Below are 72,089 nucleotides of genomic sequence, written 5' to 3'. Positions count from 1 at the left end.
GTGGCAGCCTCAAACTCAAACCCAGGAATCCACTTTTATTTTAACTTGGTTCGGGTTGAGTTGTTTCACCATATCTTTTAGTAAAGGTCTTTCTAGTGTTCTACTCTGGGCGCCAAACCAGGTTTGGTTCCTTTGTTCATCGTCCTTTGGCGAGCTTCTGCACAGAAGCCCTCCTTAGGTGCCTGAGTGTCTGAGTGGGCAGGATGTGAGGGAGGGTTTGAGGCCCTCTGCATAGGGTCTCCTTGGAGACCCCAGTCACACCCTTGTTTGATTGGCTAGGTGGCTGTCCTGCCTGTGTGATTGACAGCCGGGCTGTGTGAATTGGGGATTTGGTGCATAAAAAGCCAGTCTCTGGGACTGGAAGGCAGAGTCGCCACTGGAACGAGAGAACCAACAAGAAGCTGATGGAAGACGAAGACGATTGCTGCAACTACTGGACACCCGGTGAAGCCCTACTGCAGGTCCAAATCGCCTGAAATGACAGAGGAGATCTGCAAGGAATCTCCTCCCCTGGAGCCTGGTGGGAACAACCAACTCACCAAACGCCAGACAACCGTCCTCATCCTGGTCGAATTTGCTGTGCATCGCTATAGTAGATCGAATAACCAGTGGTAAAAGAACCAGTTTAGGTTTTAAAGAGTGCACCTTTTATTCGTTGTTTTGCTCCGCTGCTGGCTTCTTCCCTGGGAAGTGCAGGACCCTCCAGCCATCCTACCTCTTGTCACCACAACTGAAGCTTCAGGAACCGTGAGTCTGCAGGAACTGCTAGGAACAGCTCCCTCAGCTACAGCATTCTTCTGCTTTTAAGGTACTGTGCAAATTTTGTCGTTCGTTCCATCTGACCGCGGTGAAAGTGCGGGAAACATTTTGCCTCTATGAAGGCTTGTCCTTCTCTTCTCCTTATAATAACTGTTCCTCCGACCAACTTCGTTTTGAACTCATGGCAAAGATTTAACCGCAAACTACTTTGAACTGTGTCATCCTCTGCAAAGACTCTAAACCATTAACATTGGGCCAGACCTATTGACTTGAATGCTAGTTGTAGTAGGCTTTTCTAGATTGCCCTGCCTATGACTTGTTGGTGTTGTTGATTTTGAATAACCTTGTCTTTTCTCCCTTTTAAATTGCTGGAGTGCCATTTTGCTCACACTTCATTTTGAGCTTAACTTGTCCAGAATTGATTGGGGGTTGTTGTAGTCTATTAAGACTGTGATTTTCAGCTGATTTATCATAGTGAACTGTTTTATAACTAATGGTGTAAATAAATGTATGTTCCTTTACTCAGAACCTTAAATCAGTGTTTGTTTGAACCAGAGTAATTGGTGTCCTTTGTGTAACTTCTTGTACTGTTCACTTTACTCTTGAGATAAGTCAGGCTGCTCAGCCATCGTTACCACTTTACTGTGTAGTACAGGCTTGTACCAAAGGTGAAATTGTACTTACACTTGTAGTCTTAAATGTGTGTGGTGTTCCCAAAGGGTATTGCATATGATTCAGCCTAACAGTTGAGAGTAGAATGGATAGATGCGGGAGATGGCAGACAAAATGGGATTGGGAGAGGGAGAGAGGAGAGAGAGAGGAGAAAGTGGTGATTGTCATGAACCTTAGAGATTTTAGAGCAAATGCAGTGAGCAAAGTAATTAGCAGAAAGGGAGGAACTCATGGATATTGGTTTGGGATGTGTCAGCAAAGTTTGGATGGTAGATGAGGTTTGCCAAGGTGAATGCGAAGGGAGGAGATTATGTTTCTGAAGTAGGAGGAGTAGTCCAATCCAGAGGCATTGGTATTGAGGGATTTTCTGTAGGATAGGAGTAGCATGTATCATTGACTTGTGCCATTATCCTAGTCCATGCCACATTTTTGTTTTGAGGCTATGAATTTCAGAGGTGATCCAGGACTGAGGACTGGTATGGGAATGTTGAATATGAGAGCATCAGCGTGTTGGTCAAAGGCAGTCATATCTGAATAGTAAAAGGAGGAAAGAGCACAGTCAATGGGAGAGGCATTAATAGGGGAGAGTGACAGGATAGAGGTTCTAACATTATCAAGGTAAGGAGGAAGCATTTGAATATGAACGTTCTCTTTGTCATTGAAAAGAGGAGAGGAGAAGAGGATGGATGGGCTGAGAAAGTGAACAATGCAGTGATCAGAGGGAGAGGTTTCAATAGCGAGGTCCGAGGAGGAGAGTGAAGTAGAGCAAAAGACAAGGTCAAGGAAGTTCCCACTAGAGTGAATCAGCTGGCCATAGAGGGAGTAGGATGGCTGTGGAGTTCTGGGAAGGTTAATTTCCCCAAAATGACAATGGGGATGTTAGTATGAAGTGACTTGAGGCAAAGGTTCAGGTCAGGGAAGGAGTTGAGAAAACCAGGGGGTTCGTAGAGAATCAGAACAGCAATAGTTGGGAGTATTTGATTAGTGGTATGTTTGAAAGAGGAAGAGGTGATATCAGAGGGAGGCAGGAGGGCATTTTTGAGGGACCTATTCATAGGGAACTCCAAACCACCACGGTTTCCAAAAGGTCAAGGAGCGTGAGAGATGGTAGCAGCATCAGTATGGAGTGTGGCTAGTGTAGCAGAGTCAAGAGTAGAGACCCAGTTTTCTGTGATAGCAAGAAATAAAGTTCAGGGTGAAAAAAGTCTGAGTTGTCAGTGATGTAGGGAGCCTTGTTGCAGAGTGTTTGTGCATGCCAGAGGCCAATGGAAAAAGTGATAGGAGGTGGGTAGAGGGGCTGGTGTAGTGAAGTAGGCAAGCATTAGATGAGGTTGGAGATGTTTGTTTTTTAGGGGCCGAAGAGGGAGGAGGGAGAAGGGGGAGAGTACTGCAGAAGTTAGACCTAGATTAGGTAGAAGGCTATGACAGAGGGAACGAAGAGTGAGCACAAGGAGGAATGGAGTGAGGTCAAGCTACATGATGGTGGGCAGATGCAACAGGCAAGTTGAGACAGTGAAGTAAAGAAGCATGCAGCCTAACAGACAGATGTGGGTGTGTAGAAAAGCATGATGGGAAGCTTTGGCAGTGAAGAAGCTGGTCTTAGTTTTGTGTTGGGCCAGAATGAGGCTATACATAACCAACAGTTAACAGGCCCAGAACAAGAATGTTTCTTGGTCCTGTGAGGTAATAGCAGCTACACAGTGAATGAATAGTCAGCAGGTTGAAGGATCCCTATGTGTGGATGTATGAGTCAGCAGTTCGCAAGCACATCAAAGTCCTGACTTTAGCAGGGCTTCTGGCAAATGACCCTTTCCAGCACTATCAGGCCCAAACAAGGAGTTACCCATTTATGCTTTTAACCTTTAGCTGCAGAGGCCTGGGATGGATGCCCCAATGAGACTCAATAATAAGAGAGGCAATGCGTCACACAACCCTCTGGGAGCCACCGAGTGCTCAAGATGGCCCCTATACTTACCGACAGGATGCAAGCAGGGTCTTGGGTGTTTTAAGTCTAGGGAGATTATTTTTGCAGGCAGGATCCTCAGAGGGTACACAGAACAGGATGCGGTAAAAAAAAAAAAGAATTTCAAACAGACATCCAGTCACTTGACCCTCTGGGAGCCAATCACAGTGCTCCCGGTGACTTCCAGACTTGCATGAAAGATGCAGACAGGATCCGGGTGTCGTGAGTCCAGGGAGATTAATTTTGTAGTCAGGACCTCCAGATGGATACAGGATCCACAACACAAGTAGAATATACGGATGGCAAAGTATTTGTAAGGTTTATTGAGCTGTTACAACAACAAAACCAGGGGATTGCCATATTAATCTGCAAAGACCTAACTTACTATATGGAGAACATATTAAAGGAAATAGAGAGCAAATATGTCCTGCGTCGGCTAAGTGTGACTGACGATCTGATTATTTTGGTCTCTATCTATGGGCCAAATGTTTTTCTCAACTTCTTTGTGGAACTGAGGATTGCGCTGAATGGGTTTGAGTCAAGTAACCATGTTCTGGTTGGGGGACTTTAAGTTGTCCATGAACCCAGTCCTAGATAAGTCTATAGCTGCAATGGGTTCTAAGAATTGACGGAGTAGAAGGGCTCTCAGAGAGTTTGTAGATTCCTACCTATAAGATGTGTGGTGGGTTCTGCACCCAGATGAACAAGGCTTATCTTCTGCTCACGGCTGAACAATTCCTATTCAAGATTGGACAACTTAATGTGTTTAACGCAGTCATGAACATGACTACAGGAACCTAAGTCTCGGATCATGCAACAGTTTCAAAGCCCCTGATATTGACAAAACCCACCAGCAGGGTAGCACATATCCTGAATGCTGACCTCTGTGTATGATATGATATTATATGACCTGGCATTTATAATGTGGCTATACGCAAGTGTTTCAAAGAGCGACGAGGCAAGGGAGGGGGAACAGAGGAAAGACAGAGACAACAATCTTACTAGGTCAGGTGACATTGAGATCACGCAAGTGCAGGGGATGGGGGAAAGGGAAAGTGCGGGTGGGGGGGCAGTGCAGTACATAGGATCAACAGTAAAAAATAAATAGAATAAATAAAACAGTAGGTAAAAGTGCGGCCAGCTAGTGGCAAGTGCAGGGGTAAGTGCAGACATCAAGTGTCAAGAGCTGGTGGGGACTGAAGGGATACAGAAACAGCCCCCAAGTGTAGGGGTTGCCCGGTAGGCAGTGCAGGTGTGCAGCTGGCGGGGGAGGGGACCTGGGCCCGAGATCAGAGGTAGCCAGGTAACCAATGCAGTTTCAGTCAGGAGTTCAGCAGGGGAGAGGCATAGAGAAAGCAGAAGCAAGGTCTCGTGGTGCTTCCGGAACTAGAGAGGGTTCTCCTCTAGTTTCAGGGAGACCCGAGCCACAGAAAGAGATCTACCAACAACTCCTTGCTTGGAGAAGCGACTGACCGGAGGGAGTTGGAGGCAAATGAGTGAAGAGCTCAAGAAGGAAGATATTTAGGAAGAGAGATTTGGAGGTATTGAGGCCACAGGCCCCAGAAGGCTTTGTGGACAATGCAGAGGGTTTTGAACTTAATCCTTGCAGCCACTGGGAGCCAGTGCAGAGATTTCAGTCCGGGAGAGATACGATCCCTGGGCTTGAGGCCAAGGACAAGTCTTGCAGTCCTATTCTGGACTAGGTGCAGAGGGCGGGGCGTAGAAGCAGGTAGATTTAGAAATAGGCTGTTGCAGTAGTCCAGTCTAGAGAGAACCAGAGCTCTAGAGACAGTGAGCTTCTGGGGGAAGGAGAGGAAAGGAAGAATACCTCTGAGAAGGTGCAGCTGGTAGTGCGACTTCTTAGACACGTCAGAGATGTTAGGTGAGAAGGAGAGAGTGGAGTCAAAGTGCAAAGAGCAGGTGTGCCGATGAGGAGCATCTCAGTCTTACTGGCATTAAGGCAGAGATCATTGGCCTTGGTAGAGGAACTAGAAGGGAAATCAAGATTTTCTTTTTGGAAAATATGTGGACCTTGACACCGAGCACATTCTAAAATGTCTAGAAATTCACTATTAGGGGTGAACTTATCAGCCTCTCTGCCTTTGTAAATATGACAAAAGTGTGCACCATAGAAGTCCCAATGGAATGGTTAAATAAATCAGAAAAATGACATGTCATCTCAGCCGAGCCTGGGGATAAAAATACACTTGATGCAGTCAGAGCTGAACTAGAAACCATAGACAATAGCCAGGTGGAAAAATAGGTCTGCTTGTTGCTTCACCTTTACTGGACAGGAAGATGGAGTGGCAGTGCTTCTGGCAGATCAAGTCTAGGTCAGTCCATTTTGTGAATATATCGGATGATATAAGTGCCTGTTTGTTTTACTACTACAGACAACTTTATAGGTCTGAAGGTTACCATTTCAAGAGGGACCTGCACTCCTTCTTTTGGAACCTTAATTTGCCCTGACTGCGAGGGAAATTGTGGGAGAATTATGACTGTCAGGTGTCTTGACCCACGTTTGAATTATTATGCTACAACATTTGGTGCTGTGGTCTTAGAAAATCAAAGATGGCTGAAAAGCCCACATTTGCACCAGAATCCAGGAAAACCGCGCAGTTTTTGCGCACACCAAAATGGTCGCCTGACCTGCCAACCACCAGTGCGAGCGTGATGGGCCAGAAGCGCCATGAGTGAAACGTGGTGCCAAAGGAAAAACAGCAGTGCCTGTTAGCTCAAAAAGCGCTTTAAAATCACCTTTGTTTCTCTGAATGCAAGCTCAAAATGCCTATTTCAAACATTGCAAGATATTCAAAAATCTTACTGAACACCAGCAGACGTCTGGTAGAATGAAGTCTTGTGTGCATATCAAATCTGGAAAGATGAAGAGCCTAAAATAATGTTCAGCAGCTTAAGTGAAATTGGACTTAAAGCCACTAAAATCGAAATGTTTAAAATAAATGAGTGATTAGCTTTGGAGTGTCACATAGGTTGCAACTGTTTAAATGTCATAGTTTTGAACTTAGAATCAGCATTCTAGCTGCATGTGTCAAAATTGTAAGTTTGATTTGAATGAAGAAAAACGGGAACAAAAGTGACATCTGGCTGGCTTAAAGGGATTGAATTCTGTCCAGCAACTACCCCCGAACTGAGTTGAAACTTGCCCAGAAACTGCATTCACAGGCCTGGTTGCATTCTGCTGCCCCCACCAAAAGGAGATCACACCTCTCTGATTGAATCAGGGGAGGAATACCTGGGAGCAGGGAAACAGAACAATGAACTTCCCTTTGCTCCAATCAATTTCTAAATCAGGGGGTTGTAAATGGCTTCCTCTTGGAAGGAAATGGAAGGGCATTGCCTCTGTGAGCCAGCTGAGCTTGAAGGAACTGGACAAACCAGAAATTCCCCATGTGCTTTGGGAAACCACACCCCTCTGGGCCAGAGCATAATGGATTCCTGTGATTTTTCTGTGCACATTTTAAGAGGTGTTAGGAGTCTGTGGTATGTTCTGGGGGGTAGTAGCGGAAAATAGGGTATTACTCCAAATGTCTGTATGTTAAAAATCTGACAGTTCATCATCTGATGCCCATATTCCTTGCGCACATGTGTGCAAATTCTGGAAAAGTTTAGAGGTTGTGTTCTGGATGAAAAGGGCAGAATTTTGTCAGAAGTGGACACAACATCTAACAAAGACAGGGATCGGATGGTTTGGCGCTACAGAAAATATGTTAACTGGACATATAATATTAGAAAAATTGTACATAGATAAATATGCATTTAAGTCAAAAATAGATTTGTGTGCAAAGTGACAAGGGGAGTGTTCTTTCTGTATGCCATAAAAAGGATGCCAGATGACTCACAATTCAGTTCCCCAGTCAGGCGACAGAGAATCCTATAGCCTATCAGGATCCTCAGAGGGTTGGGCATAGAAAGTCAGCCTTCCCACCCACTTTCAAAAGACATAAAAAGAGCCACTGAGACCCAGGGAGAGACTGCTCTTTCCACTTTCTTGCGAAGCACTTTGCCGGACGACTTCAAATCCAGACAATATTCAGAGACCAGAACTTAGAAAACCAGACTCCAGATTCCAGAACTTTGTAGCAGAAAGGCCTAGTCCACAAGCTGTCTTTTTCTTCCATTGCTGAAATTCGTTTTCAACCTGATAATCCCTCATGAATCATTGCTAGTGTTGACCTGAACTAATTCAAAGTAGCTGTCACCCACCCTGAATCTCCTATAGGGAATTAAAATCATTTTTAGCATATTTTCACTTCATTGCACATCACCTTAAAAGTATTTCTGCCTGTTTAAAAGCATACCGGTTGCTCTAAGCTTGCTAAGGGGGAAATTAATTGGTATTGTATTTGATTGTATTCCTGAACATTGTGTGCTCTCCTTCCATCTCCTTACTTTGCATATGGGGGGGTGAATTGTCAAAAGAAAAAGTGATCATATTATATCTTGTGGAAACCATCTCAGTTATTTCTGTGCTGCATTCTTGTCCATCATTGCATTTCCTTGAAACCATAGAAGCATTCTCAGCTACCTTATCCTCTCTATACCAACTCCTAAGTAATTAAAAAAGTGTGCTAGTGTAATATTATCCATTGTTGATCACTGTCACATTCATAAGTGTGCTATCAAATATTAATTTATTTATAAAAGTGTGATAAATATATATATCTTGTTTAATTTTTCAATAAATCTTTTAATTGCAAAACAAACCTACTTCTTGACTCAGTGAGGTCAGGGGGATTCAAAGAGAGGGGTGTTATATAAGGGTTTATCATCCAGATTATAACTTGTCATAAAAATATATAAATAAGGCCTTCCCTTGGACATCCCAGACCAGGCATTGACTTAGCTGGAGTGCAGAATTGAAGTCACGTAACATGACTTTCCAAACAATATTGGCAAGGTAATGAAAGCTATTGAATATACAAATAATGTAAAGTCTCTGAACATTGATGATAAGACTACTGAATTGTATAAAACGTACAAGCACGTTGTGGGTAACAGTTTATGTGAACTATTCAGTGACTATCTGGGCATGGTGTAACTAAGTGTCACCATGAAAGCGGCCCTAATTGTTCGGATTTCCAAACAAGGCCATAACCCGGTAGAACAAATATGACAAAATCTTAGCTGAGCTATTCACTCAGAAACTGAATGACTGCATTAGGACTTTGGCACACACCCCTCAGTCTGGGTTATTCAAAGGTAGACTTGACACCAACAATGTTGGGACACTTACCATTCTCCAGCTCAACTCGGCTGGGACTAAGTTTACATTGCAGACAGTAGTTTTATCGATGGAATATTTACCGAAAAATGTCAATCAAAAAAACGCAATGAAATATATATGGGCTTGGGTAATGGGTTTAAAGGGGCGGGTATGGGGAGGAGGTGTGGTAAATGACATAGGGAAATGGGCATTTGGGGGAGACCCCCCAAATTAAAAACAGAAAAGGTTGATGAGTTTTTTTTTCATGGATTTTCTCTGGTAAAAAAAACCATCGAAAAAATACTGTTGGTAAAACGACATAGACATTTTTTGGGATATGGATGCTTTTTACCAGGTATGCTAGATGTAATTTGTCTACACCCTTCGGAGTTTTGGGTTTGTGGCATTTGCCTTTTCCACACGCTTCAAACTGGGGACTCGCGAAAGTTCTTGTTGAATCCCATGGTCACCAAATCCTTTAGGGTGGAGAAGGGAACTAGGCAGAGCTGCCTCTTGTCCTCCATGGTCTTTGTACTGCTTGTGGAAGCCATTAGGTGAAGGAATGTTACACTTGGGATCACCATTGGGGAAGTTACGCATAAGACCATACTGTGCGCTGCGGATATGGTTGTTTTTGTCTCAGACCCAGAGGTCATATGCTAGACCCTCCGTGAAGTAATATAGGCTTTTGGTAAAGTTACAAGTGACAAGATGAACGATGAAAAGCCATAACTGGTGCAGTTTGCTGCCAATTGCTATGTGATATCACAAGTCTTTCTCAAGATGGGGATGACCCAACCAAAGCTTTAGGGTCGACTCAGATCAATGTGTTATCATGGAATACTAGAGGTTATACATCCTTTTCTGAGGAGCCCAGGAGATCTTATTCTCTTCCAAGAAACTTGGCTAACTGGTCTAGTGGGTATTGATGGATACTCTACTCTTCATCAGATGGCTGTGGCTCCCGGGGTGGGCAGACCAATGGGTGGTTTGCTGGTGGCTTCTAGTAACGAGGTATTCAAATCCTCAGTGATTATTTCAAATAGCATCCAAGGGATCCTCATGGTGAGAGTATCTAGGAGAAACTCTAATGAATGTTCAAGTTAGATTGTGGTAAACCTGTATTGGAACCCTGGTACTTTTCCTCTTCCTGATTTTCTGTTTGCCCTATCAGAGGGTTTAATTGATTGTTCTACCTGATTCCCAGCGGATGATATTATTATTGCCGGGGATCTCAATTCCCACCACTCAATGTATCACCACTGTGGATCCTAAATCAGGCAACTGCAAACAGAAGTCTATTAATGGCAAAATATGGTTAAAATTTATGCAGGAATGGAATTTCTTTATGTTGAATGGAAACATCAGGGGGGATATTCCTAATTCCCCCTCCTGGCATAGAGGTTCCTCATTCTCCACGATAGATTATTTCTTTGTTTCTAGAAATATCTTTGAAAATTGTAATAGGTTGATAGTTGGAGATGGGAACTCTGATGACCATGCTATGTTGAAGGTGACTCTGTCCTATGATTGTGCTCCAGTAAGTCCTCGATATGATCAAGTACTCCTTATTAATAACTCAGGAAATGCAATTAGAAAATTCCAAAAAGGAGGCCACTTATTAAATAATGAGCTGCGACGTAGGACGAGCTCTTTATCTGATCAGTATCTGTCTGATTTCTGTACTCCCATTGTCATTTTGAATTTTCTGTCTGCACAGGCGGCAGTGGAGCCGATCGAGCAGAAAACACATAAGCTGCATAAATATTCTTTCAATGTCCAAATTATAACTCGTAAAAAAAAATTGAGGAGTCAGATATCTATTCTGAAGAGATAAGGCCTATGTGAGAAGGCGTATGGGGAGGAGTTAGTAAAGTTGAAAAACAACTATAGGAATTGCCTTCGCGCACACAATCATTTGGTATTCCAACAGGATGCTGAAAGAATGCTTTATGCTTTGTCTCTTAGGAATTCCCGAAATTTTTGGACTTTAGTAAGTCTGAATGAGGTTTCTCAACAGCAGAAGCAAGATTCTATTATTCAAGAGGGGGTGTGGATTGTCCATTTCTCCAAGGTTTACGATTCTGACGCCTCGATACGTTTGGCTGCTGATGTAATCCATAGCTGGTATCTTGATTTTAGCGCCCCTGGACTTAGAAGTATTAATTAAAAAATCCTCAGCTTCCAGAGCGTCTGGCCTGAATGGTTTAAGCAATTCAATCCTGAAATCGGATCCAGAATTGTGGGCTAAGGTTCTGAAAACTTTCTTTGATAATATCATTTTTCAGATGAGAATCCCTGACTCCTGGACTCAGTCAATAGTTATTCCTATTTACAAGAAGGGTGATAGGCTATTGCCTTCTAATTATCGCCCTATCTCTCACCTAGACGCTGATAGCAAAATCTTCTCGGGTATTATCTTAGGTGAATTGGAATCTTGGGCGAAAACTAAGGTAATTATTCCGAAGCAGCAATCTGGTTTTGGAAAGGGTCTCTCTACTTCACTGAATGGGTTGGTCTTGAGCTGCCTTGCTGCAGAGTCTTTCACCAAGGGGGGCCCTGCTCTCTTTGGAGCCTGGATTGACTTATCCCAGGCATTCGATATGGTGGATAGGAATCTACTTTGGGGGAAATTGGATGCCTGGGGTATTCCTGCTGGCTTACTATCCATCTTAAGAGAGCTGCACTCTAACAACTCTATTCGGGTCAGACTTGGTAGGTCTGGTTTGCTCTCTGATCCAATCAGGATAACTAGAGGGGTTCGCCAAGGCTGTTTATTACCACCTCTGCTCTTCATCCTTTTTATGGCGGATCTTGCAGTTTGGCTACAGAATAATGGGTTAATATCTCCCTCCATCGGTAATGTAAAAATTAATTGGTTGGCGTAAGCTGACGATATAGTAGTTTTGGACTACTCACAAGTGGGGCTACAGCGATTGTTATCCGCTTTAGAATCCTATGCCCGGATCAATAATTTAAGAATAAATCCTTTAAAATCTAAGATTCTTGTATTTAGGAGGCCCAACAAAATAGTGAAGAACCTGATCTGCAAGTTAGACCACTCCCAGCTAGAGGTTGTCTCAGAATTATCCTATCTGGGAGCTGAATTAAGATCCTTCCCTTCCAGGAATAGTTTGCTGGCCTCCATTGAATTAAAATTGATAAAATTGGGAGCACAGATGAAAAAAATCTATTCTAAGTTTGGCAGATTTACAATCCTCCCCCTTATAAGATTCTATATCGGGAAGGTAGTTCCCATAATTTTATATGGCATGGATTACAACTCTGTTGCCTTTGAACTAGATTGGGATGCTATCGAATCTAAGATTTGGAAACGTACGTTGGGTCTCCCCGAATGTGTTCCGATTGTTTGTTTACGTTATGAGCTTGGCTTGTCCTCACTTAGATCTTGGCTAGCCTGGAAATGGCTTACTCTTTATAGGTCAATTCTAGATCCCCCTAGGAATTCTCTTTTTGAGGAAATTGATGTAGAGCGGAAACAGGGAAATAATGTTTTTCTGTGTAAGCTAGAACTAACATGTTTGGAACTATTGGCGGGTTGTGACTCTGATGTAGGGTCCCTTATACAGAACTCCCTAAAAGTAAAAGAAAAAATGAAATTGGTTTATTGGATCCATACGATTGAGGAGATGCGGAGCACTAAAAGATCAGCTTCCCTGACATTGTTAGATAAGCCCTTATCGTCTCTTCCGACTTATGTAAAGAAGTCCCCTAGTTTCTGGTTCAGATCGGCGTTTCTCAGATTCCGCCTAAATTTACTTCCTACCCTGGAATTACTAGCCATAAGGGATAAAGAAGGGAGTACTGTATCGATATGTGGAAGGTGCTCAACTATGGAAGTTACTTTCTAAGTGTTCTGGGACCTGGAATATCAGGGCCGGCTCTTTTGGCAGATTTGTTCATGATGAATCTTGGTTGAACACTGATGATTTCTGGGCTAGACTATCCTCTGGTAATGAGTTGGCTTTATCAATTGAAGTGGGTAGAGTTCTAATTGCCTTGAAGTTAGTAACAATTTGATTTTCATTTTGTTAAAATTATTTGGTTAGATTTCTTTTACCTTCTTCCTTGTTTTTTTCCTTGAACCATGAAATATGTTTTTACTCAAATATGTAAATGCTTGATTTTACTGTTATGTTTTATATGTCCAATGAAATGTGTTAAAAGCCATATGTTGGCTAATGCACTTTAAATAAATTTTAAAAAAATGCTATATTTGCCACTTTGAACATTGGGGAATTAAAGGGTAAATGTATGGGGTTAAGCACCTTGGCATTTATAGAGTGAACCTTTCTCTAGTGCTCGAGAAGACTATCATCAATGGGTGAAGATAAACCTCTCTATCTGGGGGGGCTCACTCCATTAAAAGGTGTAGCTGTTCAACGATTGTATATATACATCAGATACTTCGACTCAGGGGCAACTTCAAAGCCTTTAGAATACTCTATATACTACTGAAGGAAGGGCAAGAAGCCTTGAATACCCAGGCACATTGTGATCAGAGTTGCTGATCCAGGTAGATTTGGATTCCTCCTGCTGGAGCATAACCACCAGGCTTTCGCACTGTCCCCAGCACACCACTTTCTTTAGCTTTGCCTGGAGACTGACCGATTCGGGTTGACCTTGGAAAGGCAAACTATGAAAACATACAATGTTGCCCCTGGTTATTCAGGGGCCTCTGGGAACTTCCAAAGAATATACCACTGACACTTAAGCATATTTTGATTATGCTGAAGGATTGGCTGGTGTCCAATGGGAATAATCTATACCTCCATGGCAGGGCTTCATTGTGAGGCAGCCCTGCTGTCCAGATTAATAGCCATTGCCTACACTGGCAGTGCTGGATAAAAGTGGGTATCACTGACATAGAGGATGTGCGATCTGACAACCTGCCCTCATCCTTTGAGCAGTTACATGAAAACGTCCCCTTGCTTGAGTTGAAAAGATACAGGTAGATGAGACTAGGGTGCCAGGAATGAAGTAGGCTCATAATGCAATCACAGCCATTCGGGGCAGAGCTAAGGCTGAGGCAGTCAGGAATGAAAACATTGGACATTGCCAAGCTCATTCCAAGAGAAGCTGGGAAGGAACATGATTTAGTAAAGACACGAAGATGCTGGTGTGAAGATCGAAATGAAAAATTGTTGGATGAGGATTGGATGGAAACTCTGGGGTTATAGGCTAGGCATCTCCTTGGGATTGCTCAGCCAGAACATTCTCCACAGATTATATTGAACTCAAGTCTGTATTGTGGGATGTTTTTACCCATGCATCCAAGCCCTACAATAAAACTGTGCAGTACTGGCATGGAAAACATCATGATGACCAGAACTCCCCAGAGAGTGCACAGGGAAAACATGAATAATAGGCTGCCACCCATTTTTGCCTATGTTGTGAGCACAGGAGGGCACTGCCTAAAACCACCAGTGGGCTACACACACAGTAGCCTGAAACCATTGGGAATGGCAATGCTGATTGCCAAAAAAAGCAACTCAGAACTGCGGGGAATTAATTTTCTTAATCCCAAAAATGGTTGCATTACCAGTACTCACCACTATCAGAAAGCCGGCTTTTTAAAACCACCAGACTTTTGTGTAAAACTGAACAAATGAAACAAAACCAGACCAAGGAAAGACTTGCTAAGAGGTGGATACAATGTAAAACTATATTCTGAAATGACTTGAAGGAAGTAATTATTTAATGTATATGTAAAAATTGTCAGTTTGATTTGAATGTAGAAAACTGGGAACAAAAAGTGACATTTAGCTGAAACCTGGTTTAATGAAACTGGATTCTGCCTGACAACTACCCCCGACAGGAGTTGAAACCTGCTCAGCCACTCCCCTTGCCAAAAGGAGTTGTCACCTCTCTGATTTGATTAGGGGTGGAGCAGCTGGGGACTACAGGGAGTTGAACAAAGGCCTGTCCTGGACTCAGGCAAATGTTATATTGGGGGGCCGTAAAGTGGCTTCCTCTTAGGGGAAACTGGGAGGGGCAGTGCCTCTGCTAGCAGCTGAGCTTGGGCGAAGTGGATAAACCAGTTATTCCACCCTGTGATGTGGGAAGCCACACCCCTTTTTGACCAGAGCATAATTTTAAAAAGATAGATAACTCATAGTGCGGACTTGTCCGAATTATATAAGTAATATCATTATTTTTGTGATTTTTCTGTGAACATTTTAAGAGGCGTTAGGACCCTGTGGTGTATTCTGGGGGGTCGCTAGCGGAAAATAGGGTCTCACTCCAAATGTCTGCATGTTGAAAATCTGACACTTCATCAATTAATGTCCATACTCCTTGCGCACATGTGTGTAATTTTGGGTAAATGTCCGATATTGCAAAACCAGTTGAAAAGCGCAAAATGTTGTCATTTTGAATGCAAGCCCCCAGGAAGATCAGAGGCAGACAAGCATGGACCATAAGGAATATATAATGTGCACATGTAATTTCAACAAATTGTATATCTGGGAAGGATGTATTTGAATCAAATATAGATTTGTGGACAAACTGACCAGGGGAGGATCCTCTGACCCATAAACAGACTTCATCATTCTGACAATCCATTTCCTTCCCCCAATCATGGGAGAGAGGAGAATTGGGCCAATGACAAGTAGAGAGGGGCAGGCTTTGCTAGGCCCAGGCACACACCCATTTTCAAAACACATAAAAAGAGACTGCTGGGACAGGTAGAGACCTTCAATTCCATTTGCTGCGGAGCATGCCGACCGACGACTTCACATCCAGAGATCCAGACTTCAAATCCATCAATCTCCAAAGACCAGAACTTAAAGCAAGGGCCTAAACCCACAAACTGAGAACTCTTCTCAGCAGGCCTCAGCATCCTTAAAATCATTTGCAACTATTCCACAGCCAGGCGAGCTGTTTGAATTCTTTTGCCAAGAACAATTGCCAGAGACCGGACCAGAGATCCAGAGTGACCCAGACCGCTGTGAGCAGAACCAGAGAGCTGACCCAGATCACTGTGAAGTGCCGAGACCAGAACCGGAGTCCAGTCCAAAACCTGACCAGATCCGTGGCCAGGCCTATTTCAAATTTATATTGTGAGTACCTAGCAGAACTGTGCAGAACCAATCTCTTAGTTAAAATAATCTAATCCAAACTATTTTAACCTAAGTAGAACTGCCTCCTAGAAATCGTATCATCTGTCATTTTTAAAGCTCCACAACTGTCACCTGTCAATTCTGCAGCTGCAAGCTGTCACCTGTCATTTTGAGTTTACTTTAAATCCGAAAAACAACCTTTACAAAATCGTTCATATCTCTGGAACCGTTTGTCCTAGGAACTTGGTTCAACTTTCCTCTGAAAGCTTAGAATCTCAGCTTTCCAAGGAACCTAGAACCGTCTACTCCTACTAGCTACTCCTTATACTTTTGCAGTTATCACGATTCACTCGCGAATTTTGCCGCGATTTGCGATTTGGCTTGATTTCTTTACCTGTAAAAAGATAGCAGCTTTTTGCTTTCCTGTGATATAAAATGTGTTTGCCTCTTAATAACCATCCCTGAATCATTGCTAAAGTGACCCTGAGCTCATCCCAAGTATCTCTCACTCACCCTGAACCTCCTAAAGGGAATTAAAAGCATTTTCAGCATATTTCTCACTTCATTGCCACCACATTCAAAGCACTTGGGCCTGTGTTTTAAAACTCATACCGGTTTTCTCTAAGCTTGCTGGGGTGGGATTTCGTATTGTATTTGATTGCATTCCTGAGAACTGTGTGTGTTACTTCCATCTCCTTCCATTTCTTACATTGCATAGGGGAGGGGGGTGAATTGCCAGGGAAAAAGTGATTATCTTATCTTTTGCTAAAATCATATCAATTATTTCTGTACTGCATTTCATTCCTCATTGCTTTTCCCTTGAAATCATAAAAGTATTGTTGCTACTTTATCCATCCTATACTAACTCCTCATTGATTATAAAGAAGTGTGCTAGTGTCAGATTACCAATTGTTGATTAACATTATATTTATAAGGGCGATATCGATTATTAATTTATTATAAAAGCGTGGTATCTATATTTTGTTTTATTTCTCAAATAAACCTTTTAAACTTGCAAAACAGAACTACTTCTTGGCTCAGTAGGGTCAGGGGGATTCTAAGAGAGCGGTGTTATATAGGGGTAGTCATCCAGAACTCATGAACTGGACATAAAGATATGTCAATAAGGATTTCCATTCAGTATCCCAGACTAGGCATTGACTTAGCTGTAGTGTTGAATTGAATCCTCTTACAAAGTGGGGGCTCAAGCCGGGATATTCTGGGTCAGATTTATCACTTGTGCAGATTAATACAGTGTGCTAACTGACAGGAGACATACATCCGGTCGGATCACCACGCTGTGTTACGCTGTAAAGCACTCCTCAAAGAAACGCTCTAAGGAAACGGTCTGTTTTGCAAAAATAAAATACAAACTTCTGTAAGTCAGGAAGGAACTCAAAATCCAGAATGACGACACTGGTAGACATCAAAATATCCAGAGAGCACTTCTTACATAAGCTATTTGTGAGAGGTGAGTGGACTCATCAGGACCAAACGGTCTGGTTGCAGGCAATCGCGCAACAGGTCACTGAAACAGGGACAGATATATGGGGAGATCAGGGTCCCCTACATGTGGCCCTGAGTGAACTATATATGGCTCCTAAAGCCAAAGATGAACATAATAAGATTGCCAGGATAGCGGCATATTTGTATCTATGTATGGGAGCCATGCAGGACAAATGTGCTGAAGGCCAAGATCTGGCAAATAGGCAACAGATGGCGTTAGAGAAGGCCCAATCTGATCTGGACTCTTCTGAGCAGAGGCTGCTCAGGAGCCAGGAGTCAGAAAAGGACAGCAGACAGTACATCACTAAAATAAAGGAGGATATGGATGTGCTGCAACAGGAAAAGGCGGACCAGGATACCAGATTTCTGGCCTTGCAGAAGGAGTACCAAGAAGGTTTGGACTCCCTACTGCAGAGCCAGAAAAAGCTGGAGCAACAGTTAGACTTCAATAGGGCATGTGCTGAGCAGGTAGTCACCCTGCAAAGCCACCTAGATAGGGAGAAGGCAGAGAGCAATAAACTGATTTTGAAAGACCTGGATACCCAGGCAGAGTTTGACCAGGAGCGCCAGAAAGCTGGTGCCTTCCAAAGGCAAAGGGACGACCTGGCGGCACAGATGCAGGCTCTTAGTCAGGAAAGGGATACCTTAGGCCAGGAAGTCTGCCACTTAAAAAGGAAAATGGAAGAAAATCACCAGGCCCTCCAGGGACTGGGTGACCTCCAAAAAGAACACCAGTACTTGTTAGAGCACACCAGGAGGGTGGAGGATGCTCTGGCAAGAAAGGAGCAGGCCAATAGGGACACAGCTCAGGAGGTAACCCTCCTGCAGCAAAGACTGGCCCAGTACTCCAGGACCAATCAGGAGGCACAGAGAGAGAATGAGGCTCTCTGCCAGCACAATGATAGGCTCCAGCAACAGGTATTCATGCAGGAGAGACTGATAGAGTTTAGTAAGGCCTTAACTGAGGAACTGAAAGCGCAGGCTCTTGCATTGCAACAGGAAGCAGGGGCGGATAGAGATGAGGTTCCCTGGGAAAGAGAGACTCCTGACCATAACCTCAGGAGCCCTAGTACCAGAGGCCTTCATCTCTCCCAGTCCCTGGACTCTGCCACCCCCATGTCCCCTCGCGCACATGAGCCCAGGGCCACGGGGATGGCAGATTACTATCCAGCTAGAAGTATGGGGCTCATAGGCCAGTACCTCCCAGGAATGGATGGGCGGGCATCCGGGTATGGGCACCCAAGCACAGTGCAATTTAGTGGGGAACCCCAGGAGAGTAGGCCCACTAGGGGCATCCTGAAAACCTCTGCCCAGTTAGGTCAGTGGGGGGGATACCCAGCAAATCCTGGTAGCAAGGAGGGATCTGAAGACTCCTCTGAGCGTCACAGGACACAGGAGACCAGGTCCCCACATTCTGCCAGCCATTCCCAGGCTCGCAGAATCCGGGAAAACCTGGAAGATCAGACGGGCACCTCTGGGAGTAGCGCTTCTGAGTCGGAGGATGAATGGACCAGGGTTACCCGAACCAAGAAGGCCAATAAGGCAAAAAGGGCCTTGCTTAAGGACCCATTGAAACAAATAAAGGCAATAAGGAGTGTCATCACGCCTTATCATAAGAACGCCAAGTATTCTGTTTGGGAACACTTGGAGCTCTATGAGCAAAGGATGGAGACTTTCCATTTGAAGGACAGCCAAAGCTGTATTCAATATGTAAAGTGGACCTTCTCACCAGAATACTCCAGTTTCTTTGCGGGGCAGGAGGATCAAAACCATTCAAGGTGGTCCACATACAGGGCGGCCATCTTGAAACATTTTTCTGTGCACAGAAATCCTCAAGAGGCTCGCAAGGCAGCCTACAATTTGCAATGTGGGGAGGATCAGGCCCCACAAGAGTTTGTGCAAGAATTAAAGCGTGCTTTTGCGCAGACCACCAGAAGGGTGCGCACGGATAGCAGAGAATTTATCAATACGTTTTTCCATGCCTTACCCAAATACATAATGACCCAGCTCGTGAGAGATTTTCATGAGAAAAGATCTTTACACTGGGTCATTGAACAGGCTACCCGGATCTATGAGGTGCAGAAGCCCATCGAAAATAAAAATAATGCGCCGAAAAACCCCAAAACCAACAGCACCCCTGCTGCTGCCAAGGTGGCAGAGGTAAAGGTTGCCCCCGTTTTAGATTTGGAGATGGGGGGGCCTAAAAACCTGCCTGCACCAAATAATTCACAGCCCAGAAGGCCCTCGGGCCAGTCACAGACAGGGAGTTGAGGAGGTAGTCCCACAAATGGGGTCCCCCGCCCCCCTGACTATGTAAGTCCCCGCTTATATGGTCGGGAAACCGACCAATCCTGGGTTATGTGTGGACTCCTCCAGCCCAAGGGGGGATCCAGCCAAGCACCTGACCTGGGGAACTTCCTTCCTAACTTCCCCCAGGAGGGCAGAAATTCACCAAATCCTGGGCAGAACTTTTTCCCCAGATATCCACCCGATTTCCAGCCCCAAAATCATCCATCCTTCTTTCCCCAATTCCCTGAGCCCAGACAATCTAATCCGGGAGAGGGGAGGCCAAGGGTGGAGGGGTACCAAAATCTTCCCAACCAGGGGTACTACCAGAGAAGGGATAGCTACCCTTCCCAGGATCAGCCCAGGGGAGAAAATAGAGCCCCGTATCAGACTGAGCGGGTTTCACAACTTGAGCGCCAGGTCCAAAATATGGCACGAGATCTGGGTCACATACTGAGGGCTCAACAGAACCCTCAGATGAGCATGCCACCGCAGAATGCCCCAAACTCTGGACCAGGTGCTCCAGAACAATGACGGGGGCAGCACCCCGATAACCCACCGGTTCCGAGGGAGGAGGCACACGGGGAAGGGGGGTGTAAAGCCTTGGAGGAAGCCTACTTCCCAACTTGTAAACAGCCTCTGGAAAACCAGGAACCGGAAACAAAATCTCCTACCCCTGAAAGTCTGCCACCCAAGGAGCAGAGAGGAGGTAGGAGAAACAAAGTACCCAAACAGACCCAGTTTATGGAGGAGGTACAGATCTTCCAATTTGAGGGAGAGGGATCCTCAGAGGATCCTGGGGAAAGGATCTTCTCCTTTAGAGATGGGGGAACTCCTCCCAAGGAAAAATGGGTCACAAGAGACGCCAATTCAGACTGGGGAGATGTGGAGACTGAGCTACCGCCGCCCATCATCTCATCCCAGAACCCACAATACCGAAATCCCCTGGTTCAAACCCATCCTGGTGACTGCCTCCAAAAAGGGGGGGGCAGCCCAGAACCGGAACCAGGGGAACCCACAATGGCTCTGATCTCCAGTTGCCAACTTTTTCTTTCAGATTCCCAAGGCTCTCCACATAATTCTGCCCAAATCTCTTCGCTAGCAATGTCCAAAACCAGAAAGTTAGCCCACCAGTTGTCCAAAAATGTGCATTATCTGTGCCCCCTTGAGGAGAAGGAGGGAAGATACTATGCCCCGGTACAAGTACAGGGGCAGGGTACAATTTTGGCACTGATGGACACTGGATCCCAAGCGACCCTTCTGTCCAAAAGGGCCTTTGAGGAACTAAATGGAGGAAGGGGGAGAATTACCGCATTCGTCTCACCTCTCTTCCTGGACAACTGCAGAACTTTGACAGGAAGGAAATTCCCGTTGAGGGGACTGCAGACTTGGACATTAAAATTGGGCGACACAAGGTGAAACACCCGGTCATAGTAGTGACTCTAGAGGGCACCCCTTTTTTACTAGGGAATGACCTCCTGAGAAGGTTGTCACCCCTAATAGATTGTGTAAACAAGGTCCTCTGGACCCAGACTAGCCGACCAATAAAATTAAAACAGAGTGTCAACCATGTTAGTTTAAACGGCACCTGCCACATAGTTGAACAAAAATCTGACCAAGTAGAATTTCACTTCCAGAATAGCCAAATTCCAGACGTGACAGTATTAGCAGTAGGACAACAGACTGGTGATGGGGGGTCCTCTCTATTTCTGAAAATCAACCTTCCTTCCAGTTTAAGGTGGTATTCCACACTGGAAGGAAACACCCTGAAATTCTTTACTAATCCACAATCAGAAACTCCCACTCCTATAGTCCAGAAAGATGTGAAATCAGCTCAGAGCCTGGCTAATATTCAGCCAATTGGAGAGCAGTTGTTCATCCCTGTTCAGTTAACTGATGGGAAGGACTCTGTTCTCGCTCGAGTGTGTGTGAACAACGGTAAGAGCTTCATCAGCGAAGCCATGTTCCGCCAACTCCCAAAAGATCCAGCCATTCCTACATTCAAACTGATAGACAAATGGGAAATGGACCTGGAAGCACCTAATTCCAAACATCTCCTGCCAAGCAGGTGTATACTCAAAATCTCCATTGGCAACAAGAGCATAGTCCATAATTGTTGGGTCGTGCGAGACGTCACTACCGCCTTTTACTTAGGCAGTGACATTCTCAATCGCTTTGCCATTAGTTTGGACCTAATAAACTTCAAAGCTTGGTCCCAATTAGCGGATCATCCCATGCGCTTTGATGATCCAAAAAAAGCATTTGGGTCAGCTCAATTGCTACCTTATGCAGTTGAAATTCAGATTAAAGAGGAAGTCACCATCCCAGAAAGGACCCGACAATTCTCCCTGGGATTGAAAGTTAAAAGAGGACAAAAATTGAAAAACCCTGATGCTTATATCCATCTAAATGCTCTTCTCCAACAGCAAGGGTTAGGGGTAAACCCAACACCATTAGTCAACATAGAACATGACACCATTCCAATAGAGATGGATAACAGCGACTTACAGAGTATTACTCTAGCCGCAGGCACCACTATTGGAATGGCGATTGATGACCGACATTTCTCCATTGATTTAGGAAATGAACTGTTAGGACCAATCCCCAAGGACTGTTTTGACAGTGACAGTGAGGACAATACAACACCAGACAGGATTTTCACCCGGCATGGGGGGAACTTCCTGGTGTACACTTCTTGCCATTATGGTAAGGAAGATGTGACTTGTGACTTCAGGGGGGATGAGGTGATTTTCCAGGTCCATGAGGGCTGCCTTTCCCACCTGAAGCCTCCAGTCCAAATCAGCACTCTGACCAGAGACTTCAACACCCAGCTGGAGGAGGCCGCTGAGATAGCCAAACCAGAAGTCTTTCCAGGCTTCAGGCAGATGGTGGAAGAGAGAGTCACCCTAGCTGATGCCTAGCATGACTCCAGTGTTTGTGAAGCAATATCGCTTGCCTCTCGCATCCATGGAGTCCCTTACTGAAATAATTAAGAACCTTGAGTCCCGGGGAACAATTTGTCCAGTACACAGCACCTTCAATAATCCGGTGCTGGGAATATTGAAGCCAAACGGCCAGTGGAGACTCTGCGCCGACCTTAGGGAGCTCAACAAATGGGTCCATACTTCCCGATGGCCTCTGCCCTACATTGACCAAGGGCGGGCCCAGATTCAGGGGTCACAGGTATTCACAGCAATAGACCTGACCAATGGATACTGGACCGTGCCTGTCAGTAGGGAGGACCGATACAAACTGGCTTTTACCTTTGGGGGCCAGCAGTACACATGGACCCGGACTCCCTTCGGAAACCTCAACTCCGGCAATGAATTCAACATATTCCTACTTAAGGCCATGCCCGAACCGGGTGCGAGGGCTAACCTGGCTTATGTAGATGATGTCCTCATCAAAAGTTCATCTGTGGAAGAACACATAGCGGAGATCCGTTATGTTCTGACGCAGTTGAGGGCCGCCGGAGCAAAACTTTCCTTTCAGAAAGCACAGTGGTGTAGAACCCGTGTTAATTTCTTAGGGCATGAGATTACTCCTCAGGGTCTCTGTCCCCAAGAAAAGAAAGTGGAAGCACTCCAGAAACTGAAAGACCCCACAACTCTGCGGGAACTAAGGAGCCTCCTTGGACTGACTAATTACAGCAGAAAGTTCATTGAAGGCTACGCAGAGATCACTAGGCCCCTGATTCATCTCTTGAAGGTGGTGGTCAAGTGGGGATGTGGTCCAGAACAAGCCAAGGCAGTAAGACAACTCAAAAGAAGCCTCTCACAAGCGCCTTGCCTAGCTTACCCTGTCAGAAACAAGGAGTTCTTCCTGGAGACGGGGTTCTCTAATACGTGCTTGACGGCAGTATTATACCAAAAGCATGGCAAGGTCAATAAAGTAATCTCCTATGCGAGCAAAACTTTATCCTCTGTGGAGGAAAAATTCAACGATTGTGAGAAGGCACTCCTGGCAATGGTGTGGGCATTGAAGAATTACCGCCCGTTTATCCAGGGGGAACACATCATAGTGGAGACTCCACACCAGCCTCTGCAATATCTCCAAAGTGACAAAATCTGGGCCGGAAATGTGAGTAATTCCCGAATTACTTCCTGGATTCTGTCAAGGCAAGGCTTTCCTGTGGAGGTCAGATATGGCCAAAACAAGAAGAGTCCCCTCGCGCAAGGTCTGGCTGACTTGCATGATTGCGCCAGAGAAAACTGTCTCGAGGACGAAAGTCTAAAAATCAAGGACAACATGGAGGCATACCTTAATTCCCCACACAAAGTCTTTGAAGATGACAAGTGTGAGGGAATGCCCACTGTCTATGTGGATGGATGCTCTTACCATGTTGACAACGACGGGGAGAAAGAACTGGTGGCTGGCGTAGGGAATGCATGGGTGAAGGAGTTCCCAGAACCCTCCGCTGGATACAAAATTGGTCCCCGAAGTAGTCAGGTGGCAGAATTGATGGCTGTGCATCAGGCCATCCTCACTGCTGTCCAGCATAAACTCCACAAACTGGTCATAATCACAGATTCGGATTATGTACGGAACGGGTTCGTGGAGCACCTGGTTAACTGGAAAACCAGAGGCATGTTATGTGCTAATAACAAACCCTTGAAACATGGGAAGTTAATCCAAAACATTGATGATCTGGTCACATCGAATGGGATGAGCATCTACTGGAAAAAGATTAAGGGTCATTCAAAAGTAGAGGGACCAGACAAAACTGGAAATGACTTAGCTGATCAGCTGGCCAAAACCGGGGCCATCCAAGGGGATCTAATAGAAATAGAGTCCCTGTTGGGCGAAATCCAGGTCACTGTTATCACTAGGTCCCAGACAAATGCTCACAATGATCTTTCAACTGCACAATGGAGTAAGGAGACCCCTGATGCTGATTTAATTAGAGCTCAGAAGGGGGATCCAATTATTGGTAAGTTTTACCAACACCTTGAGGAGCCTGAGAACTTTGATGGATACCGATTACATTGGGAAAGAGGACCTAAGAGTGTTGATGAAATGTCCAAAAATGTTCCGAATCCAAGACGGTTTGCTGGTAAGGAAATCCAAAGCTGGCCACGATCAGTGGGTGGTTCCTACCTCATTCCGAAGCCTGATGTTAAGTCACGCCCATGATGCGGCCACCGCCGGTCATAGGGGGTTTCACACAACACTGGAAATCTTAAGAGAGGTTGCATACTGGCCACACATGGGGCAGGACCTTGACCAATACTTGAAGGGGTGTCTTGTGTGTGCACAATTTCAGCCATCATCCCTCACGCACCGTGCACCTCTCTAAACGAGGGGGATGACACTGCCATGGTCAGATTTGCAAATCGACTTTGTAGGCCCTGTAATCCGCTCGTCTAGAGGAAACAAGTACATGTTGACCATTACATGCTTGTTTACCAAGTGGGTGGAATGTCTCCCAGCCCCAAACTGAAAGGCAGAAACAGCAGCTGCCCTGATGATAAAACACATCTTTTCCCGTTTTGGTCTACCTCAAAGGATTGAGTCAGACAGGGGTAGCCACTTCATCAGTGAAGTAATGACAAAGATGTGGGAGATACTGGGGGTTAAAAGGAAGCTACACATTGCTTACAGGCCAGCTTCTTCTGGAGCAGTAGAGAGATATAACCGAACCATTGTGTGCATCTTAAAAAAGTTTGTGGCAGATTCTGGGCCAAGTTGGGATATCCGATTACCTCTGGTCCTAATGGCCATCAGATCTACCCCTTCATCTGCAACCAAAATGTCACCATTTGACTTGATGACTGGACGCAAGATGGTGCTTCCCCAGCATTTGCTCTACAGAACCCAAGAGCAAACGTTGATAAATGCCTCCACAACTCATGAGAATTTCAGCATGCTTTTGCCTATGCTCAGCGGGATCTAGAAAGATCAGGCGAGAGCATGAAGACCCACTATGATTTAAAAACTACCCGAAAGGAATATAAGGTGGGTGATCGGGTCTATCTATACAATTTCCAAAGGAACCAAGCCAAACAGCGAAAATTCTTGCCTACATGGAAGGGATCGTTTAAAATTATAGACAAGATCTCCCCTGTTGCCTATAAGATCTGCATCCCCAAAGGCAGTCTGGCGGAAGGGGAAGACAAGTGGGTCCATATTAACCAGCTAAAGTGTTGCCATCCCAGGCACACTTTGCAGCAACTGGAGGAGTCCTCTGCAATACCAGAGGGGACCGCTCCAGATTAATTCAGTTCCAACCCTAAAATATCCCACATATATTCTCTAAAATATTATACTCTTGAAAGCCACTGTCTTTGAATGATAACTTGTATCTCAAAAGTAAAATGTTAGGTATGTTGAAGTATAAAATGTATATGTCTGCCACACCATTAGTAGTGATGGAAAAATGTCTACGAATAGGTATTGCCGCTTTTCCTTTGTCGTCCTAGGAGAAAGAAAACCTGGAGACTGGCCAAGGAGGACTATCCGGAGACCGGGAGCATAGACCCAAGGGGCCCAGGGTACCGCCCAATCCTCCCATCAGGACCAGCAAGGAGAACTGATTGATCGACTGGAGGGAGGAAAACATTCTGAACTGTGCCACCTATGGAATTGGAAGAAGAGGAGGCGAACATCCCAGATCTTGCGAGTTCCATCAGTGAAAGGACAGAATGGCCATCGCAAGAGGGGGGGCTTGTGGGATATTTTTACCCATGCATCCAAGCCCTACAATAAAACTGTGCAGTACTGGCATGGAAAACATCATGATGGCCAGAACTCCCCAGAGAGTGCACAGGGAAAACATGAAGAATAGGCTGCCACCCATTTTTGCCTATGTTGTGAGCACAGGAGGGCACTGCCTAAAACCACCAGTGGGCTACACACACAGTAGCCTGAAACCATTGGGAATGGCAATGCTGATTGCCAAAAAAAGCAACTCAGAACTGCGGGGAATTAATTTTCTTAATCCCAAAAATGGTTGCATTACCAGTACTCACCACTATCAGAAAGCCGGCGTTTTAAAACCACTAGACTTTTGTGTAAAACTGAACAAATGAAACAAAATCAGACCAAGGAAAGACTTGCTAAGAGGTGGATACAATGTAAAACTATATTCTGAAATGACTTGAAGGAAGTAATTATTTAATGTATATGTAAAAATTGTCAGTTTGATTTGAATGTAGAAAACTGGGAACAAAAAGTGACATTTAGCTGAAACCTGGTTTAATGAAACTGGATTCTGCCTGACAACTACCCCCGACAGCAGTTGAAACCTGCTCAGCCACTCCCCTTGCCAAAAGGAGTTGTCACCTCTCTGATTAGATTAGGGGTGGGGCAGCTGGGGACTACAGGGAGTTGAACCAAAGCCTGTCCTGGGCTCAGGCAAATGTTATATTGGGGGGCCGTAAAGTGGCTTCCTCTTAGGGGAAACTGGGAGGGGCAGTGCCTCTGCTAGCAGCTGAGCTTGGGGGAAGTGGATAAACCAGTTATTCCACCCTGTGATGTGGGAAGCCACACCCCTTTTTGACCAGAGCATAATTTTAAAAAGATAGATAACTCATAGTGTGGTCTTGTCAGAATTATATAAGTAATATCATTGTTTTTGTGATTTTTCTGTGAACATTTTAAGAGGCGTTAGGACCCTGTGGTGTATTCTGGGGGGTTGCTAGCGGAAAATAGGGTCTCACTCCAAATGTCTGCATGTTAAAAATCTGACATTTCATCAATTAATGTCCATACTCCTTGCGCACATGTGTGTAATTTTGGGTAAATGTCTGATATTGCAAAACCAGTTAAAAAGCACAAAATGTTGTCATTTTGAATGCAAGCCCCCAGGAAGATCAGAGGCGGACAAGCATGGACCATAAGGAATATATAATGTGCACATGCAATTTCAACAAATTGTATATTTGGGAAGGATGTATTTGAATCAAATATAGATTTGTGGGCAAACTGACCAGGGGAGGATCCTCTGACCCATAAACAGACTTCATCATGCTGACAATCCATTTCCTTCCCCCAATCATGGGAGAGGGGAGAATTGGGCCAATGGCAAGTAGAGAGGGGCAGGCTTAGCTAGGCCCAGGCACACACCCATTTTCAAAACACATAAAAAGAGACTGCTGGGACAGGTAGAGACCTTCAATTCCATTTGCTGCGGAGCATGCTGACCGACGACTTCACATCCAGAGATCCAGACTTCAAATCCATCAATCTCCAAAGACCGGAACTTTACTTCAGAACTTAAAGCAAGGGCCTAAACCCACAAACTGAGAACTCTTCTCAGCAGGCCTCAGCATCCTTAAAATCATTTGCAACTATTCCACAGCCGGGCGAGCTGTTTGAATTCTTTTGCCAAGAACAATTGCCAGAGACCGGACCAGAGATCCAGAGTGACCCAGACCGCTGTGAGCAGAACCAGAGAGCTGACCCAGATCACTGTGAAGTGCCGAGACCAGAACCGGAGTCCAGTCCAAAACCTGACCAGATCCGTGGCGAGGCCTATTTCAAATTTATATTGTGAGTACCTAGCAGAACTGTGCAGAACCAATCTCTTAGTTAAAATAATCTAATCCAAACTATTTTAACCTAAGTAGAACTGCCTCCTAGAAATCGTATCATCTGTCATTTTTAAAGCTGCACAACTGTCACCTGTCAATTCTGCAGCTGCAAACTGTCACCTGTCATTTTGAGTTTACTTTAAATCCGAAAAACGACCTTTACAAAACCGTTCATATCTCTGGAACCGTTTGTCCTAGGAACTTGGTTCAACTTTCCTCTGAAAGCTTAGAATCTCAGCATTCCAGCGAACCTAGAACCTAGAACCGACTACTAGCTACTCCTTATACTTTTGCCGTAATCACGATTCACCACTCGCGAATTTTGCCGCGATTTGCGATTTGGCTTGATATCTTTACCTGTAAAAAGATAGCAGCTTTTTGCTTTCCTATGCTAAAAATGTGTTTGCCTCTTAATAACCATCCCTGAATCATTGCTAAAGTGACCCTGAGCTCATCCCAAGTATCTCTCTCTCACCCTGAACCTCCTAAAGGGAATTAAAAGCATTTGCAGCATATTTCTCACTTCATTGCCACCACATTCAAAGCACTTCGGCCTGTGTTTTAAAACTCATACCGGTTTTCTCTAAGCTTGCTGGGTTGGGAATTGAATTTTGTATTGTATTTGATTGCATTCCTGAGAACTGTGTGTATTACTTCCATCTCCTTCCATTTCTTACATTGCATAGGGGAGGGGGGTGAATTGCCAGGGAAAAAGTGATTATCTTATCTTTTGCTAAAATCATATCAAGTATTTCTGTACTGCATTTCATTCCTCATTGCTTTTCCCTTGAAATCATAAAAGTATTTTTGCTACTTTATCCATCCTATACTAACTCCTCATTGATTATAAAGAAGTGTGCTAGTGTCAGATTACCCATTTTTGATTAACATTATATTTATAAGGGTGATATCGATTATTAATTTATTATAAAAGCGTGGTATCTATATTTTGTTTTATTTCTCAAATAAACCTTTTAAACTTGCAAAACAGAACTACTTCTTGGCTCAGTGGGGTCAGGGGGATTCTAAGAGAGGGGTGTTATATAGGGGTAGTCATCCAGAACTCATGAACTGGACATAAATATATATCAATAAGGGTTTCCATTCAGTATCCCAGACTAGGCATTGACTTAGCTGTAGTGTTGAATTGAATCCTCTTACAGTATGCTAGGACTAGGCTCAATGGATATGGAGACATGTTGGGGTTATGACAGTATTGGGCCCTCCTTTGGCCCCATATTGCAGCACTGGTTAAGGGAGTTCTGGCACAATGCCCTTGACATTGTGGAGCTGCTCCTGAGGGGTCAGGTTGATCGCTCACTAAGTGTGACACACTGCAACGAGTGAATGGAAGAGTGGTAGTGATATGGCTGTCAAGAAGCCATGCTTGCGGCCAATAGGACAATCTGCAGAGTGCTGAAGATGCAGAAAATGTCAACGGTTGACATATGGCAGAGGCCTTATTGAAAGCTGCATGTTCAAGAGAGTGGGAGACAAAGCCCACTACACTGAAATTTTGAAATTCATGGAGCTATATTGCTAAAGTTTGGTATTGTTTTTCATGTATGCCCACTGTGTGTCGTAAGGTCATCTTGTTGGTGCCTCTTGTCTTGTGCGTTGTGCATGTTTTCCATCTGTGTATGCCTCCTCGCAAGTTCTGTGATAAAGTGCCGATTTATTCATTATTACTGGTTTGGGGGGCAAAATTGATATATTTTGGTAGTTGCTCATAAACGACACCTAACTACTCCAGTGGTACTAACTTTTGACTTTGTGGTTGTTTTTTCTATAAATAATGAAGTTTTGAACGCTCCGCGCTTTGCTTCTTCTTGCATCTCAGTCTTACCGTCTCACTATACCTTTGCCGCTCTGTCAGCTGATGATGCAGCCTCAGTAATTTCTTTTCACTTTCTTCAACTCTTGTCATTCGCTATCCCACATCTGTTTTTCATCCTGCTCACAAACCTTCGCAATCCTGACTTTCGGCCCACCTTCTCTCAATGTGACGTGCTTTAAGTTGTCTTGAGAGGCCCTCACTTCACTCTAAGTCTGAGGCTGTCTTTAATTCCTACTATTCATATCACATCTTATATGACGACTGCCTTATTTCTGCTAAAAGATCATATTTCTCTAATCTCCTCAATACACAATCATCTCATCCACAATGACTTTTTCAAACTCTCTCTCATCTTCTTTCTCGTCCTACTCCTGATCACTCGCTTAACTCTTCATTATCGGCTTCTGACTTAGCCTCATTTATCTCTTCTAATGTGGCTTCTCTTCACCTTGCTCTTACTCCTCCTCTTCTTCCAGTCCTAGAATTCACTTTTCTCCTGCTCTGTCCCATACTACTAATTTCTCAAATTTTTCTTCCATCACAGGCAGTGACATCTCCCTTTTGCTGTCCCATGCTCATCCTACTGCTGCTCCTATGGACCATATCCCATAGACTATTTTTTCTAAAGTCTATCCATCTCTCATATCTTACCTTTCATCTTTCTTTAATATTTGTCTCTCAACCACAGTGTTTTCTTCTTCTTTCAAGTATGCTTCTGTTATTGCTATTTTGAAAAAACCTTCTGGTGACTCTTCTCTCGTCTCACATTTTCATCCAATCTCTCTTCTTCCCTATCTCTCTAAGCAACTTGAACGCCTTGTCTATTCCCAAGTCTCTTAATTTATCTCAAACAACTAAATCTTCCCTTGCTTTCAATCTGGTTTCTGCCCTATGCACTCAACAGAGACGGCTATTCTGTCAGTTCTAAACTTATTTCTCACAGAACACTATTTCAAACATTCTTATCTACTCATCCTACTGGATATGTCTGCTGCATTTGACACTGCGGACCATTCACTTCGATTACTCTCTCGTTCATCCTTTGGTCTTTCAGGTTCTGTTCTCTCTTTGTTCAAATCTTATTTATCCCAGTGTACATTTTCTGTCTCCTGGGCAATGACCACCTCACTCTCTTGCCCACGGGGTTCCACAGGGGTCGGTTCTGGGAACTTTTCTGTTCTCTATTTACTCTTCCTCTTTGGCTAAGGTTATTGCCTCTCACGGCCAATCACATTACTTTTATGCCGATGACACTTAACTATTTCTTTCCTTTTCTACCTTCTCTGCTGACACACAAGCTCAGCTGTCTCCATGCTTACCGGCAATACAATCATGGATGTCCTCTCATTATCTCACACTGAACACTGCTAAAACTGAAGTACTCTTCTTTCCTTTTATTACTATTCCTCCTCCTCTGCCTCTAGAGTCCACACTATTTCCACCATCTAAACTCCCCATTGCATCAACTGTTTGTAATTTGGAAATTTACTTTGACTGCTTTATTTTTCAAACATCACATCTCAATCTCCTCTCGTTCCTGTCGTTTTCACATATTCAATATTTGTAAAGTTCGCTCTTTCCTAACTTTCGATGCCACCAAAATACTGATATCTTCTTTGATTTTTTTCACATCGCTTCTATTGTTCCACTACACTCTTTCGTCTTCCGGTTTCTCGTGTTGCTCCTCTGAAATGTGTCTTCAATGTCTCTATTTTGTACATTTTTGTTTGACTCCACATGATTCTATTTCCCCTGCTCTTCTCACTCTTGGTTGGCTTCATTTCCTGGCTCAATTTAAATCCAACTTCTTATGTCTTGTCTTTAAATCACACTATGTTCTTGCCCCGGATTATCTATCCTCACTTGTCTCATTGTATACCCCTTCCCGGTCTCTTCGTTTTGGCTCTCAATTTCGTCTTATAGTGCCAGCAGAGTTGATCTTGGCTTTTTATGTAATTCCTCACACTATTGTACTGTTTTTATACTTTCGTAGGTAAAGCGCTTTGGATTAAGGCGCTATAGAAATCATAAATAAATGTCAATAACCGTTAGTTGAGAAAAGCATACACTTGTTTTAGCAGATATGCTCCACTCTCTCCCCAATCTAACCAAAAGGCCATGCAGACTCCGGGCTGGTCTGTGGCCGAGAGCTTAGCGGCATCTGTTGTGAGTCCACTGTTTTGTCTACCTTCCTCCTATATTGCCCTCTTGTAATCTGATTTTCCTGCTATTTTATCAGGATTCAGATGGCAGCCTCAGAGCTCAGCTGTAAGCACCCTCGGACTCTCCTCCCCCACTCCTGACTTTCTCTTTCACCTTATCCCTCTGTAAGGCACTGTAATGCAGGCTGTGAGCTTCAGCTGTGAATGTTCGGTGACAGGCCCTCCGCTCTCTGCCCACTCACCCCTTCTCTTTCTCCCTCTCCCAGAATCCAGAATGCAGCCTTAGGGCCTACCTGTGACTATTCCCCGGCCCTAGTCCCTTCTCCGCTCTCTTTTCCCTCTTATTCCCCCCACGCAATCAAGATCAGTAATACAACCATAGGCTTATTTGTGATCGTCCCCCGGCCTCTCACTTCTCTTGTACTTCAAAATGATATTCATTTGCAATTTCAGGACTTTATAAAAGCCGAATAAATGGACTCAATCCGAGATGCTTGCCTGTGAATGTATTTATTATATCTAAACATCTAAACGTGTAATGCAAGCAGTCAGGTAAATAGGCAAGCTTCTTATTACTGGCAGCCTTTAACATGTCATATTGGTACCTTTCACATCATATAAACAGAAATGTGTACAGCGTATTGGGATGGAGCAGACGCTCTTATTATGTCTTTTAAAACAAGTTGAGCGTGTTCCTTCTTTTATCGCCCTAGGACCACGATGGGTAGCAGAACTAAAACCCTAATACATTCTTCATGATGCTGGCGAGAACATCAAACCGTCATTCTTAATAAATACTGCAGTCCACAACTCATGTTTGAAAATATGACTTGGTATTTGCATTTAAAGTGTGCACCATGGAAATCAAGCAGCAAATGACGGGCAAAGCTGCAGTGATTTCCAAAATGTTCGAGTTCAAATTTGTTTTCATGTGCATTAGGCGAAAGCTGTTGTGATGGCAAGGAGGTGATTTTATGGCTGCAGAAACAATAGGATCATTTAAAACCTATCATATTTTCTGCTGCTAACACTACATTCTGCTGGTGAGTTTTAATATGTTTTCCTGTCATTTATAGAATAACAGTAGCAATGATATTTCCAGGGGCTGCACGACCTGAATTATGCAAGTGCTTACAGTTTACCCGGGACTTATGTGTGCAGTGGGAAAGATAGCCTTTGGATGTGCAGTTCTATGGATCCATTTTAACCCGAAAGCTGACTGAATAGGTGCTTTGCCTCGGCTAGGATGGCACATCATTCTTGTGTGCATGTGAGAGAAAGGAAGCGCAATGATGGATGGAAAGGCTTTCTGAAACTTTCAACTTCTATGCAATCTCAAAAAGGGCAGAGGAAAGGGGTTGCAGCTGACGATTGAAGGAATGTTTCACTGACACTCTGTCCGAAGCTAAAATAGAACTGCAATGAATGGCTTGTGTTTTTTCAATGAAGGTATCATGTACTGCGATGAACAATAGAGAACTGCTCGTTTTCCAAGCCAGTCAGTCCCTGTCTATTTCAAGAATGTGTGGTATCAATTTTCAGTGAACATGAACACAACTAACAAATCAGGCTTGCTGAGGTCGCACTTGGATCATGCCTTTTGCAGCGAATTGGCCGCAGGGAAAATCAGTATGCCTTAATAAAAATATGTAGCCACAATCTTAAATTAAATGTATAGAGGAAGTTGGCAAATAGGAACACATCTGCATGATTGTTAAAAATAATAATGCTGTTATATCAGAATATGACCACTAGAGTTTTGCAATCAATAGTGGGGATGTTAACACGGGAGATTACCATTGCAGACGAATTCAAGTAAGCAATCATATTGTCACGTTTGTTTTTTAATTTGTATCTTGCTGACATACAATGGGCCTTGTCGAACAGTTCCTCCAAAATAAGAACAAAATAATTAAACTGGTTAGGATACGAAGACAATGTTGTTCTACATAAGCACTCGATAGGCTTACAACATCCAATGACCTGTGTAGCTGGATATACCATATAGACAAACATAGACTTGATGAAGTGAAGACTAGTAAATACCTGGGTATAATATTCGCCAGACTCAGAAGCTGGAACGATCATCAGATGCAGGTTACTACAAAATCAAAGCAACCATGTCCGCTATTTGTAGATTTCATAAAAAAAACAACGCGGGGTGGGGGGGCGGTGGGGTGTTAGGGAGGGAGCCTCAAAATGACTCACGGGGAAAGTAAATCCTAAATCCCTCTATGTTGAAGAGAGACTTTTAGCTGTAAAATAGACCTGCAGAATCCATCTCATATGATGGAAACAGAAACTAGCACTACTAAAAAAATATAACAATGATATTTTTATGGTCGCATCTGGGTTTGATATGTTTCGTGTTATATGTGAAATGTCCTGTGGTCCTTAAGGTCTGGCAAGCAAAATGGAAAATGCTTGTGGTAAATACAGAAGAGCCAAAAGCCCTGATGAGAAAAATAAATGTTATTTGAACTGCATTTGGAGAAAAGAACACCTGAAACCTTCAACAATAAAGTTTTACACACATTTTTTTAAAAAAAGGGGTTCGATGGATATTATGTTCTAGGGGATAAGAAGGCCTTCCAGCCATTGGCCAATTTCTGGGCTATACAAGACAGAATGGCTCCCATGCCTAAATACAGTCGAGAGTCATGTCCCATATACTGGCTGGGCTCACAGCCCAGTACTCCCTCTCAACACAGGAGCACTGCTCAGTGCCCTGCCGTCACCACAGCATTGGTGTGGTCACGGGTTCTTGAGGGTCCGAAGAAACTGATCCTCTGTTCAGGATTATTACATGAAGGCTAACCTCTTTGGGTGACAGACTTAAGTTTCGAGAGTATCCAAGAAAACTAGTCTCAACCTCACCTGAAGGAAAATTGACAGGTTTACCAGCCGAGACTCACTCCTTGAACATCAAACCCCTCAAGATCGGGGACAGTCCGTTAGAGTCACCTGTGTGACCACTCATGGTCAGAATTCTCTGGACATCAAGAAGGTGATTCGCAAACATTGGCCAATACTTAGGCTACAATTGCCGGAGGAACCAGTACCAAGGTTTGCTTTCATAAGAGCACAGAATATCAAAGAACATTTAGTTCACTCACTATATGTCCGGGATACTCCCCGTTCAGGGCTTTGGAACCTACAGAAAGTCACAGGACATTATCCATGTGGCTCTTGCTCAGTATGTAGGTTCAAAAATAAAATCCAAACCTTTTCAATTGGAGAAAGACGCTGGACTTTGAAATCCCAGTCCAATTGCAAAAGTAGTCAGGTGTTTTATTGTATTGAATTCCCATGTGGCTATCGCTACGTGGGGCAAACCATGCAGAATATAGGAACTAGGATCTCGGAACACGCTCCAGGATCCGGTGCAAGCATGTCACATCACCATTGGTAGCACATTATTTGACCAATCAACATACACCTGATGATCTGCTATGGTGGGTCCTGGAGAAAGTCCAGTTTGGCCCCAATATACAGACCAGACTTTTGAAACTTGAAAATAGATGGATCCACAGGATGGATACACAGGAAAATGGACCCCAGATGTGAGTATGATGTTCTGTGTACATGAACATTCTCTGGCACTAACAAGGAGGGCAATGGCTCAATACCTACCCCTACTCGGCTATTCAGTAACACTCTAGTAGATGCTAGAATATGCAACCCCGCCCCCATTGGGGACTTTCCTCTTTGATGTTGAAGTCTAATTCATCATTCCGGACATTTGGCATACTCCAGCATGTGTACATGATTTGTTTTCACCCATTAGATGGGGTTTAGGATGTACAATGAGCCCTTCAGCATTGGCGCACTATCCTTATGTGCCGTGCAGTTACCAATCACAAAATCAGCTATCCCACCAGTGTCGTGGTTGAATGACTGGACTCGCCCTTGCTTCAACTCTTTTGCTTTTTCTCCCATGCCCCTATCTGCTTTACTTCCGCATTGTGCGAGATACCAACCTTATGCAGAGGCCGGATCGTGACGCCTCCAGCATACGGCACACTTCAGTCTGTGCAGCCGAATCATCTCTATTTTTAGCACACAGTACAGGATGGACAATTAGTTCTCCGGCACTGGCGCACACATTGTGGTGTGACGTATGGCGAGCAACTCTGGAACTAGTCTCCCATCAGGGACGTGGACCAATGGCTGCACTCGCCCTTGGTCTCACCCTCTTTCCCATAGCCTTATGACCATTGGTTGCTTCACTTCCGCATTCTGCAGAATACCGGGTCGCGAAAAACTGAAACTCCAGCACACACGGCTGCAGAGACACAACTTCCAGCTCTCCTGCACAGGTAAACCTGTGATGCCTTCCTTTCAACTCCCCTCCAGAATGGACACTGGGTAGGGTTGCTAAAATGTATAAGCAAGCTGACTTCGGCAAACGAGAGAGCAACTATTTTTTCCATCTCGTTTGCCTTGCAGGCTGCTGTTAGCGTCCCTCTGTTTTGGAACTGGTTCTCTTCAGTTCAGTTCCATAACTGAATTCCACAATTTTCTGTATGGCGCCTTTGAACACTCTTGCAGCATTTACGTGGGACACAAACACGCATATGACTGCATCAGGTCCAGGTAATTTACCTTAGTTTCTCACTAATTTCGTGTTGCCATTTGCATACAGCAACAAATGGGACCGTTTCAATTATCCGCGTTCTGTATGGGATTTTTTTCTGTCCGTAGACGCTCGTAAAGTGCTGCTGGTTTCCAGCCGACCATACAGGTTTCCAGTGACTCCTTCTGGTACAACGCGCCAATTTATATGTCTGCTTTGGTGTCAATGTCCTCCCACACGAATTACCTGGCACTGAAATGTTTGTTTCTGAGGAATTCAATGCAGCCTCTATTGCTTTTTAGAAAGGAGCTTACTTTTCCATCATCATTTAGAAACCGCTTCCCCTTCTATTTGCTAACCAATTGCGCCAGGCCCAGAATGAAGAAACAAACCAGATTGCCTATGACACAGGAATATATACCGCCCACAAACGATTAACACTTCCTTTAAACTATTTAGCAAAAGCAGTCTACAGGCCAGTATCGAGGAATGGATAGTCTAGGCTTAAGAATGTGCACCCCAAACTAACTCCGCGACACTCGAAAACCTCGACACAGCACTGTAAGGGAATCTGATTTAGACAGATTAGAAATGAATGCACCAGAGGCTAGCATGCAATTTGCTACTAAATGGAAAGCAAAGCTTTTGCATACATGGTTGGATGAAAACCTAATACCCACATGGATTGAACCTGTACCTGCTAGTGCTCGCAAGAGCCTCCTACGCTGTTTCTATGTGGAAGTGAAACACTCCTTTGGAGGTGAATAAATCGTCACCTGAAAACCTCCATTCTCATGCTATTTCAAAGCTTAAACATTCAGACGAGAAGGACACACCTTTCAACTCACAAAACATATGCCTGCTAATGCCTTTATTAGTCACACTGATTAGAATGCCATTATGTCACAGTCACCCATAAGGAAACCAGCAAACATCAACTTGAGATCATTGGAAGAAACCACGAAAACCGACATGGAGCGATGTATGAGCGAGCAGCCCTGCAATGAAATGTGCCCTGTCTGATCCCAGTTAAAACCCATGCCCAATGGGGTAAGCCCTAATCACACCATGAGTTTACCACCATATCGGACCTGCACACACATATTCAATAGTAATGTGCGGTTTCATCTGAAAATATTGATATGGTTTTTTTTTTTTACCTCCTCTACCTTTACTACATTGTTTGTTGATTAATGCAATTGAAGGTATTTGAAAAAACAATAGTTGCTGTTTCTCACCTTGTTGTGATATGTGAAAAGTATCGATCTTAATAGCTTTATAGACTAGGCCCTTGGGCCCTACTGGGAGTTATGGTATGGGCCAGTGTACGTAGTTATCCACCCTTGCTGCACTTGGGCTTTTATCTCTGTCTTCAGGGCCCATTACTCCGAATCCAGCTCACAGAGGAAAAGAGCATTGTTATTATTATTATTATTATTATTATTATTATTATTAATATCATGATTATTATACTAATTGAGTGCTGACCTAGCTTTCCGAACCAACAGAGCACTTTACAGAGGTATACAAGGGTACAGAAGCATATTGGAGCATATTGGAGCACTTTTCAGAGGTAACAAAACACATGTACAGCAACATACAGAGGGTAACAGAAGAGGGGTACAACTTTATTGGGTGGTGGGTATGAAAGGGGCGGGCAGCGTCTAGCGAGTCAGGTGGTGCAAGGGTTTGACATGATGGCCTATGTATTATTTTCTGAATTGTAGGAGCGTGGGTGCGAGTCTGATGCTGATGGGGAGGAGGTGGCATAGTCTTGGGTGGATTTCAATTCTGCACGTGTCCTGGCTTCTAGAGGTGTGCTGTCTGTTAGGCAGAATCCTATGCAGTACCCTTTGGGAACACCACACACAATTAAGACTACAAGTGTAAGTACAATTTCACCTTTGGTATAAGCCTGTACTACACAGCAAAGTGGTAGCGATGGCTGAGCAGCCAGACTTATCTCAAGAGTAAAGTGAGCAGTACAAGAGGTTACACAAAGGACAACACAATCACTTATAAAACAGTTCACTATCATAAAGCAGCAGAAAATCACAGTCTTAATATACTACAATAACACCCAATCAATTATGAACAAGTTAAGCTCAAAATGAAGTGTGATCAAAATGGCACTCCAGCAATTTAAAGGGAGGAAAAAAAAGGTTATCACAAATCAATAGCACCAACAAGTTATGGCTACTACAACTAGGATTCACGTCAGTAGGTCTGGGCCAATATTAATGGTTCAGAGTCTTTTCAGAGGATCACATAGTTCAGAGTAGTTCGCGGTTAAGTCTTTGCCAAGAGTTCAAAACGAAGTTGGCCGGAGGAAATGTTATTTAAAGGAGAAAGGAAGGACAAGCCTTCAGAGAGGCTAAAGATCTTAAGCACTTTGATCGCAGTCGGACGGAAAGAACCACTGAGTATGCACAGTACCTTAAAAGAAGAAGAATGCTGTAGCTGAGGCAGTTGTTCCTGGCAGTTCCTGCAGGCTCGCGGTTTCTGAAGCTTCAGTCATGGTGACAAGAAGGAGGACGACTGGAGCGTCCTGCACTGCCCAGGGAAGAAGACAGCAGCGGAGCAAAACAATGAATAAAAGGTGCGCTTCTTAAAACCCAAACTGGTTCTCTTCCCACTGGTTATCCAATCTACTTCAGGGATGCAAAGTAACTTCGGCCAGGATGAGGACCGATGTCTGGTTTTTGGCAATCTGGTTGTTCCCACCAAGCTCAAGGGAAGAAGATTCCTTGCAGATCTCCTCTGTCGTCGACGTTTCAGGCGATTCGGACCTGCAGCAGGGCTTCACCGGGTGTCCAGTAGTTGCAGAAGCCATCTTCCTTCAGCTTCTCGTTGGTTCTCTCGTATCAGTGGCGACTCTGCCTTCCAGTCCCAGAGACAGGCTTTTTATGCACCAAATCCCCCATTCACACAACCTGGCTGTCAATCACAAAGCCCTGCCAGGACAGCCACCTAGCCAATCAAATAAGAGTGCGACTTGGGTCTCCAAGGAGACCCTGTGCAGGGGGCCTCAAACCCCTCCCTCACATCCTGCCCACTCAGACACTCAGGTGCCTAAGGAGGGCTTTTGTGCAGAAGCCCGCCAAAGGATGGCATACAAAGGAACCAAACCTGATTTGGCGCCAGAGTAAAACACTATAAAGACCTTTACAAAAAGATATGGCAGAAGAACTTGACCAGAACCAAGTTAAAATATACATGGATTACCAGGTTGGAGTTCGAGGCTACCACCATAGCCTCTAACGGTACCGAGGCTGTTTTCATAGTCCGCGGTAACATAAAAATTATAGATACCAATGCCACCAGCCAAATCTTAGAGAAAGAGTAACATAACAGTGTTCCATGAGAATCAGACAAAAGAGGATAACTATTAACCCCTCCAGTACTGTATTGGAAGATAGGGTGTACTGGGTCTATACATTTAAAAAGACTAGTAAAGTCAATGGTAACTTTACAGGTTCTGGGAGACAGTAGTCAGTCCCAGAAAATGGAGTTTAAAGTGGGAAGTCTGAAAAGACAACCCTGGGTCACTACACTAAAGGTGCTGGGTGACACGCAGTAAAAAAAGATTATGCCTGTGGAGTGGGTGAGACTCCATAGTCCATGAGCATAAACATGTACAACACACAGCAAAACACATGTAAGAGTGGGAAAAAAGGCTCACACTCTTACCAGGTAAAAACATTAAACCCTAAAAATCCAGCAAAGCTGCTGAGGGACTCAAAAGGTAAAGGAAATTAGCCATTCTGGAGAATTCTCCCTAACACTGTCCACCGGAGATGCTGAGTTTCTACACGAGGTCGCTTGGTGACTTGTATTATTGTACTATCCGGGTGGCTAAATGCACTTATTTTACACGCCAGGTGAAGGGCTCACTTAATAGATCTAGAGACCTCTCCCATATGATTTGTTCACTCTCATCTCTCCCCCATAAGACTATTGATCAGTCCCAGTCACTTTGTGACTTTTTTGAGAAATTAGAAAAGAATTAAAAAACGCTCATCGAGGAATCCGCTGCTCTCTACAGATGATGCTTCTGAGTCATCGCTCCAGTGGTCCTACCTCCCTGTATTTTAATCTCAGGATATTATTGCGTCTTCGGTGAGACTGAGATCTGCTTCTCCGATGGATCCTCTCCCTTTGCCTGTGATGAAGGAAATCATGCCTTTGGTTTTTCTTTTACTTACACAAGCCATTAATCTCTCTTTTAGTACATGCCTCATCCCAACTATTTAAAAACATGCTCTTGTCAGTTCTCTTCTCAAAAGAAATCCCTGGACCCGTCGGTATTGGTTAATTATCAGCCTATATCTCTCCTTCCTTTCTCTCAAAATTGCAAGATCTCCTGTGGATCCTTGCCTCAGTTCTTTTTTTGGTAAATTCCTCCTTCTTTGATCCTTCACCGTATGGCTTTTGCCCATGTCACGGCACCAAGGGAATGCTTGTGTTGGCCATTGATGATCTAGCACAGCAATAGGACCAGGGTGGCATGGGAGTTCTCATTTTGCTTGATACCTCTACTGCCTTTCATACTGTCAATCACTTGGTCCTGCTTGCACACCTGGCGGGGGCAGCCATCTCTGGTGTCATTATTTCCTGGTTTTGTTCTTTTCTGTCTGGCCACACTCAGGTGCTTTCTCTCCATCCTTTTCGTTCTGCTCCCTCCTCTCTCACGTGTGGTGTTCCCCAAGGGTCTGCCATCTAGCCCATTTTGTTTAACATCTATGTTCAGTCTCTAGCCATACCATCTCCCCCCAAGGCTTTCTATGTTACCTATAGGTAATGAAACTCAAATCATCGCTCATCTAGACCTCTCCTTGTCCGACACTGCATCTAGATTTAGAGCATGTCTTAATGACATGGGGAATGTATGAGAAGTAACTGACTGATGGTGAACGGGGACAAAACCAAGATGTTGGTGGTAGGTCCTCCTGCAGTGGCTGCCTTGTGCCCCCTCAGTTCTGCCCCCCTTCTCTTGTCCCTTCCCCACCCCTGTTGTGGTGTTAAATGACCTTGGAGTCGAGATCACTGCCACTCTGCCTGCGGAGCCTCAGGTTAGCACAGTGTGTCAGCAAGGCCATTCACAGCTTACAATTCTTAGAAAGGTTCTTCCTTTGCTGTTTCCTCAACTTAGGGCTCCTGCGTTAGCCTCTTTGGTTCTATCTGCTCTTGAATATTGAAATGCACTCTACCTAGGTCAGCCCTACTACCTTCATCTGCTGCAGGCTCTTCAGAACTCTCAAGCCAGGGCCACCATGTTGGCCCCTCGCTATGACCTTGCTAGCCCCATTCTCCATAGTTTGCACTAGCTTCCAGTTGCCAAGCGGATTTCTTTTGAGTCCATTTGTTTGGTCCACCGCTCCTTGTATAGGAATGGTGCGGAATACCTCTAGCAAAAATTATTTCCTTTCATCCTGACCCGGGTCCTGAGCTCCTGAAGAGGTCATGCCTTCTCTATAGTAGCAGCTAAACTGTGGAATTCGCTCCCCTTGTCATTGTGAAAAAACAAGGAGGCGAGAGCTGAACATTTTTCTGTCCGAACCTCTTTCATTTTGTGGCTCCCTCCCAGCACTGCTCAGCCCCAAGATGCCTTCTGGCGGATGTTACGTTATATAAATTGAATAAATAAATAAATATAGCTGCATGTTGTCAGCATATTGGGGATATGTGTGGCTAGGAGGGCTCCCATCAGCTCCATGTATAGATTGAAGATCACTTTGGAGAGGATGAAACCCTGCAGGACTCCACGGGTGATGGGTAGCATTGGCAATCTAGGGGAGTCCATCTGAACAAACTGCTAGCTGTTGGTGAGGCAGGATGGGAAACAGCATAGAACAATGTTAATGTTTCCCACACGCCGATGTAGCGTGTCTGCAAGCACCTCGTGGTTTACTGTGTCAAAAGCGGGCAAGAGGTTGAGTAGAACCAGGAGGCAGGGGTGGCCGTCTTCATGGATGTTGAGGCGTCATCGACCACCTGTAAGGTTGCTATCTATGTGCTGCATTTGGATCTGATCCCGTATTGGTAGGTTTGGAGGAGATTGTTGGTGTCAATGGGCCTCATTACGAGGTTGGAGGTAGTCATGGCACTATTAGCGCCATGACTACCTCCAATACCGGTACCGAGTCCGCCCTCGTTCAATGGGGACTTACCGGTCTATTCTGACCTTTGCAGGACCAGTAAATCCCCATGAAAAAGCCATTCCCCATTCCCACTTCAGCCTCCATAGGGCTCAATGGGAAGGTGCTAATAAAGGTACCGCAAATTGCGGTACCGTTATTAGCTCTGAAGTCCCTTAACGGGCCCCGTCCATAATGCCTGGTAAATATTAACAACTCCCCCACACACCCTCACCACTCTCCCCCTCCCCCACAACTCCCCCACACATGTCCCAACAAGTCTCTAATGTCTTCATCAGGCTTTGCAGATTATTTGTTAGCACTCCCTGGACCTGGTGGCGGCATGTCTGGCTGGCGCAGGGTGTGCGACGACCTGCGGAGTGGGCTGGTCTGGGTAAAGCTTGATGAGGATGGTGTGGCCACCTGCTCAAATTGGGTTGCCGGACGTTTCGACTCCATGGCATCGGCTATGTGGCTGAGTACCTGCCGCAGGACGGATACCACCTCGCACAGGCGGCTAGTATTCTCCGCAAATATCTTGCCCATGGAGGCGGTGTTGTCTGTGATTGTCTTGCCTAGAGAGTCGATGTTCTCCCGCCACACCTGCCTTGTCTGGGCGTTGTCCTCCACGAACTGCCGCACAAGGGCAGTCAGCTGCTCAGAACGCTGCGGCCCTGCGGGTGCACCTGTGGAGGTGGACGGTGCCTGGGTGTCATGCTCGGCCTCACTGCTCTCCACTATGGGGCTAATGGCCCCTTGAATTAACTCCCCCCCAGACTGCTTCAGGGTGGTGCCATGGTCCGACTCAAGTGATGTGATTTGGGGGATGGCAGTGGACTGGGCGTGCGGAGCAGTTATGAGGAATCGTCCGCCACGGGCACCCATACCTCTTCCTGTGCCTCCTCCTCGGGTGCTGTGGCTGCCACCTCCCCAGCCAGACTGGACTCTGCCGAGTGTAGAGCCTCGGCTGTTTCCTGTGGCTGTACAACAGATGTTGGCGCTTCCGCCTCAACGGCCCTTGGCAGCACCGGTGCCCTGGCAACATGAGGTGCTTTCACTGGTGGTGCACACCGGGCCTTGGGTTGACCCTTCGAGGTTGAAGGCCGGTTGGCCTCATCCCGGGCCCTCTTCCGTGGTGTTGTTTTCTGTGGGGTTGAGTCCTGGGCATCGCTGTCAAGGTCTGAGCCTGTGGGGGTCGAAGAGAGGGACGGCATGAGTGATGTTTTGATAGGCATCATGCATACATTTTTACAATAGATAATCAACACAATCGAGGGTAATAGGCATTAGAGTTTGGATGATCACGTTGTATGATACATGGGTGGGTGATCCAGGCATACGTCGGGGTCACTCATGTTGGGCAAGACCTATGGTATGTGACATGCATATTTGTTCAGGCCTGCATGCAGTGTGACTTATGGCATTTACATTTTGTGTGATATGTGTCAGGTATGGCATTGCCTTGCTGCAGGCATCTGCATGTGTCTGTGATGCGTCTGACAACTTTGCTGGGAATCCTATGCAGTACCCTTTGGGTTGGGCCATGGCTTGCCTCTTTGGACAGACATAATGGTTGACTTTCATCTGACTGCATTACAGTGTTTTCTTAGGACACTCACCTCCATCCTCCGATGTTGTGACACCACACTCCATGTCTCCGACACCTTCTATCCCCTCAATGCCAATCAAGCTGGCACAGATGTCCTCCCATCGGGACAGCTTGATGGGTGTTAGGAAAGATGTCATGATTCTATGTAATTTTCTCTCCATGTGGCAACCCCCAAACTTTTTGCTGCTGTTTTACACCCTGATATAGACTTTGCCAGAGGACCGCAGCCTTCTGCCGCACTCCTCTGGGCTTTCGCTCAATTCTTATGGGGAAACTGACATGCCCTTAAAACAGTCAGTACTGGGAGACTTCGTTTCCCTTAGTCCTTTCCTCATGTTGCAGCTTTTGTGCTACATGAAACATGAGTGCTTTTGTGCTACATGAAACCGTAACTTACATTATCGCGCTCTTGGGTCTCTAGTCATGCCAAAGGCCCTAGAAACTCTCGCTGGACGTATTATGAACTATGCAGGTATGTCACGGACGGGACTGGTGGCAGCTATCGTTTCTCTTGTGTTTTGAACCCTTTTTGCCATGTTATCCGCACTTACCGCGTTTGGCACAAATCGGTGGCCTGGGTCCCAAAATGGCCATGCCACGAGGTTCTTTGTCCTGTCCGCTGACCGTCTTGCCCATTCACCTTCCCCCAGGTCGAGCTGACCCAGGGCCGTCCTTATTTGGTCATGCACTTTTCCACGAAACCCCAAAGCTTTAGCGGGCTTCTGCATGCCTTGTGTGTGCCTCCAGGATGTGGGCTGGGATGTCTGTTCCCAATGCACATCCTGGGTGCCAGAGAGTCTAGAATGTCCTGAATGCCTGGGACCACCGTGGTCCGTGATAGGTCCACGTATAGTGTGAGTGTTTGTGAGCAGATCTCCCATTGGGTCCTCTCTGTTTTGGTGCGAAGGGAACTTTGGATAAGAGGAGGCTGAAAACACCACTACCATATCGATCTCCTGAGTTCACACCGAACAAGGGATAAGGAGCCAAGTATCCTGCAACAAGAAGCTGAGTCGAGGAACCGCTGGTGACCCGCTGAAGGTTTGGCACCCTGAGCCGCTGTCTTCCGGCGAGGCCCCTCTGCATCTGATCGTCCTAGAAGTTCTGCGAAGGCGCTTCGACCCATTGGAATAGTGGGATCAACTATTCCCGGCACCTTCATCAAACCCTGCAGGTAATCCTCTTCGGAAGTGTCCCTGGGCCAACCAGTGGGCTGATCAGCTTACGCAGGATGCTTTGCTCTGTCACCGATGCCGTTTCGGGGAAGCCCTCGAAACTTGGTCTATTGCTTGCTCTGCATCCGCGGCACCCTCACACCGAATTTCGTACACTTGGCGCCCAGACCAGAGTAAACGCGGTTGCCGTGTTGCCCTGCTGTGGTAACAACCTATGCACGTCCGTAGACACCCTCTACCCTGCATCCTGCTACGCAGAATCTACAAGGTGTCGAGACATCCTGATCATCGCAGCTGAACCTGCCAGCAACATGAACTGAACTGGAGAAGTCTGGGTCTGCCTGCGTCGGGGACCGGTGAGTAGGCCATACCCCAACCGGTGGCCCCTCACGCAGGAGCCTGCTTCTTTTCTACCGCTGTTGCAAAATAGCGACTCTATCCCGCACTCTCACCGTGCCTCTGCCCACTTGTTCTGCATCACTTCATTCACCTTCCTGAACTGCCTGATATCCTTAAAGAGGCCCTCTTTTGTCCATTGGCACCAGCGCGTGCAGGTACTTTTGAGCATAAGGCTCCTCTCTTCGTATGGCTCGGACTTCCTCCTAGTTAGGTGTATTTCGGATGTCGAACTGGGCCTGTTTTCCCCCCCATCTAGGTGGTCTACATATTATGTGCTCCTAACTCCTTAGACCCCTCGGTCTTGTATATATATTGTATATTTTATTGATTGTGATGTGTTGGTTTACTTTAGTATTATTGTGATTCTTTGCTATGGTCGATGTTACAAAGGCCTTGTAATAAATGTGTCTATATTTTTAATATAACACCTGTCTGGAGTAATTTGTAAGTGTCCTCGCTTTGTGTGCTCATTGCGGTCTTTCAGTCCCCCTCACCCCTCTTGAGACTTAGGGCCTCATTACATGGACGGCAGTAAGGGTTTACCGGTACCAGTAAGGGCACCGGTACCGGTAAACCCTTACCGCCTTACTACGAGGTCCCTTTGCGGGTTGGTACTTTAACGCCTGCTGTTTAGCAGGCATTAAAAACCAACCTGCAAAGGGACCAGGGTGCTAATTACGGTACCGCAATTTGCGGCACTGTAATTAGCGCCTTCCCCATTCCCATAGAGCCCTATGGGGCAAAAATGGGAATGGGGAAGGGAAATGGGGGAATGGGGAATTACCGCCCCGCCAACCTTGGAATAGGGCGGTAATTCCCCTTTCCTCCAAGGCGGTGCCGGTATTTTACCGGCATGGACCAAGGTGCTAATAGCACCTTGGTCCTCCGCCTACCGTGTAATGAGGCCCTATGTCTTGATCGCCGCCATCGCTACCCTGATTCGTTTGGCTTGTCCAGAGGTTACCCTGTTCTAAGAAACTAGGCTGGTCTTCTGAACCTCTGCCCCTCCAGGTCCGAGTTCAGAAATCCATCTTAACAATGGAGGAGTTCGCACCTCCTCCTGTTGCCATTGCCTGGCTCCTGTTTACAGAGAGTATGTTCCGTACTTGGTGCCGCAAGTCGTCCCAATGCTTCCTGCAGTCTTTTATGATGTCTGGGTTGTTCCCGACTGCGCTCACTTTCTGTGCCACAAGTGCCCAGATCTCTTTTTTTTTAATGATGGCCTCCCTCTTCATGCTCTGGGTGAACACGATGTCTCCATGTTCCTGCAGGGTCCCAGCTAGCATCTCCAACTCGTCTTCATTGAAGTGCTCCTTGCACTGGTGGGAGGCGGCCTTCTTAATAGCCTTTGGCATTGTGGTGTGTTGGAGGACGACTTTCCATGAACAGCAGTGTCCCACAGGTCCTGTGTGCTGACAATTGCAATGGATTGTGTTTTTAAAGATGGCCACCGTGCTCCTTCCCTTTCCTGTGCGATGATGCTACTTCTGGTTCCGCTTATTTACGGTGACCGTTATTAGTGGTGACCGCTATTAGCGGTGCCCGGCAATGCCGCATTGGTTCATGCTGGAAGTGCAATCTGTGCTATGCATGATGCCGCTAAGAGCATTTTTCGTGCCTTTAAAGGCATGGCGGTAATGCCATTACCGGCATGGCGCAAAGCTCGGGCCTGCAAAGTCGTAATAGCCCTCTATTAGCACGCTCTTGACTACATGAACACGCTATTTGCGGCATGCCGGTAAGGACAGTTACTTACCTCCAACCTCGGAATGACCCCCAATGTGTTTCTTGACAGTGAGGTGAATGAGTTAAAGGCCGTGCCTGAGTGATTTATCCTGTGGGGTAGGGTGTTGAGTAGAATGGTGTGGTGGATGGTGTTGAGGAGTACTAAAAGGGCCACATGTCCTTTGACTGTGATGTTGTGGAGGTCATCAGGGATGTGAAGTGTACCAGTCTCGGAGCTGTATCCATGTCAAAATCCAGACTCCTTTTTTTAAAGAAAAAACTCTACAGTTGATTGAACATGCCTGAGTAATGGGTCCACTCACTGTCCTTGAAACAAGTGGTTTTTGTCTTCTGACATCATGACCAAAGTGCTTTGTGTTGAAGGAATTGGAGGGGGCATGAAGGACGAGAGATATAGAAACAAGAAGCTGGAATTTTCCTCCAGCTATGCTGAGCTCCCTCTGCCTAAACCAGCTCCACCCACTTCCCTTGTCAATAGCATCAACAGCCCTTTTGGTATGCTGCACCCTGGTATGAGGCTAGACCATTTTGGATGGGTGTGTACTTTGATGCTTGTTTCCCAGGACAGCTTCTGCAGGGAGGGTACCTTGGTTGCAAGAGGTGTTACAAGACCTCACAAAGGATCAAAGGAGAGGCCCAGCCACTCAGTCTCCTTCTCTGAAAACTGGCAGGTCCAGGTTTATAGGCCAGAATGCACATAGCCCTTCCACAGCTGAGCTAAACTCACAGTGCCTGCACATGTGTGATATACATTTGATGTGGCTTTAATGAGCATGAGAGATACTAGCCACCATAACAACTGACGTACGGCTTATATTTAAAGTTTACAACTGCCTCCTGGATAGTAACTACCATAGTTATTTGGTTTGGGAACAGAGGTGCATTTCTCAAATGCTGCCCCTGCGCTAAGGTGTCTTGGCTGTCACTGAAGCTGTCAAATGTGTCCCAATGACCCCTGAATCTGCTCTGTGCCACGGGAGACCAGGCACTTTAGATTAGGATACTGATTCAGCAGGGCACATATGTACACTATGTTGTTGGCATGAAGTTTGCTAAAAGGGAGGGGGACCAGTTAGCACCCACCCTTTCAGAGACAGAATTACCTGCATTCATTATTTTAATATTCATAAAAATAAAAAAGCGAGGGCTTCTACACCCTTGTGAGATGGCAATCCTTCAAAGCATAATTATCTCACTGAAGTGTTTATGCAAACCCATCAAGTTCAGGAATTCTCTGACATTAGCAGTATCCTCTTATCACTTCATGCAGCCTGATTTCATGTTATGAACCAAACTGATAATCACTTGCAAAGACCAGTTTATAAGTCAAAAGGAGTCTGTCTGTAAACCTATTGTATCAACCAAAGGAACAGAAATGACCACGTCTACTAAAGAGACAACACAGACGCATTTGCTACTGCCAAACCTAATGCTTTGAGACACTGTGGGCTCATTAAGAGTCCAACTAACCAGAGAAAGAAAGCAAATCTAGCAGTCCCTGTTCCCGCCTACACTTATCCTAGGGGCCGGTGGTGCACCGCCTGTCTATGAATGGACAGAACAAGAAAGGAATACTGCCCACTCAGTGTCTCAGTCCGTATAACAACATGTTTTAATCTCTGTATCTGGAGGGCATCTTTGCACACATTTTACACACAAACAACAACTAGTATCACTAAGCCTTGTTTAAAAGGTGTTTTTACTCTCAGGTATTCTAAAGTGTATACATCAAAAACCAAATCTAAAAAAGATGTCCACCAAACAATTCACCATTAATGTTGCTAAAATGGTTTCCAGTGATGTTGCCCGTGCATGTCAGGAGGCGATGTTTATTCTAGTGTGAACCTTCACTACCATCAAGCACGTTCTCCAAATATTCTTGGGCTGGAGTTTAGATTAGTAAGTAACACTAGTCCAAGAATATGTTGGGAAGACTCTTTAGGAGTCAGGTTAAAACATATACCACACTGGTGATGATTTTGCTGAGGATACGTTCATGTAAAACCATTAAGATCCTTAGATCACTGTTTAAAAGTAATACTGATCTGTAGCTACTACATTCGTTTCTATCCTTCCCTACCAGAGAGGTGCCACTTGTCATAGCCTGTGCATTTAAGAGGTGGGTTCACCTTCTTCTTCAGGACCTCTTTATACAAGTCACACAAGATCTCTGCTACAGAACTCTGTGGGAATACTTCTGGACGAAGCAATGTCCCCTTTCTCAACCCCTTCCGTACCTCTTGTATCTCATCCACCATAATTTACTTTCCAGCCTGTGGGTTTTATTGCCTGTCAGTGCATCCAATTTGAAACATTACAAATATTCACACATGTCCTCACCGGCCATCTCCCCTCCAAACTATTTAAAGCACAATGGAAAATCTTAAACTCATTTGAGATGTCTTATTTGCCTGCTTGCACCACACTGTTTGTACTTTCAATTGACAGAATTGTTTGAGTCTCCTTTAACCTATGTAGCAATAATTTGCTTGATTGTTCTCCATACATTCAGAAGTATTGTTTAGTCTTACCCAATGCACGCCCGCACCTGCAAATTCCTTTCATACTGGTGTAACCGCTTTTCTCAGTTCTTGTTTCTTTTCCTTTCTTTTCCAACTGCTGTACCAAAACTACCAATACAATCTACCCTCCTGCACAAAGAAATCTTAAAAAAAATCCCACACCATCAGCTCGAAATATACTGTATCAACATTATTCTCAAACCCACTCTTAAATCCTGGACCATATTCTCATTTGATTAAGCTCTGGTTTCTTGGGGTCCGGATGTCCTCCCATCTCAACTCCAAAGAAATTATAACATGGTCATTTATGTCAACTCTGGCCACTGCCAAGACTTGCTTTATACCCACCAAACAATACTGTTTTCTGAAATAAAAGGTGTGCACCCCTGACAAAAATAAATATTGGCTCTTCCTTGGATGAAGTAATTTTGAGGTATACAGTACATATCAGTAGCCTCCTAAATCACATAGTCTGCAGATCATTTGCAAAGAAATAAACAAAACGAGTTGTAACTAGAGTTCAGAAAGTCACATCTTACTCACTTATTCAAATGAATGGAGGTTCCCCATGCCTTAGTCACTATCAAATCCCATTTTCTTTAGAAAGCCAAACTCACCTTCCAAAACATGTGTTTCCTGTAGTGAGACAATGTATGTCATATTATTTTTAATCTTAGATAACACCTTATTTCTTTTCGCGTGAGCCAGCTGGGTAATTTCCCCTTAGTGCTTCCAAACCTGTCCCTTCACTGTGCACCAAGATATCTGGGGAAGCAGTAATGCAAATGGAAAAACAAAAATAATAGACTAGTGCAGAAACAACACAACAGGTAAACAATGGCACACAAGGCGAGTCATATAGGTTCCTGACGTAATGTTGACAATTTTCTCATTAAAATGTAGAACTAAAGCTTGGAATTTGGACACTTATCATTGGCACAAACAGGCCCCCGCAAAGTCCCCCCACCCTTTCCTCTGCCAGAGCCCTGCATTCAGAGGTAACTACCCACTGCTAAATTACTCCATTGGGCTCAATACATTTTCCGCCCTATCTAAAGTACTGAAATGATTACGACACCTACATTCGATGACTTGAGACTGACACTAAATAAAATCAATGTGGGAGCTCTGATTCTCCTACATTTTTATGAGGCTTTGATATCGTGGATCATCAAATTCTGGCATCAAGGCGGTAGGAATTTGGTATACAAGGCACAGTAAAATATTGGCTAATTAATTTCCTAAGGAATAGAATGTATCAGGTTTGTCTATGAATGTTTTCATCTCAACAATAAACTGAAGATTGTGGCATACAGCAGGGCTCTGTCCTGTCTCCTTTTCTGTTTAATCTGTACCTGAGTCCTTTAATGGATCTTTTTTCCGGCTATGGACTATTTTATAATAATTATGCAGACAACCATCAAATCGTCCCAGACGTGATCCAACTAACAGTTTATAGAACGATAATGTCAAAAACTGTCTTTCTGCATATAAAAGTTAGTCTAAAGCCAACTCACTGAAAATAAACCGGGAAGAAACAGAGATTTTGACCGTTAATCTTAACCCATCTCTTTGGAATGCTTCATTCTGGCCCAATAGACAACGTTCCTCATCGTGTTAATTAAACACCTGCTTCTCTACGTAACTTCACACACCAGGTTCTGGTGATGAATGCATTTGTCTCCTCTAGACTGGACTACAATATTAGTGCGTACCTCGGCCTTCCATCCTATTCATTGAATAGATTACAGAGAACCCAAAATATGGCAGTTAGAAGGTTATTGAAGCTTAAGAGACACAAGCACATTTCACCGGCTCTTCACGTACTACACTAGTTTCAAATCAAGAAGAGAATAATATTGAAGAGCCTATGTGCTATAGTCAAAAGCTTACATTTCTTCCAGATTTAAATAGTACATATCTAGACATGCACTGAGATCTGGTAATGAAAGGCTGATGCACATTCCTCAGTATGTGAAAGAGAACAGAGGAGGGTATGCCTTTTTGGAAAAGGCTGCCAAACTATAGAATGCAATAACACTGACTCTTCCAAAAGAGACTCATTTCTTATCTTTTACGAAGAAACTCAAAAACAAACTATTTAGCCCTTCTTAAAACCTATGTTAGGTATCAGTTTGTTTTCTGTTCTGTCATAGGTCCAAGATACACTAGATTGAATGTCTGCACTCTAAAAAAAAACTCCCAATACAATACTCCATACCTCCAAAATCCTGATAACAGGGTCTAACCCTCCATCCATCAAGCAACTACCTCCCAAAAGCCCCAATAGAAAGACCAGCCGAATATCAAAATCTTTTCATGCCAAAAGGTTTTTTTATATAGCCCTATGCTTCCTTCAAGCAAACCAGTCATCTTATCTTCAACAGACCTTACATAGCCACACTTGCAATGTCCTTTTAATATCAGACCTACAGGAGCAGGATTTTCATATCTATAGCCATCAAAATGGCTTCCATGAATGAGTCCATTCTTTCAGAGTGTAACCTGAGACATCCCCAGTTTCCCATCTCCCTGGTATTATTTCTTTCCCAGCCCACCGAAAAACTGATGAGGGCACATAACTGGTAGGGCATCATCTCTGCCTCCCCATCAACCAACTGAGCAACAAACAATCTTCTATAAAACATATCAAATAGTATAACAGTGTATTTGTCACAGTTACGGTTTCCAGGTTCAGGAGTGGCACGAACCAACCATCCCCCCTGCGGACTGGGCGCCTGCAAGCCAAAGCCCACGCAAGCCTCCGAGACCCCAGTGGGGAAAGAGGGTTAGGGATTTGATGGTTGGGTGGGATCAAGTTGCGAGGGTAACCAGTAAGAGGGTTAGGAGAGGGGGGTGGATAGGTGGTTTGAAATAGGAGAACACAAAGAAATTCAGTTACACTATACACACTGGTATGCACTTTACACACTACACAGCATGGAACCAGAAAGACACTTTTCTCTGGGGTGATTGCTGGCCTCCTGCCAGCGCACTCTCTGGTCCGGTATTTTGGAGCAGTTTCAATGCTGCAAAGAAAGCAGGAATTACTACTCTGTGTGTTTCTTCACACACATACACTAAAACTCTCTGTTCATGCACAATGGTTAATGCCCCATTCAGAGCGCTCTCAGTGAATCTGCCTTCTACCTCTGTGTTAGTGCGCATGCATCTGTAAGGGTTTTGCCTTGTGTGTGTGGATTTGGGGTCCGCACGTGGCTCTGCGCTGCACCTGTGCCTTTGGCTGCTAGTCTAGGGTCTAAGGAGTTCACCACAAAGTGCGACTGGCCGTACTGTCTGTCGCACGTGACGGGTTGCAGCTTTCTAAGCCGCACAGGGCTAGCTGTGACTGCGGTATAAGCTGCTGCACGTGGCTAATCAGGTATTTAAATGGGATGCAGAGTACATGCACCGCTCTGGCTGATGTTTAACTGTGCTTGGATCGAGATTGTCCCAGTGGACGCTACGGCGCTAATATGGCATTAGAATATACACTTAGCTTCAGTGAGGCAGGGGAGACATAGACCCCAGGGGGTTGCCCTCAAGCATGCCCCTTGCTTCTCTCTGTGAGTGTATTTCCTCCTTGCTGCACCGCGGCGTTGCACTTCCCCCCCGTGCTGCTTGCTTCCCCAGCACAGCGGTACTTAGCTCTGGCAGGGGAGCGGCCTGGGATGAGTCTCTTTGGGGCGTGGCCCCTCGTGCTTGTCCCTCGTGGTGGGAGCTCCGGCAGACACGTCCTCTCAGGACGCACATCAGAGCACAAGCCACGTGCTTTGGCTGTTGTGCGCACACGCACACGTCTCTCGCCCAACGTGGGCTTGGTTAAGTAGTTCCTGGCCCAGGGATGTATCGAAAATGTAGTCCACAGGTCCATTTTCCTGCATTGAGAACACAGAAGCCTTTTATAAGGCTGGAATTGTTTGCTTTTTGTTTGTTTCTGTCTTCTGCATGCTATTAAGCTATTAAGCACCTCCATCCCTATCAGCCGACAAAAGGCTGCCAGAAACGAGAGGTCAATTGCGGGCCGCGATCTGTAATAATACGTGTGGGTAACCCATGCAGTCGTACTATAATTTGAAAAACAATTCTGCCAATTCACCAGCCATGGAAGGCCCCTTCCAAGGGATGAAGTGACTCATCTTGGTGAGTGAATCAACCACTACCAGAATCGAGGTGAAGCTCTGGATAGGTGGCAGGTCCATGATTAAATCCATGCTAATTGTATGCCATGGGGAGGGCGGAGTGGGAAATCGTCGTAGTAACCCTGCAGGTTTTTGGTGGCTAGCTTTTTGCCACCTGCAAGTGCTACATTCTGATACATATATGCGTATGTCACGATTTAAAGTAGGCTACCAGTAATGTCGAGCCATGTTCTGCTGGGTCTTGGTTATCCCAGGATGACCCGTAGTTGAGACATCATGGTACCACTGCATGACGTCCTTTCGTAGCGTTTGTGTGGGTAAGTACAAAGCCTTGGCGTAGTATGGAAGGCCATCTACTAATGAATGTTGTGACCCTCTAGAACATCAATCTTGCAGTTCCTGGGCTGACATGGCTTTGAGCACATCGTCGAAGATATTAGGTCTGCCCACTGCCACGATGATATGTGTGGGGCGTACGATTGTACAAGATTCCATTGCCTCCTTGGTTACATCCTCCAGATGTCGTGACAAGATGTCTGCTTTCTTATTATTGGTACCCGGGCGGTAAGTAATAAGGAAATCAAAATTGGCAAAAAACAACGCCCAGCGTAGTTGACGAGGACTAAGGGTTTTTGCCGTCTTGATAAACTGCAGGTTCCAATGGTCAATAATCACTGTTACAGTGTGGTGAGTCCCCAAAAGGTAATGTTCCCATTCAACTCCGGCTCGTACTCGTACCAGGTGATATGCCCCTCGCAGGTCCAGTTTCGTATAAACCGTTGCATTGCGCACCTGATCCAACAATACTGGGATAAGGGGTAACGGATACCAATTCTTTATCGTGATACGATTGACACCACAGTAATCTATACACGTCCTCAAATCTCTGGTCTTTTTGAGTATAAAAAAGAGGGGCAATGAGACTGGTGAGTTGGAGTGCCTAATGAACCCGCTCTTCAGGTTGGTGTAATGTAGTTCTTTAAGTGTAACGTCTCGGCCTTGGTAAGTGCATAAATTTGACTGCATGGTAATACAAAACCAGGTTCAAGGTCGATTCGACAATTGAACGGCCTATGGGGTGGCATGGTCTCCACTGCCTGCTTACTAAACACGTCCGTGTACTCTTGGTACTCCAGATGTAGGGTACTCAGATCTGTACAGTCCGCTGTTATGCTACACAAAACTCCCGTGGAATATCGTTCCAACAACAGGTCTTGTTTTGGTATGATGCAATGTGTTGGGCAATTTGCAGAGGTCAGGGACACCTTGCCTTCAGACCAGACCACCTGAGGGTTATGCTTGTAGAACCACGGTAGGCCTAAAATAACACTGCACTGGGGGGACGCTATCAAATCAAACTGAATGTCTTCCACATGGTTTGGCTGACACTGTAATGTTAAAATCTGCATACAATGTGTGATAGGCCCGAAACATAATACCGTACCATCAACTGCTTTCACTGCTTCAGGGGTATCATTTTGATACAAGGGTACTCCCAATTCATTGACATAGACAATATTGATGAAGTTACCTGTGACCCCCAGAATCTAAAAGGAGGGTAACATGAACCTCCCAGCCAAGAAATCCTAAGGTCCTTACATGGTGACGTGCGGAGCATAGTTAACGAATCCGATAACTGGGGTAACTTCTACCCCTTGGCTCGACTGTACTACCCCTACAACTGCCAAACCGAGGCGTTTCCCTGTGACTTACGTTTTGTAGGGCACTCCTTCACGAAGTGTCCCATGGTGCCACAATACAGACAAAGCCCTTCCTTGCATCATCACTCTTTTTCTTCATTGGTGAGCGGGCCTCTAATGGACCCGATTTGCATGGGCTCATCTTTGGACTTCTTTTTACGGCAGACCCAACAGATCGTGGACCATGAAACTGATCCAATCGTGCTATTGGCCGTGAAACTCCTTGCTTCTTGTCACCACTGCGTTCTGCCTGACGGTGGTCTAGGCATAATGCCAGATCAATCATGGCTGGACAGTCTCAGGGCTGGGGATCTACCTGAGCTATGAGATCCTTCAGATCATCCCTCATGCCTTGGTTAAAGAGGGACATTTGTTTCTCATGAGGCCAATCCTCCTCAGCCACCAACTGTTTGAATTGAGTGACGTATGTCACCAATTCTTTACTCCCCTGCCGTAGCATTAAGAGTTCCCGGTCTTTGCAAAACGCTGCTGCCCTACGATTGAATATCTTCCCGAACTCTGACTGGAACTCCTCCCAATCATATAATACCCCGTCGTCTCTTTCTACTAAAGGATTTGCCCAGGCTGCCGCATCCCCGGTTAAGTAAGATATAACAAAAGCTGTTCTAGTCTGGGTTACTTTGAAAGCTGATGGTTTCGTCAGGAACTGAAGTTGGCACTGGGTCAAGAAGGTCTGGTACTTTTGCGGTTCCCATGAATATCTTTCGGGTGTGGCTAAGGGCACGACGGGTTCCGGAGAAACATGTACCTGAACTGGAGTGGATGCCAAAGCCTCACCTGGGAGGGGGGATTTTTGGGCAGTCAAACTGTGCACTTGGGTAGCCAACACTGCATTGTCTTGCCTTATAGCAGCAAGCTCGGCCTGCAAGTTCTGCATGACTTTCGTAAGCTCCTCCATGGTCTGGCTGATTTGTACCACTCAGGGACCTGTCACATTTGGGCTTGCGTGCCTGTCACAGTTCCGGTTTCCAGGTTTAGGAGTGGCACAAACCAACCATCCCCCCTGCGGTCTGGGCGTCTGCAAGCCAAAGCCCACGCAAGCCTCTGAGACCCCAGTGGGGAAAGAGGGTTAGGGATTTGATGGTTGGGTGGGTTCAAGTTGCGAGGGTAACCGGTAAGAGGGTTAGGAGAGGGGAGGTGGATAGGTGGGGGGAAATCGGATAACAAAAAGAAATTCAGTTACACTATAAACACTGGTATGCAGTTTACACACTACACAGCATGGAACCAAAAATACACTTATCTCTGGGGTGAGATCTGGCCTCCTGCCTGCGCACTCTCTGGTCCAGTATTTTGGAGCAGTTTCAATTCTGCAAAGAGAGCAGGAATTACTACTCTGTGTTTTTCTTCCCAAACATACACTAACACTCTCTGTACATGCACAATGGTTAATGCCCCCTTCAGAGCGCTCAAAGTGAGTCTGCCTTCTGCCTCTGTGTTAGTGTGCATGCAACTGTTAGGGCTCTGCCATGTGTGTGCGGATTTGGAGGCCGCATGTGGCTCCGAGCTGCACCTGTGCCTTTGGCTGCTAGTCTAGGGTCTAAGGAGTTCGCTGCAAAGGGTGACTGGTTGTGCTGTCTGTCGCACGTGACGGGTTGCAGCTTTCTAAGCCACACAGGGCTAGCTGTGACTGCGGTATAAGCTGCTGCACATGGCTAATCAGGTATTCAAATGGGATGCAGAGTACATGCACTGCTCTGGCTGCTGTTCAACTGCGCGCGGATCGGTTTCATCCCAGTGGACGCGATGGCCCTAATATGGCATTAGAATATACACTTAGCTTCAGGGAGGCGGGGGGACCTAAGACCCTGGGTGTTGCCCCCTGCGCATTCCCCTTTCGATTCTCTCTGTGAGTGGATTTCCTCCTCACTGCACTGCAGTGTTGCGCTTTTCCCCCGTGCTGCTTGCTTCCCCAGCGCGGAGGTACTTAGCTCTGGCAGGCGAGGGGCCTGGGATGAGGTTCTCTGGGACATGGCCCCTCATGCTTGTGCCTGTGGTGGGAGCTCCAACAGACACGTCCTCTCAGGTCATGCATCAGAGCACAAGCCCCCTGCTCTGGCTCTTTTGGGCAGGCGCGCACATGTCTCGCCAATGTGGGCTTGGTTAAGTAGTTCCTGGCCCAGGGATGCCTGGGAAATATAGTCCGTAGGTCCATTTTCCTGCATTGAAGACACAGATGCATCTATAAGGCTGTAAATGTTTGCTTTTCGTTTGTTTCTTTTTCTGCATGCTATTAAGCGTGTATAGGCCCCAGTAGGGTCCTGTGTACAAAGTCCCAGGCTCTGCCTCATGACAGTATTTCACTAGTCAGTAATAGAAACAAACCAACTAAAACTCTTCAATTTGTTTTCCCATCCTGGTGGTACCCCTCAGCCTCTATCCTTTCTCGGATTTCCACACGGGCATGTACAGGTATTGCTCTCTAATCCCTGACACTTTTAACTTTTGAATCTTACCACATGAAGACAGGTTCCTGCTAACTCTTTCAAAATGCGCTAAAAGGAGCCATTGTCAAAAAAATGTAAGTCATCTTACAGGGGTCAGTCAATCTTTTCCCAGGCACTGAAGATAAGTGTTCAGTCCAGGACCTCTGCACATCGGTATGCACTAGAAAGATTCCCCTACACGTCCTTAACTATCAGCATGGTGCATCCAGCAGCCATCCCTGGGCATCAGTTCCTTTCATGATCCCACATACACCGATGCGTCTTGGTTGTAAAATCCTCTAGGTATGCTACAACCCTACAAGATGCAAACAGCTCCGCTCCCATACAGTTCTACTTTTTGGCTTTTCATTGTAATATTTAGCTTCTCTGACCTTCACATCTGAAGGAGTTGGAGTCTTATTACTAAGATAGCCTACTCCTGAGACAAAACATGATTCATCACCTGGTATGCAAATTAATATTTGTATGCATTTAATTAATGTAAGGATAAATTAGATCAACAGCATATTCATCTGTTAGTTCGCTTTCAAAAGATCCTTCATATCTATGTTCTGAGCCCTCCTTGGGGTGTTACCTATGGCCCGGTGAAGGCAGTCACTTGCGTGCCAATCATCCATAATGAAGACACTACATCGGCCATATCTGGTTAATCAATACACTTCACTTCATTTCACTCCACTTCACTTTGCTTTATTAGACAGATGTCTTATAGCAACACATACATACAAATTGAACACTGCCTGAAACACACAATTCGATTCATGAATTCTGTCCTGAATCTTCTATCCTGAATCTTCCGGCCAGAAAGATCACAATACATAAAATACACATATTCATACATCTGTAGTAAAATAGAAAGTGTCCAGAACCTGAATATCAACATTGAATTACCATATGCACAAAATCAATATCATAGCGACACTATAGAAGAGAATCAGATTACAAACTGACTAGAATATCCTTCCACGGCAGTCCACCACTAAATTCCAACTTGGGCATTAGCCATAGGATTAACCATGAGTTTCCATAAGGCCCATGCTCTTACAATATACAAATTAAATTGGGCTGTTACTTATGGGCTGTTCAAGGCAGTCAGTTGCATGCCAAGATTTTATAATGAAGTCACTACGTAGACCATATCTCATTAATGTGTCCATCTCATCCTCATTGTCAACATCATAGTCTTGGGGCTGATGTTTTAGTCGTAGAGATTCCTCTCTAATTTATCTGTGATAGACTTAGGAAATAAAGCCAAACTGCAAACTGCAAAACAGGTATCTCTTTGACAAGGGCAACAGAAGTGGATGCCATACTATCATGTGAGTTGATCTTTTATTTTGGATATTACGAGCCTGCCAGGCTTATCTTTCTCTGTGCCCCAACTATGCTCCAATTTGCACATTCTACCGACATTATCATGACTATAAGGACAGGCTGCACTCTTGGACGTTGTGCTTCCACCTCTCCCCTTTCCCTTGTACTTAAATTGACCTGAATGTTCTAAGGCTTCTAAGGTTTTGAACCATTTCCCTCTCCCTTTACATTCCCCATTTTTCAACTTGGTATCCTATAGAGAAACTGTGTGGCATTGGGGGAGCTTATGAAAAAACAATAAACACATAAATAAGTACATACATAAATAATTCTGTATCATTGAAAACTACTTTAAAAACTAAATATTCTCAGGGCAAAACATCAGGGGGAGTCACCAGATCTCATCTAAGAACACATGAAAAAAAACAACAAACAATTAAACAGATGATTAAAGTATATACACATTTTTTTTAAATACCTCACGCTGCACTACATGTTTGGCTTTAGTTGAAAACTAGAAAGGGATTTGGTGAATGTGATATATTCATTTTATGGTTCTAAGTGTGCCACTTGTGCAAATTTATTGTTATTTGTTTTTAAATGTTTAGGGGGTAATTCATAGAATTCAGTGCACAAGTGGCGGTTGCGGCTGGCGCACAGTGTGCGCGTGCGAATCCCTGCGCCAGCCGCGTGCACTAAAATCCATTTCCGCGCACAGCATATTCATGGATTCCAGCCACCAAAACCAGCCGTGGCGCACAGTGGCGCAGCGACCCTGCAGCAGCGCCAGTTACGCCCCCAAGAATGCCTCTTGCGCAGGGAAAATCCATCAATATACCCAATCCAGCACAAAGGGCTGCGCTAACCCTATACCAGCACGGCAAGCGGGCTACGTGTATCACTGGGGTGCGCGGGAAGTACCTCACGCGATTGGCCCCGTGCGAGCAGGGTACGCGTATTTCAGGGGTGCGCGGGAAGTTCCACACGCGATTTCCGCAGGGTACGCGTATCTCAAGGGTGCGCGGGAAGTGCCACACGCAATTTCAGCAGGGTACGTGTATTTCAGGGGTGCGCGGGAATTTCCACACGCGATTGGGCCCGTGCGAGCAGGGTACGCGTATCTCAGGGGTGCGCGGGAAGTGCCACATGCGATTTCAGCAGGGTACGTGTATTTCAGGGGTGCGCAGGAATTTCCACAAGCGATTGGGGGTACGCGTATCTCAGGGGTGCGCGGGAAGTGCCACACGCAATTTCAGCAGGGTACGTGTATTTCAGGGGTGCGTGGGAAATTCCACACGCGATTTCATCATGGTACGTGTATTTTGGGGTGCGGGGGAAGTTTCACACGCGACATCAGCAGGGCACGTGTATTTCAGGGGTGCGCGGGAAGTTCCACACGTGATCTCATCAGGGTATGTGTATTCCGTGGTGCGGGGGAAGTTTCACACGCGACATCAGCAGGGTACGTGTATTCCAGGGGTGCGCTGGAAGTTCCACACGCGATTCCATCAGGGTACGTGTATTCCAGGGGTGCGCGGGAAGTTCCACACGCGATTGGGCCCGTGCGAGCAGGGTCGCGCATTTCAGGGGTGCGCGGGAAGTTCCACACGCGATTCCATCAGGGTACGTGTATTACAGGGGTGCGCGGGGAGCACCACACGTGAATTGCACGTGTGGGTCCTCCCAGGTGTTCCCTCTACACCCTCCACGGCCTCTGCAGGTGGCTCACACCACAGGGGCCTACCCTGCACATGTCCTGCAGGCACACCATCCACCATGGCCATGACCCCCAGCCAACCCACATGTCAACTTGCACTACTGCCCACCAACGCATGTCCCCCTGCACCCCAAGTCACCAGGGGCACCCTCCACCAGGCCCCCACCCATGTCTCCCAGCACCCCCACCCCCCAGCAGTGCAGGGGCACCCACCACCAGGCCCCCACCCATGTCTCCCAGCACCCCCATCCCCCAGCCACCAGGGGCACCCACCACCAGGCCCCCACCCATGTCTCCCAACACCCCCACCCCCCAGCAGTGCAGGGGCAGCCTCCACCAGGCCCCCACCCATGTCCAACTCATGTCTCCCACCACCCCCACCCCCCAGCACTGTGGAGCACCTGCCAGCAGGCCCCCACCCATGTCCAACTCATGTCCCCCACCACCCCCACCCCCCAGCACTGTGGGGCACCTGCCAGCAGGCCCCCACCCATGTCCAACTCATGTTCCCCACCACCCCCACCCCCCAGCACTGTGGGGCACCTGCCAGCAGGCCCCCACACATGTCCAACTCATGTTCCCCACCACCCCCAGCCCCCAGCATTGTGGGGCACCTGCCAGCAGGCCCCCACCCATGTCCAACTCATGTTCCCCACCACCCCCACCCCTCAGCACTGTGGGGCACCTGCCAGCAGGCCCCCACCCATGTCCAACTCATGTTCCCGAGCACCCCCACCCCCCAGCACTGTGGGGCATCTGCCAGCAGGCCCCCACCCATGTCCAACTCATGTTCCCCACCACCCCCACCCCCCAGCAGTGCAGGGGCACCCACCACCAGGCCGCCACCCATGTCTCCCAGCACCCCCACCCCCCAGCCACCAGGGGCACCCACCACCAGGCCCCCACCCATGTCTCCCACCACCCCCAACCCCCAGTCACCAGGGGCAGCCTCCACCAGGCCCCCACCCATGTCTCCCACCACCCCCACCCCCAGCACTGTGGGGCACCTGCCAGCAGGCCCCCACCCATGTCCAACTCATGTTCCCCAGCACCCCCACCCCCCAGCACTGTGGGGCATCTGCCAGCAGGCCCCCACCCATGTCCAACTCATGTTCCCCACCACCCCCACCCCCCAGCAGGCCCCCACCCATGTCCAACTCCTGTTCCCCACCACCCCCACCCCCCAGCAATGTGGGGCACCTGCCAGCAGGCCCCCACCCATGTCCAACTCATGTTCCCCACCACCCCCACCTCCCAGCACTGTGGGGCACCATCCACCAGGCCCCCACCCATGTCTCCCACCACCCCCAGCACTGTGGGGCACCCACCACCAGGCGCCCCACCCATGTCTCCCAGCACCCCACCCCCCAGCAGTGCAGGGGCAGCCTCCACCAGGCCCCCACCCATGTCTCCCACCACCCCCACCCCCCCAGTCACCAGGGGCAGCCTCCACCAGGCCCCCACCCATGTCTCCCACCACCCCCACCCCCCCAGTCACCAGGGGCAGCCTCCACCAGGCTCCCACCCATGTCTCCCAGCACCCCCACCCCCCAGCCACCAGGGGCACCCACCACCAGGCCCCCACCCATGTCTCCCACCACCCCCACCCCCCCAGCAGTGCAGGGGCACCTGACAGCAGGCCCCCACCCATGTCCAACTCATGTTCACCACCCCTCCCACCCCCCAGCACTGTGGGGCACCCTCCACCAGGCCCCCACCCATGTCTCCCACCACCCCCAGCCACCAGGGGCAGCCTCCACAAGGCCCCCACCCATGTCTCCCACCCCCCACCCCCCCAGCAGTGCAGGGGCAGCCTCCACCAGGCCCCCACCCATGTCTCCCAGCAGCCCCACCCCCCAGCCACCAGGGGCACCCACCACCAGGCCCCCACCCATGTCTCCCAGCACCCCCACCCCCCCAGTCACCAGGGGCAGCCTCCACCAGGCCCCCACCCATGTCTCCCAGCACCCCCACCCCCCAGCACTGTGGGGCACCCTCCACCAGGCCCCCACCTATGTCTCCCACCACCCCCACCCCCCAGCAGTGCAGGGACACCCACCACCAGGCCCCCACCCATGTCTCCCACCACCCCCACCCCCCAGCCAAAAGGGGCAGCCTCCACCAGGCCCCCACCCATGTCTCCCACCACCCCCACCCCCCAGTCACCAGGGGCAGCCTCCACCAGGCCCCCACCCATGTCTCCCACCACCCCCACCCCCCAGCCACCAGGGGCAGCCTCCACCAGGCCCCCACCCATGTCTCCCACCACCCCCACCCCCCAGCACTGTGGGGCACCCACCACCAGGCCCCCAACCATGTCTCCCAGCACCCCCACCCCCCAGCAGTGAAGGGGCAGCCTCCACCAGGCCCCCACCCATGTCCAACTCATGTCTCCCACCACCCCCACCCCCCAGCACTGTGGGGCACCTGCCAGCAGGCCCCCACCCATGTCCAACTCATGTTCCCCACCACCCCCACCCCCCAGCACTGTGGGGCACCTGCCAGCAGGCCCCCACCCATGTCCAACTCATGTTCCCCACCACCCCCACCCCCCAGCACTGTGGGGCACCTCCCAGCAGGCCCCCACCCATGTCCAACTCATGTTCCCCACCACCCCCACCCCCCAGCACTGTGGGGCACCTGCCAGCAGGCCCCCACCCATGTCCAACTCATGTCTCCCACCACCCCCACCCCCCAGCACTGTGGGGCACCTGCCAGCAGGCCCCCACCCATGTCCAACTCATGTTCCCCACCACCCTCACCCCCCAGCACTGTGGGGCACCTGCCAGCAGGCCCCCACCCATGTCCAACTCATGTTCCCCAGCACCCCCACCCCCCAGCACTGTGGGGCACCTGCCAGCAGGCCCCCACCCATGTCCAACTCATGTTCCCCACCACCCCCACCCCCCAGCACTGTGGGGCACCTGCCAGCAGGCCCCCACCCATGTGCAACTCATGTTCCCCAGCCAACATGTCATCACAATCTAGATCCCTGGTCCCTATGGTCAGCCTCCAAATGCAAAACACCTACCCGAGTATTGCATCCACCCACTCATAATTTGCAATTACATCACAGAACACCAATTGCAAGTTCCGAAACAAACACATTTCCCTCACATACACCCAATGGGTGTCAGTGAATCTCAAAACACATATCATGAAATGCATGAAAACAATGAGATACCACACATTGAAGTTCACCAAAAAAAATATGTATTAAAGGAAACATAAATAGAATAAAAAATGAAGAAACAGAAATGTGAATGTACAAAAATTAAAAGAAGCATGTCCGTGAAAAAAAGCAAAACCAAAAATAAAATTCCAAAGTAATGTTGTCCAAAGTCAATGTCCAAAAAACAAAATCCAATGGGAAATAAAAAAAAAAGCCATTGCTCCATGGTTGAAAAGTGAAAAAAAATACAATCCAACAGTGAATGAAAATGCGTATGCGGGCAGACGCGCTTACGCGCTAAGGGCCTTTCCTCGAATTACACGCTGACGTGCAGATTTTTCACGTGCCAAATCACTCCGTATCAAGCTGGCCACGCGTAAGCACACGGAAGACCACGCTCCTGCCCAGAAGGCCGAACTACTGCCCCCCAGAGCCCCGAGCACGCTCCCACCTGCCATCTGCTGCTGCCTGACTGCCTGCTGCCCACGTGCCCTGCCATTTGCTGCCTGCACATCAGCCAGGGGTGCTGTTGCTGTGACCACCCCTGCTGGAACCGAAGACTCCCGACTGGGATTCCATCGCTCCACAGCCCAGCCCCAGGACCCAGTTGCCCACCCACTCCTGCCTCTGGGGTTGTCATGTCGGGGCAATCACCATCTGTGACCACTGACAACCCCTGGCTAGAGAGGCAGAGGGGCACCAGCTTCAGTGCCACCGAAGTTGGTGTCCTGGTGGAGCAAGTCCTGGGGCAGTATGATGCCCTCTTCGGAAGTTCCCGCGCCGACAAGGAAGGACGGACTCGGATCTGGACTGACATCGTGACTGCCATCAACGTGGAGGGGGTGGCAGTCCGCGACTTACAACATGTCAAGAAGCGCTGGGAGGACTTCAGGTCCAGGACCCTGAACAAGGCCCGGCGCCTCTTGAAGGCAGCGGATGCCAAGGGGCGCCGGGGCCACTTGGCGGAAGAACAAAGGAGGGTCCTGGAATGCATATCCCCAGCGCTCCACGTCCAGGTCCTTGAGAGGCAGACCCATCTGGAGTCGAGCGGTGAGTGTACATGCATCCTGATTGTGAGCAGTGCGTGTGGTGATTATTCAGTAGTGTGCAGGTTGCACATCTGTTTGTATGGGGTCGAGTATGGGTGGGGGTGTACAGGGCCGTGGGGCTGACACATGCGAGGGCTGGAATGTGTGAGACATGGATGATGCTTGTGTGTGTAGGCTTGCATGCCAAATGCAGTTGTGTGGGCACACATGTTTGGATGAATGTGTATGTAAGTAGACATGTCCGTGATGTCACGCATGTATGTTGTTTTTGGCTGCATGTATCAGCACTGTGTACATGTGCATGTGTGTGTATTTGACAAGGGTGCAACAGTGATGCAACATGGATGCATGTGACAGCGGTATGTGGAAGCCTGATTGGCAGATGTGACATGGATGCCCGTCTGAACACTGCGACACTTGGCAGAGGTCTACACATGCATGCAAGTGTGGTGGTGAGTGTACATGTGTGGTGCACTTCCTGTGTTGCATGTGATGTCTGGCTCACTTTTGGCTGCTCATGCTGTTGTATGTGTATGGATGGTGGTGGCAGTTGCAATATGGCTGTGGTATGGCTCATGTGTGCGAGTTGTAATGACATGTGTGTTGGGGATTGTGATGACATGTCTGAGGTTTGCCAATGCCACTCATGTACAACTGTCATGTGTGTATGTGTCCATTGTACAGTGCCCTGATGCCTGTGTTTTGTTTCTCCCTGTCTGCAGCGTCAACTGATGAAGAGGGCGGAGAAGGTGCTGTGGAGCACAGCGGCGGGGATCCCACCGCCAGCCGGAGACGCAAGGCCCGGCTCCCCTCCCATGTTGTGATCTCGTCGGGGAGTGAGGAGTCCGGTGCCACGTCCCAGGCCGCAGCTGCCGTGGGGAGGTCCAAGAGGCGGAGGTTGGAGTTGGACTCCTCGGCAGCAGAAAGGGCAGCTGGGACCCCACAGGGCCCAACAGGGGAAGATGTCACGGAGTCATCCAGGTTGGTGGGGGTTTGGTGGAGGAGGAGGCCGTGCAAGCACCAGAGACGGGGTCTGGAGGTGGGGATCCCACTGGTGCTAGTGGTGCAGTGCAGGACCAGGGACAGGAGGCAGCACAGGCCGCCGCGGAGGTGCCTGTGTGCAATCCTGTCCCTGCATCATCTTGCACCAGCAGAGATGCCTATGTCCAGACCCGTTTTCAGGCAGGGGATGAGCTCACGTCAACTGGCCTTCCTCTGCCTGCGGACGTGGCTATCCAGGTCCGGGTTGAGCCTGTCCTGGCTGGTGTGGCGTTGCGTCAATGGGCCATGCGAGGTGACCTGCAGTCTTTTCATGAAGAGACTGCACGTCATCTCGAATGGCTCGTTGACCACGTCAGCCTGCTGGGACAGGTCACCCAGGCCGGATTCCTCTGTCTGATGGGGCTTGCTACAACCCCCTCCTCAACTGGACCCCCTACGCGCCAGTCGTCCTCTGTGCCATCTTCCCACCCATCAGTCACCTGGGTGCCCTGTGGAGCTGCCTCTGACGGTGCGGCCAGGCTGGTGGAGGAGGCATCACTGCCACAGTCGGGAGTCGGACGTCCAGCAGGGGTGGCCACATCTACGACTGCACCCCAGCCAGCCGGCGGAGGATGTGCAGGCAGCAGGAGGCAGTCCACGGACAGAGGCACAGCAGCAGCAGCAACGTGGTGGGAGCCATGAAGGCTCGGGGCCTTCAACATCGGAGGGGCAGGCATCGGCCGGAGGGCAGGAGGACCCAGGACAGAGAGTGTCTTCCGTGTGGCAGCGGTTGGGCCACGCCATAGATGCGGAGCGGCAGCGGGCCGAAGAGGCACGGCTCACAATGGTCAGGGCGGAGAACTCCATGCGGAGGGCCCTGAGGCGGGCCGAGTTCCTCGAGGCAATCCGCAGGGGTTTGGAGGTGGAGACCTCGACGGCCCTGCGGACCATCGGGGCCATGGAGGAGGACCGCCTCTGGGACATTGAGGAGGAGTTCGATGATGCCCTGGCCCGGGACATCCACAAGTGAGCCGTGAAACTAGCCCTCTGCGCTTGTACATAGTTATGTAGGTAGTGTTAGGTTTCATTTTTGTTTTGATTTTATTTGGACCTTTCGGACATTGGCCACATTTTTGTATATAGTTTATTTTATTAGTTAGTGTAGTTAGATAGGTTTCCTTTCTTTTGTTGGGATAATGGACCCTGGCTTGTTCACATGTACATAGTTCACTGTTGGATTGTATTTATTTTTCACTTTTTAACCATGGAGCAATGGCTTTCTTTTTTATTTCCCATTGGATTTTGTTTTGTGGACATTGACTTTGGACAACATTACTTTGGAATTTTATTTTTGGTTTTGCTTTTTTTCACGGACATGCTTCTTTTAATTTTTGTACATTCACATTTCTGTTTCTTCATTTTTTATTCTATTTATGTTTCCTTTAATACATATTTTTGGTGAACTTCAATGTGTGGTATCTCATTGGTTTCATGCATTTCATGATATGTGTTTTGAGATTCACTGACACCCATTGGGTGTATGTGAGGGAAATGTGTTTGTTTCGGAACTTGCAATTGGTGTTCTGTAATGTAATTGAAAATTATGAGTGGGTGGATGCAATACTCGGGTGGGTGTTTTGCATTTGGAGGCTGACCATAGGGACCAGGGATCTAGATTGTGATGACATGCTGGCTGGGGAACATGAGTTGCACATGGGTGGGGCCTGCTGGCAGGTGCCCCACAGTGCTGGGGGGTGGGGGTGGTGGGGTACATGAGTTGGACATGGGTGGGGGCCTGCTGGCAGGTGCCCCACAGTGCTGGGGGGAGTGGGTGGTGGGGAACATGAGTTGGACATGGGTGGGGGCCTGCTGGCAGGTGCCCCACAGTGCTGGGGGTGGGGGTGGTGGGGAACATGAGTTGGACATGGGTGGGGGCCTGCTGTCAGGTGCCCCTGCACTGCTGAGGGTGTGGGGGTGGTGGGAGACATGGGTGGGGGCCTGGTGGTGGGTGCCCATGGTGGCTGGGGGGTGGGGGTGCTGGGAGACATGGGTGGGGGCCTGGTGGAGGGTGCCCCACAGTGCTGGGGGGTGGGGGTGGTGGTGAACATGAGTTGGACATGGGTGGGGGCCTGCTGGCAGGTGCCCCACAGTGCTGGGGGGTGGGGGTGGTGGGAGACATGAGTTGGACATGGGTGGGGGCCTGGTGGCGGCTGGCCCTGCACTGCTGGGGGGTGGGGGTGGTGGGAGACATGGGTGGGGGCCTGGTGGAGGCTGCCCCTGGTGGCTGGGGGGAGGGGGTGTGGGGAGACAAGGGTGGCGGCCTGGTGGAGGGTGCCCCACAGTGCTGGAGGGTGGGGGTGGTGGTGAACATGAGTTGGACATGGGTGGGGGCCTGCTGGCAGGTGCCCCACAGTGCTGGGGGGTGGGGGTGGTTGGAGACATGAGTTAGACATGGGAGGGGGCCTGGTGGAGGCTGGCCCTGCACTGCTGGTGGGTGGGGCTGGTGGGAGACATGGGTGGGGGCCTGGTGGAGGCTGCCCCTGGTGGCTGGGGGGTGGGGGTGCTGGGAGACATGGGTGGGGGCCTGGTGGAGGCTGCCTCTGGTGACTGGGGGGGTGGGGGTGGTGGGAGACATGGGTGGTGGCCTGGTGGAGGCTGGCTCTGCACTGCTGGTGGGTGGGGCTGGTGGGAGACATTGGTGGGGGCCTGGTGGAGGCTGCCCCTGGTGGCTGGGGGGTGGGGGTGCTGGGAGACATGGGTGGAGGCTGCCTCTGGTGACTGGGGGGGTGGGGGTGGTGGGAGACATGGGTGGGGGCCTGGTGGAGGCTGCACCTGCACTGCTGGAGGGTGGGGGTGCTGGGAGACATGGGTGGGGGCCTGGTGGTGGGTGCCCCACAGTGCTGGGGGGGTGGGGGTGGTGGGAGACATGGGTGGGGCCTGGTGGAGGGTGCCCCACAGTGCTGGGGGGTGGGGGTGGTGGGGAACATGAGTTGGACATGGGTGGGGGCCTGCTGGCAGGTGCCCCACAGTGCTGGGTGGTGGGGGTGGTGGGGAACATGAGTTGGACATGGGTGGGGGCCTGCTGGCAGGTGCCCCACAGTGCTGGGGGGTGGGGTGGTGGGGAACATGAGTTGGACATGGGTGGGGGCCTGCTGGCAGGTGCCCCACAGTGCTGGGGGGTGGGGGTGGTGGGAGAGATGAGTTGGACATGGGTGGGGGCCTGCTGGCAGGTGCCCCACAGTGCTGGGGGGTGGGGGTGGTGGGGAACATGAGTTGTACATGGGTGGGGGCCTGCTGGCAGGTGCCCCACAGTGCTGGGGGGTGGGGGTGGTGGGGATCATGAGTTGGACATGGGTGGGGGCCTGCTGGCAGGTGCCCCACAGTGCTGGGGGGGTGGGGGTGGTGGGGAACATGAGTTGGACATGGGTGGGGGCCTGCTGGCAGGTGCCCCACAGTGCTGGGGGTTGGGGGTGGTGGGAGACATGAGTTGGACATGGGTGGCGGCCTGCTGGCAGGTGCCCCACAGTGCTGGGGGGTGGGGGTGGTGGGTGACATGGGTGGGGGCCTGGTGGAGGCTGCCCCTGCACTGCTGGAGGGTGTGGATGGTGGGAGACATGGGTGGGGGCCTGGTGGTGGGTGCCCCACAGTGCTGGGGGGGTGGGGGTGGTGGGAGACATGGGTGGGGGCCTGGTGGAGGGTGCCCCACAATGCTGGGGGGTGGGGGTGGTGGGGAACATGAGTTGGATATGGGTGGGGGCCTGCTGGCAGGTGCCCCACAGTGCTGGGGGGTGGGGGTGGTGGTGAACATGAGTTGGACATGGGTGGGGCCTGCTGTCATGTGCCCCTGCACTGCTGGGGGGATGGGGGGGGTGGGAGACATGGGTGGGGACGTGGTGGTGGGTGCCCCTGGTGGCTGGGGGGTGGGGGTGCTGGGAGACATGGGTGGGGGCCTGGTGGAGGGTGCCCCACAGTCCTGGGGGGTGGGGGTGGTGGTGTACATGAGTTGGACATGGGTGGGGCCTGCTGTCAGGTGCCCCTGCACTGCTGGGGGGGTGGGGGTGGTGGGAGACATGGGTGGGGACCTGGTGGTGGGTGCCCCTGGTGGCTGGGGGGTGGGGGTGCTGGGAGACATGGGTGGGGGCCTGGTGGAGGGTGCCCCACAGTGCTGGGGGGTGGGGGTGGTGGTGTACATGAGTTGGACATGGGTGGGGGCCTGCTGTCAGGTGCCCCTGCACTGCTGGGGGGGTGGGGGTGGTTAGAGACATGGGTGGAGGCCTGGTGGTGGGTGCCCCTGGTGGCTGGGGGGTGGAGTGCTGGGAGACATGGGTGGGGGCCTGGTGGAGGCTGCACCTGCACTGCTGGGGGGTGGGGGTGCTGGGAGACATGGGTGGGGGCCTGGTGGTGAGTGCCCCACAGTGCTGGGGGGGGTGGGGGTGGTGGGAGACATGGGTGGGGGCCTGGTGGAGGGTGCCCCACAGTGCTGGGGGGTGGGGGTGGTGGGGAACATGAGTTGGACATGGGTGGGGGCCTGCTGGCAGGTGTCCCACAGTGCTGGGGGGTGGGGGTGGTGGGGAACATGAGTTGGACATGGGTGGGGGCCTGCTGGCAGGTGCCCCACAGTGCTGGGGGGTGGGGGTGGTGGGAGACATGGGTGGGGGCCTGGTGGAGGCTCCCCCTGCACTGCTGGGGGGTGGGGGTGGTGGGAGACATGGGTGGGGGCCTGGTGGTGGGTGCCCCTGGTGGCTGGGGGATTGGGGTGCTGGGAGACATGGGTGGGGGCCTGGTGGAGGGTGCCCCACAGTGCTGGGGGGTGGGGGTGGTGGTGAACATGAGTTGTACATGGGTGGGGGCCTGCTGGCAGGTGCCCCACAGTGCTGGGGGGTGGGGGTGGTGGGAGACATGAGTTGGACATGGGTGGGGGCCTGGTGGAGGCTGGCCCTGCACTGCTGGGGGGTGGGGGTGGTGGGAGACATGGGTGGGGGCCTGGTGGAGGCTGCCCCTGGTGGCTGGGGGGTGGGGGTGCTGGGAGACATGGGTGGGGACCTGGTGGAGGGTGCCCCACAGTGCTGGGGGGTGGGGGTGGTGGTGAACATGAGTTGGACATGGGTGGGGGCCTGGTGGAGGCTGGCCCTGCACTGCTGGGGGGTGGGGCTGGTGGGAGACATGGGTGGGGGCCTGATGGAGGCTGCCCCTGGTGGCTGGGGGGGGTGCTGGGAGACATGGGTGGGGGCCTGGTGGAGGCTGCCTCTGGTGACTGGGGGGGTGGGGGTGGTGGGACACATGGGTGGGGGCCTGGTGGAGGCTGCACCTGCACTGCTGGGGGGTGGGGGTGCTGGGAGACATGGGTGGGGGCCTGGTGG

The sequence above is a fragment of the Ambystoma mexicanum genome, chromosome 5p, assembly GCF_040938575.1.
Source record: "Ambystoma mexicanum isolate Mex_15411 chromosome 5p, UKY_AmexF1_1, whole genome shotgun sequence".
Taxonomy (NCBI): domain Eukaryota; kingdom Metazoa; phylum Chordata; class Amphibia; order Caudata; family Ambystomatidae; genus Ambystoma; species Ambystoma mexicanum.
Note: the sequence above shows the minus strand (reverse complement) of the source record.